This window comes from Centruroides vittatus, unplaced genomic scaffold, assembly GCF_030686945.1.
Source record: "Centruroides vittatus isolate TY-2023 unplaced genomic scaffold, ASM3068694v2 contig_79, whole genome shotgun sequence".
Classification (NCBI taxonomy): Eukaryota; Metazoa; Arthropoda; class Arachnida; order Scorpiones; family Buthidae; genus Centruroides; species Centruroides vittatus.
In genome coordinates this window covers 221,454-288,536 of record NW_027122509.1, presented here as the reverse complement: position 1 = coordinate 288,536, position 67,083 = coordinate 221,454, and the positions used below count along the sequence as shown (strand labels likewise).

At 37.3% G+C, this 67,083-nt stretch overlaps 5 protein-coding genes across 9 annotated transcripts; all 5 read right to left on the bottom strand.

The window, feature by feature from the left end:
- Positions 1-6,787: 6,787 nt before the first annotated feature.
- On the bottom strand, positions 6,788-9,112 carry LOC136981703 (uncharacterized). Its single transcript, XM_067278045.1, has one exon. It carries the CDS (start codon positions 8,918-8,920, stop codon positions 7,706-7,708), a length of 1,215 nt encoding a protein of 404 aa, XP_067134146.1. The 5' UTR covers positions 8,921-9,112; the 3' UTR covers positions 6,788-7,705.
- Positions 9,113-12,099: 2,987 nt separating this feature from the next.
- On the bottom strand, positions 12,100-14,442 carry LOC136981702 (uncharacterized). The gene has a single exon (XM_067278044.1). It carries the CDS (start codon positions 14,230-14,232, stop codon positions 13,018-13,020), a length of 1,215 nt encoding a protein of 404 aa, XP_067134145.1. The 5' UTR covers positions 14,233-14,442; the 3' UTR covers positions 12,100-13,017.
- Positions 14,443-18,329: 3,887 nt separating this feature from the next.
- LOC136981710 (uncharacterized) lies at positions 18,330-19,532 on the bottom strand. The gene is made up of 2 exons (XM_067278054.1): positions 18,536-19,532; positions 18,330-18,475 (listed from the first exon to the last, which is right to left on the bottom strand). Exons 1-2 carry the CDS (start codon positions 19,530-19,532, stop codon positions 18,330-18,332), a joined length of 1,143 nt encoding a protein of 380 aa, XP_067134155.1.
- Positions 19,533-35,958: 16,426 nt separating this feature from the next.
- On the bottom strand, positions 35,959-37,725 carry LOC136981709 (SCAN domain-containing protein 3-like). Its single transcript, XM_067278053.1, has one exon. It carries the CDS (start codon positions 37,723-37,725, stop codon positions 35,959-35,961), a length of 1,767 nt encoding a protein of 588 aa, XP_067134154.1.
- A 1,804-nt stretch (positions 37,726-39,529) lies between these two features.
- On the bottom strand, positions 39,530-66,846 carry LOC136981714 (tigger transposable element-derived protein 1-like). 5 transcript variants are annotated; one of them, XM_067278061.1, is made up of 7 exons: positions 66,780-66,846; positions 64,719-64,918; positions 64,529-64,600; positions 53,894-53,969; positions 50,965-52,825; positions 50,844-50,874; positions 50,573-50,746 (listed from the first exon to the last, which is right to left on the bottom strand). In XM_067278061.1, exons 2-5 carry the CDS (start codon positions 64,869-64,871, stop codon positions 51,027-51,029), a joined length of 2,100 nt encoding a protein of 699 aa, XP_067134162.1. In that variant the 5' UTR covers positions 64,872-64,918; positions 66,780-66,846; the 3' UTR covers positions 50,573-50,746; positions 50,844-50,874; positions 50,965-51,026. The 5 variants fall into 5 exon arrangements, with proteins under 5 accessions (XP_067134164.1, XP_067134160.1, XP_067134161.1 ...); XM_067278059.1 differs by lacking the exons at positions 50,573-50,746; positions 50,844-50,874 and adding an exon at positions 41,126-41,257; XM_067278060.1 differs by lacking the exons at positions 50,573-50,746; positions 50,844-50,874; positions 66,780-66,846 and adding exons at positions 41,126-41,257; positions 65,744-65,794.
- Positions 66,847-67,083: the final 237 nt, after the last annotated feature.

Here is a 67,083-nt window from a genome sequence, read left to right as displayed (position 1 = left end):
ATGGCCCTGCCACGACGATTGATGTCGGGACTGCCCCACATTGGATTGTGACCATTGAAATCACCGAGTAAAAGGAATGGAGTTGGCAGCTGTTCAACCAAGGCATCCAATTCATCATCATTGACTCTGACATCTGGTGGCAAGTATATGGAACAAACTGTGACAGTAACGCCGATTGAAATTCTGACTGCCACGGCTTGCAGCTCTGTTGTTATTTGTACCGGTAAAGACGGGATGCGGTTTGAAACCAGTACAGCCACACCTCCACTGGCGCAGGTGTGGCTGTCATCATCTTTACGGTAGAGATCGAATCCTTTTAAAGAAATTCTTTCTCCAGATTTCAAATGTGTTTCCTGAAGTGCCACGCAGAGAGATAAAGTAGACAATGTCAGGTGTTTAATGTCAAAAAAGTTGTTGCGAAAACCACGACAGTTCCATTGGATTATTTTATAATCCATTATGTGTTTGAAGCAGCATTCTTTGTAAAGGTATCCCTCTTTAATTTTACAGCCGATTTGCCTTTTGGAGGTGAGGCTGCTGGTGTAACCACCTTATTAGTCTCCTCATCTGAGAAGTCGGAGAACTCACTCATAGACTGAGTCTCTGATCTTTTAGATTTAGAGAGGGCTGATTTTAATTTTTGTTTGTTGAGTGGGTTCTTATTAGCTTTTTTTGAACCCACATTTCTGGTTACTACCCCTGCTTTAGGTAGGGGTGTTCTTTTCTTTATACTCTCCTTTTCTTCTGTTTCTTTGGATTGAGTTAATAAACATCTAGCATGGCAAGTGAGAGATTCATTTGGTGAAACGGAAATGTCTGTCTGAACCCCACGTGTGTTTGTGGACTTCAAAACAGCAGCAAATGTTTTCTGTTTCACTGGTGCACTTGAAGTGACCATGCGACGAGCCTCTAGGTAAGATAAATTGTTGACAGTTTTTACCCGCTGAACCTCTTTCTCTCTCTGCCATGCAGGGCATTTCCGGGAGTAGGAAGGATGGGCATCTTTGCAATTCACACAGCATGGGATACTTTTACAATCGGTACTCTCGTGACCTTCAGTCCCACACTGTGCACATACGCTCTTTCCTCAGCAGGATGTTTGAGAATGTCCAAACCGCTGGCATTTGAAGCAGCGCAGCGGGTTTGGAATGTATGGTCGAACTGGGCAGCGCAGATATCCTGCAGTAACAAATGATGGTAATGTTGGCTTTCCAAAAGTGAGAATGAGATGTTTGGTTGGTATCAACTTGCCATCACGACGAATGGAGATGCGTCGGACAGCAGTGACACCTTGATCTGAAAGATTGATCTGGATATCTGATTCATCTTCAGACATCAGATCGATCTCAGATATCACACCACGTGACGAGTTCAAACTTGTGTGTGGTGTGATGGTGACATTTATGTCTCCTAGAGATTTAGTTTTTAAAAGCTTTGCTGATTGTTGAGGAGAGGCTGCCTCTACAAGTAAATCTCCTGACCTCAATTTTTGGATTTTTTTAAGATGCCCAATGGTCGATTCAAATAATTTTTGTATTAGAAAAGGAGAACATTTCGACAGAGATGTTTCTCCCGTAGCATGAACAATAAGGTAGGCTGGTTGGTTGGTGGAAATAAAATCGCTTGGTGGTGATGCATTGGTACATGGTGTTTTAGATTTTAGTGAATCCATATTGAAAAATTATTATTCAGCTCCTGGTGACCCCACCCACCATGGGGCCCAACAAGGGGATGCCGTCACATGGGAGATTCCCATAGACCGTCACACCAGGGTTTCCCAGGAGCTATACCCTCACAATGCAGTCAAGAAAAGCACATCTTGTCTGACGTGTCCGCCCGGTCTGCATCGATCGGTTGACTCCAAGCCGAGGTCAACAATGACTCAAGTTGGTTGGTTGGTTGGTTCTATTTTTTGGCACAAGAGCCATACAGGCTATGCTGCGCCATGACAAATGGTAAAATTAAACAAAGCTAAATATATATATCACAAGGCGTCAATACAACACAAAAACACAAAAAAACAGAACAACACAAATATAAATATATAATAAATAAATAAATAAATAAATTAGTTCACTTAAATATCTCTATTAATTTTTATAACTTTCAAAAAGTTCAGTATCTTATCAAGATTTGGCCTCTGGCCCAAAATCTCTCTCAAAGTTGCATTTCCAAAATGCTGTCTGCGACTCTGGTCAAAAGCAACACAGTTGCAAAGTATATGTTTAACACTTAAAGTACAAATGCAATACTGGCATACTGGCTGGTCATCACCCTTCAAAAGGTATTGATGAGTAAGCCGAGTATGTCCAATTCTCAGGCGAGTAAGAATGACTTCAGATCTCCTATCATACTGTTTCTTGTGTGTCCAATTTTCTATTATAGGTTTGATCTCGTAAAGTTTATTGTGGACTTGTTCGTTCCACACATTTTGCCATCTCTCTGCTAGTCGTTTTTTAACAACCAGCTTCAAGTCACCTCCTTCAATGAACATTGTATGCTGAGAAGGACTTGCTGACTTTGCAGCTGCATCAGCTGCTTCATTCCCTTTTATACCTACATGGCCTGGGACCCAACGAAATTTTGCAAAAATATTACTTGCAATAAGATGGCAAAACAGTTTGTGAATTTTAATCACTATAGAGTGAGAACTAGGTTCATGTGAGATCAAAGCCTGAAGTGCACTAACTGAGTCAGTGTAAATAACACAGCGACGATGACCTTTCCTAATTACATATTTTAAGGCTAAATAAATAGCCTGCACCTCTGCAGTAAAGATGGAAGAATTCGATGCGATTTGTTCTGCCACGATCTCATCCTGGCAGACAAAGGCTGAGCCAACGTAATCAACCGATTTCGATCCATCAGTATAAATAGGAATTAAATTCCTGTCGTAGTGTTGAATTTCTGCAAAGTGCTGCCTATAGATGTAGTCCGGGGTGGAATCCTTAGGAAACTGCTTTAAGCTAAAGTCAACATTAATCACAGGAGTTGACCAAGGTGATATATTATCGACCTCGACCTGTGAAATGTTGCTTGTGTCCAGGTCAATCGTGCTGCTTACATTCTCCATTCTAATGTCAAATGTAGGGACACAACTTGGGCGAGCTGTAAATAATCTTTTCAGCTGAGTATCTGATACTCTACAATAAACTGAAGGTTTAGCCAGAAATTTCTGTTTAATGTAATAGAACAAAGACAACTGCTCTCTCCTGAGAGATAGTGGAGGCTCATAAGCATCCACGTACAAACTTTGAACAGGAGAAGTTCGAAATGCACCAGTGCACAAACGCAATGCTTGATGGTGGATTGGATCCAGCATCCGAAGAGTAGATTCTCGCGCAGAGCCATAAACAACACATCCATAATCCAGCTTAGAGCGAACGAGGGCTCTATATATCCTGAGCATCGAACATTTGTCTGCTCCCCAGGATGAGCAGCATAATACCTTTAAAAGGTTCAGAGATTTTAAACATCTACTCTTCAAATTGCGCAAGTGTGGCAAGAACGTCAATTTATGGTCGAACACAACACCCAAAAATTTTGCTTCGTTGACCATTGGGATTTTAACCCCATTTAGGTGAATTTCAGGATCCAGGTGAAAACCACGCCTTCGACAAAAGTGGATGCACAAGGTCTTCTCTACGTTAAAACTGAAACCATTAATCTTAGACCAATTGTCTATTCGATTTAAAGAGGTTTGCAGTTGTCTCTCAATAAAACCCATGTTACTACTGACAAAAAATCTGAAAGTCATCCACATACAGAGAATGTTTCACACTGGGTTGGTTGGTTGGTAATAGTTTTTTGGCACAAAGGCAACACAGGCCAAGCTGCGCCACAACACATGGTATAAATAGATAAATAAATAAATAATAATAATAAATAGAATAAAATAGAACAAAATAAAACAACAGAAAAAAACCAAAAGAAAACATAGAACCGATAACAAAAATAAATAACAATTAAAGTGTATATAGTAACGAGGTTTAAATATAAAATAAACAAACAACTAAATCTGTTTATAAATATTTGTAACTTTTAGAAAGTTCAATAATTTATCAACATTTGGCCTCTGGCCCAAAATCTCTTTAAAACTTGCATTTCCAAAATGCTGCCTACGAATCCGTTCAGAGGCGATGCAATTGCTCAGTATGTGCTTAACACTTACATTACAGTTGCAATACTGACATACAGGCTGGTCATCACCCTTCAAAAGGTATTGATGAGTCAGTCGAGTATGTCCAATTCTCAAACAAGTAAGAATGACCTCAGATCTCCTGTCATAAGGTTTCTTCTGTGTCCAATTTTCTATCACAGGTTTGATCTCGTGTAGTTTATTGTGGACTTGTGCGTTCCACACATTTTGCCATCTCTCCTCTAGTCGTTTTTTAACAACTAGCTTCAAGTCACCTCCTTCAATACGCATTGTATGCTGAGAAGGACTTGCTGACTTTGCAGCTGCGTCAGCTTCTTCATTCCCTCTTATACCTACATGGCCTGGGACCCAACAAAATTTTATAGAGAAATTCCTCGCAAAAAGATGGCAAATCAGCTTACGAATTTTAATCACTATGGAGTGAAAACTAGTTTCATACGAGATCAAAGCCTGAAGTGCACTAACTGAGTCAGTGTAAATCACGCAGCAACGATGACCTTTCCTATTTATATACTTTAGGGCTAAATAAATAGCCTGCAACTCCGCAGTAAAAATGGAAGACTTCGGTGCTATTTGCTCTGCCACGATTTCATCCTGGCAAACAAAAACTAAGCCAACATAGTCTTCCGATTTAGATCCATCTGTGTATATAGGAATTAAATTCCTGTCACGATGTTGAATTTCTGCAAAGTGCTGCCTATAGATGTAGTCCGGGGTGAATTCCTTAGGAAACTGCTTTAAGCTGAAGTCAACATTAATCACAGGAGTTGACCAAGGTGATATATTATCGACCTCGACCTGTGAAATGTTGCTTGTGTCCAGGTCAATCGTGCTGCTTACATTCTCCATTCTAATGTCAAATGTAGGGACACAACTTGGGCGAGCTGTAAATAATCTTTTCAGCTGAGTATCTGATACTCTACAATAAACTGAAGGTTTAGCCAGAGATTTCTGTTTAATGTAATAGAACAAAGACAACTGCTCTCTCCTGAGAGATAGTGGAGGCTCATAAGCATCCACGTACAAACTTTGAACAGGAGAAGTTCGAAATGCACCAGTGCACAAACGCAATGCTTGATGGTGGATTGGATCCAGCATCCGAAGAGTAGATTCTCGCGCAGAGCCATAAACAACACATCCATAATCCAGCTTAGAGCGAACGAGGGCTCTATATATCCTGAGCATCGAACATTTGTCTGCTCCCCAGGATGAGCAGCATAATACCTTTAAAAGGTTCAGAGATTTTAAACATCTACTCTTCAAATTGCGCAAGTGTGGTAAGAACGTCAATTTATGGTCAAACACGACACCCAAAAATTTTGCTTCATTGACCATTGGAATTTTAACCCCATTTAGGTGAATTTCAGGGTCCAGGTGCAAACCACGCCTTCGGCAAAAGTGGATGCACGAAGTCTTCTCTGCATTAAAAGTAAAACCATTGATCTTGGACCAATTGTCTATGCGATTTAGGGAGGTTTGCAGTTGTCTTTCAATAAAACTCATGTTAGTAGACTGACAGGAGATCTGAAAGTCATCCACATACAAGGAGTGTTTCACACTGGGAGGAAGATACTTAGCTATGCTATTAATTTTGATTAGGAACAGAGTCACACTCAGAATAGAACCTTGAGGAACACCCTCTTCTTGTGTGAAAGGCCTAGAAAAAGTGTTGCCCATCCTGACTTGGAATCTACGATTCTGCAGGAAGTTTTTTATAAAAATTGGCAGATTACCCCGCAGTCCAAATTCATGCAGATCACGGAGTATTCCATATCGCCAGCAGCGATCGTAAGCCTTCTCTATATCGAAAAACACAGACACTAAGTGCTGTCGTCTTACAAACGCTTCGCGTATAGATGTTTCAAGGTTTACTAGATTGTCCGTGGTACTTCTGTTCCTACGAGAATCCACTCTGATGTGGTGAAAAGTAGTTCTTTTCCTCTAGGAGGAACATCAGGCGTCTGTTTACCATTCTCTCGAAAAGTTTGCAAAGACAACTAGTCAGAGAAATTGGTCTGTAATTAGAGGGATTCTTGTGGTCTTTACCTGGTTTGGGTATGGGAATGATGATAGATAGCCTCCAAGAGTCTGGAAAAGTATGTTCTGTCCATATTCTGTTAAACAGATTCAAAAGATTACTGAGGGAATTGTCTGACAGATTTTTTATCATGCTGTAGTGGATTTTATCCGGCCCTACAGCAGTATTCCCCGAGCGAGAGATTGCTGTACATAGTTCTATTCTGCTGAATGGCACATTATATTCCTCATTAGATGGGGAGTGGAAGTTTAGATATTGTTTTTCAGTTTGAACTTTATAAGCCTGAAAATCCCTTGTATACATAATATTGCTGGATGAAGACGAAAATGTTTCACCCAACAAATCAGCAATACCTTTTATGTCACTGATTATTGTGCCATTACTTTCCAGCATGGACAGAGAGTGAGAAGCATATTTTCCATTGATTTTATGGATTTTATCCCAGACTGCTTTTGAGCTGGTGGAAGATGTTATGCTAGAAACATACTTCCTCCAAGAATCCCTTTGGCTTTGCCTTCTTATTTTTCTGGCATTAGCCTTTGCTTTCTTAAAAGCAACCAAATTGTTAGCAGTGGGGTATCTTCTGAAAATCCCCCATGCTTTCTTTTGCTTTTTAAATGCTGCCTCGCAATTTTGATCCCACCATGGTTTCGGATGTTTTGGATATCTGGTTGACGTTTTCCCCATTGTTTTTTCGGCTGCCTGAATAATACTGGAAGTGACAACTTCGACTGCATCATTGATATCAGCAGTATTGACCATTTCCTCAGTGACGTTAGCCAAAGAGGAAAATGCAGGCCAATCTGCTGTTTCAAGTTTCCAGCGTGGTGGACGGGCTGTTTCACAGCTTTCTCTGCCTCGGTATTTTAGAAATATTGGGAAGTGGTCACTAGAGAGTGGATTAGATCCAACCCCCCATGTAAATGCTGAAAACAAGTTCGGACTGGCTAATGATAAATCAATGGCAGTGAATGTTCTTGTTGGGGCATGGAAGTATGTCACTTCTCCGGTATTAAATATATACAGTTGGTGATTGCCTATAAATCTCTCAATGGCCCTGCCACGACGATTGATGTCGGGACTGCCCCACATTGGATTGTGACCATTGAAATCACCGAGTAAAAGGAATGGAGTTGGCAGCTGTTCAACCAAGGCATCCAATTCATCATCATTGACTCTGACATCTGGTGGCAAGTATATGGAACAAACTGTGACAGTAACGCCGATTGAAATTCTGACTGCCACGGCTTGCAGCTCTGTTGTTATTTGTACCGGTAAAGACGGGATGCGGTTTGAAACCAGTACAGCCACACCTCCACTGGCGCGGGTGTGGCTGTCATCATCTTTACGGTAGAGATCGAATCCTTTTAAAGAAATTCTTTCTCCAGATTTCAAATGTGTTTCCTGAAGTGCCACGCAGAGAGATAAAGTAGACGATGTCAGGTGTTTAATGTCAGAAAAGTTGTTGCGAAAACCACGACAGTTCCATTGGATTATTTTATAATCCATTATGTGTTTGAAGCAGCATTCTTTGTAAAGGTATCCCTCTTTAATTTTACAGCCGATTTGCCTTTTGGAGGTGAGGCTGGTGGTGTAACCACCTTATTAGTCTCCTCATCTGAGAAGTCGGAGAACTCACTCATAGACTGAGTCTCTGATCTTTTAGATTTAGAGAGGGCTGATTTTAATTTTTGTTTGTTGAGTGGGTTCTTATTAGCTTTTTTTGAACCCACATTTCTGGTTACTACCCCTGCTTTAGGTAGGGGTGTTCTTTTCTTTATACTCTCCTTTTCTTCTGTTTCTTTGGATTGAGTTAATAAACATCTAGCATGGCAAGTGAGAGATTCATTTGGTGAAACGGAAATGTCTGTCTGAACCCCACGTGTGTTTGTGGACTTCAAAACAGCAGCAAATGTTTTCTGTTTCACTGGTGCACTTGAAGTGACCATGCGACGAGCCTCTAGGTAAGATAAATTGTTGACAGTTTTTACCCGCTGAACCTCTTTCTCTCTCTGCCATGCAGGGCATTTCCGGGAGTAGGAAGGATGGGCATCTTTGCAATTCACACAGCATGGGATACTTTTACAATCGGTACTCTCGTGACCTTCAGTCCCACACTGTGCACATACGCTCTTTCCTCGGCAGGATGTTTGAGAATGTCCAAACCGCTGGCATTTGAAGCAGCGCAGCGGGTTTGGAATGTATGGTCGAACTGGGCAGCGCAGATATCCTGCAGTAACAAATGATGGTAATGTTGGCTTTCCAAAAGTGAGAATGAGATGTTTGGTTGGTATCAACTTGCCATCACGACGAATGGAGATGCGTCGGACAGCAGTGACACCTTGATCTGAAAGATTGATCTGGATATCTGATTCATCTTCAGACATCAGATCGATCTCAGATATCACACCACGTGACGAGTTCAAACTTGTGTGTGGTGTGATGGTGACATTTATGTCTCCTAGAGATTTAGTTTTTAAAAGCTTTGCTGATTGTTGAGGAGAGGCTGCCTCTACAAGTAAATCTCCTGACCTCAATTTTTGGATTTTTTTAAGATGCCCAATGGTTGATTCAAATAATTTTTGTATTAGAAAAGGAGAACATTTCGACAGAGATGTTTCTCCCGTAGCATGAACAATAAGGTAGGCTGGTTGGTTGGTGGAAATAAAATCGCTTGGTGGTGATGCATTGGTACATGGTGTTTTAGATTTTAGTGAATCCATATTGAAAAATTATTATTCAGCTCCCGGTGACCCCACCCACCATGGGGCCCAACAAGGGGATGCCGTCACATGGGAGATTCCCATAGACCGTCACACCAGGGTTTCCCAGGAGCTATACCCTCACAATGCAGTCAAGAAAAGCACATCTTGTCTGACGTGTCCGCCCGGTCTGCATCGATCGGTTGACTCCAAGCCGAGGTCAACAATGACTCAAGTTGGTTGGTTGGTTGGTTCTATTTTTTGGCACAAGAGCCATACAGGCTATGCTGCGCCATGACAAATGGTAAAATTAAACAAAGCTAAATATATATATCACAAGGCGTCAATACAACACAAAAACACAAAAAAACAGAACAACACAAATATAAATATATAATAAATAAATAAATAAATAAATTAGTTCACTTAAATATCTCTATTAATTTTTATAACTTTCAAAAAGTTCAGTATCTTATCAAGATTTGGCCTCTGGCCCAAAATCTCTCTCAAAGTTGCATTTCCAAAATGCTGTCTGCGACTCTGGTCAAAAGCAACACAGTTGCAAAGTATATGTTTAACACTTAAAGTACAAATGCAATACTGGCATACTGGCTGGTCATCACCCTTCAAAAGGTATTGATGAGTAAGCCGAGTATGTCCAATTCTCAGGCGAGTAAGAATGACTTCAGATCTCCTATCATACTGTTTCTTGTGTGTCCAATTTTCTATTATAGGTTTGATCTCGTAAAGTTTATTGTGGACTTGTTCGTTCCACACATTTTGCCATCTCTCTGCTAGTCGTTTTTTAACAACCAGCTTCAAGTCACCTCCTTCAATGAACATTGTATGCTGAGAAGGACTTGCTGACTTTGCAGCTGCATCAGCTGCTTCATTCCCTTTTATACCTACATGGCCTGGGACCCAACGAAATTTTACAAAAATATTACTTGCAATAAGATGGCAAAACAGTTTGTGAATTTTAATCACTATAGAGTGAGAACTAGGTTCATGTGAGATCAAAGCCTGAAGTGCACTAACTGAGTCAGTGTAAATAACACAGCGACGATGACCTTTCCTAATTACATATTTTAAGGCTAAATAAATAGCCTGCACCTCTGCAGTAAAGATGGAAGAATTCGATGCGATTTGTTCTGCCACGATCTCATCCTGGCAGACAAAGGCTGAGCCAACGTAATCAACCGATTTCGATCCATCAGTATAAATAGGAATTAAATTCCTGTCGTAGTGTTGAATTTCTGCAAAGTGCTGCCTATAGATGTAGTCCGGGGTGGAATCCTTAGGAAACTGCTTTAAGCTAAAGTCAACATTAATCACAGGAGTTGACCAAGGTGATATATTATCGACCTCGACCTGTGAAATGTTGCTTGTGTCCAGGTCAATCGTGCTGCTTACATTCTCCATTCTAATGTCAAATGTAGGGACACAACTTGGGCGAGCTGTAAATAATCTTTTCAGCTGAGTATCTGATACTCTACAATAAACTGAAGGTTTAGCCAGAAATTTCTGTTTAATGTAATAGAACAAAGACAACTGCTCTCTCCTGAGAGATAGTGGAGGCTCATAAGCATCCACGTACAAACTTTGAACAGGAGAAGTTCGAAATGCACCAGTGCACAAACGCAATGCTTGATGGTGGATTGGATCCAGCATCCGAAGAGTAGATTCTCGCGCAGAGCCATAAACAACACATCCATAATCCAGCTTAGAGCGAACGAGGGCTCTATATATCCTGAGCATCGAACATTTGTCTGCTCCCCAGGATGAGCAGCATAATACCTTTAAAAGGTTCAGAGATTTTAAACATCTACTCTTCAAATTGCGCAAGTGTGGCAAGAACGTCAATTTATGGTCGAACACAACACCCAAAAATTTTGCTTCGTTGACCATTGGGATTTTAACCCCATTTAGGTGAATTTCAGGGTCCAGGTGCAAACCACGCCTTCGGCAAAAGTGGATGCACGAGGTCTTCTCTGCATTAAAAGTAAAACCATTGATCTTGGACCAATTGTCTATGCGATTTAGGGAGGTTTGCAGTTGTCTTTCAATAAAACTCATGTTAGTAGACTGACAGGAGATCTGAAAGTCATCCACATACAAGGAGTGTTTCACACTGGAAGGAAGACACTTAGCTATGCTATTAATTTTGATTAGGAACAGAGTCACACTCAGAATAGAACCTTGAGGAACACCCTCTTCTTGTGTGAAAGGCCTAGACAAAGTGTTGCCCATCCTGACTTGGAATCTACGATTCTGCAAGAAGTTTTTTATAAAAATTGGCAGATTACCCCGCAGTCCAAATTCATGCAGATCACGGAGTATTCCATATCGCCAGCAGCGATCGTAAGCCTTCTCTATATCGAAAAACACAGACACTAAGTGCTGTCGTCTTACAAACGCTTCGCGTATAGATGTTTCAAGGTTTACTAGATTGTCTGTGGTACTTCTGTTCCTACGAAATCCACTCTGATGTGGTGAAAAGTAGTTCTTTTCCTCTAGGAGGAACATCAGGCGTCTGTTTACCATTCTCTCGAAAAGTTTGCAGAGACAACTAGTCAGAGAAATTGGTCTATAATTAGAGGGATTCTTGCGGTCTTTACCTGGCTTGGGTATGGGAATTATGATAGATAGCCTCCAAGAGTCTGGAAAAGTATGTTCTGTCCATATTCTGTTGAACAGATTCAGAAGGTTACTGAGGGAATTGTCTGACAGATTTTTAATCATGCTGTAGTGGATTTTATCCGGCCCTACAGCAGTATTCCCCGAGCGAAAGATTGCTGTACATAGTTCTATTCTGCTGAATGGCACATTATATTCCTCATTAGATGGGGAGTGGAAGTTTAGATATTGTTTTTCAGTTTGAACTTTATAAGCCTGAAAATCCCTTGTATACATAATATTGCTGGATGAAGACGAAAATGTTTCACCCAACAAATCAGCAATACCTTTTATGTCACTGATTATTGTGCCATTACTTTCCAGCATGGACAGAGAGTGAGAAGCATATTTTCCATTGATTTTATGGATTTTATCCCAGACTGCTTTTGAGCTGGTGGAAGATGTTATGCTAGAAACATACTTCCTCCAAGAATCCCTTTGGCTTTGCCTTCTTATTTTTCTGGCATTAGCCTTTGCTTTCTTAAAAGCAACCAAATTGTTAGCAGTGGGGTATCTTCTGAAAATCCCCCATGCTTTCTTTTGCTTTTTAAATGCTGCCTCGCAATTTTGATCCCACCATGGTTTCGGATGTTTTGGATATCTGGTTGACGTTTTCCCCATTGTTTTTTCGGCTGCCTGAATAATACTGGAAGTGACAACTTCGACTGCATCATTGATATCAGCAGTATTGACCATTTCCTCAGTGACGTTAGCCAAAGAGGAAAATGCAGGCCAATCTGCTGTTTCAAGTTTCCAGCGTGGTGGACGGGCTGTTTCACAGCTTTCTCTGCCTCGGTATTTTAGAAATATTGGGAAGTGGTCACTAGAGAGTGGATTAGATCCAACCCCCCATGTAAATGCTGAAAACAAGTTCGGACTGGCTAATGATAAATCAATGGCAGTGAATGTTCTTGTTGGGGCATGGAAGTATGTCACTTCTCCGGTATTAAATATATACAGTTGGTGATTGCCTATAAATCTCTCAATGGCCCTGCCACGACGATTGATGTCGGGACTGCCCCACATTGGATTGTGACCATTGAAATCACCGAGTAAAAGGAATGGAGTTGGCAGCTGTTCAACCAAGGCATCCAATTCATCATCATTGACTCTGACATCTGGTGGCAAGTATATGGAACAAACTGTGACAGTAACGCCGATTGAAATTCTGACTGCCACGGCTTGCAGCTCTGTTGTTATTTGTACCGGTAAAGACGGGATGCGGTTTGAAACCAGTACAGCCACACCTCCACTGGCGCGGGTGTGGCTGTCATCATCTTTACGGTAGAGATCGAATCCTTTTAAAGAAATTCTTTCTCCAGATTTCAAATGTGTTTCCTGAAGTGCCACGCAGAGAGATAAAGTAGACGATGTCAGGTGTTTAATGTCAGAAAAGTTGTTGCGAAAACCACGACAGTTCCATTGGATTATTTTATAATCCATTATGTGTTTGAGGCAGCATTCTTTGTAAAGGTATCCCTCTTTAATTTTACAGCCGATTTGCCTTTTGGAGGTGAGGCTGGTGGTGTAACCACCTTATTAGTCTCCTCATCTGAGAAGTCGGAGAACTCACTCATAGACTGAGTCTCTGATCTTTTAGATTTAGAGAGGGCTGATTTTAATTTTTGTTTGTTGAGTGGGTTCTTATTAGCTTTTTTTGAACCCACATTTCTGGTTACTACCCCTGCTTTAGGTAGGGGTGTTCTTTTCTTTATACTCTCCTTTTCTTCTGTTTCTTTGGATTGAGTTAATAAACATCTAGCATGGCAAGTGAGAGATTCATTTGGTGAAACGGAAATGTCTGTCTGAACCCCACGTGTGTTTGTGGACTTCAAAACAGCAGCAAATGTTTTCTGTTTCACTGGTGCACTTGAAGTGACCATGCGACGAGCCTCTAGGTAAGATAAATTGTTGACAGTTTTTACCCGCTGAACCTCTTTCTCTCTCTGCCATGCAGGGCATTTCCGGGAGTAGGAAGGATGGGCATCTTTGCAATTCACACAGCATGGGATACTTTTACAATCGGTACTCTCGTGACCTTCAGTCCCACACTGTGCACATACGCTCTTTCCTCGGCAGGATGTTTGAGAATGTCCAAACCGCTGGCATTTGAAGCAGCGCAGCGGGTTTGGAATGTATGGTCGAACTGGGCAGCGCAGATATCCTGCAGTAACAAATGATGGTAATGTTGGCTTTCCAAAAGTGAGAATGAGATGTTTGGTTGGTATCAACTTGCCATCACGACGAATGGAGATGCGTCGGACAGCAGTGACACCTTGATCTGAAAGATTGATCTGGATATCTGATTCATCTTCAGACATCAGATCGATCTCAGATATCACACCACGTGACGAGTTCAAACTTGTGTGTGGTGTGATGGTGACATTTATGTCTCCTAGAGATTTAGTTTTTAAAAGCTTTGCTGATTGTTGAGGAGAGGCTGCCTCTACAAGTAAATCTCCTGACCTCAATTTTTGGATTTTTTTAAGATGCCCAATGGTTGATTCAAATAATTTTTGTATTAGAAAAGGAGAACATTTCGACAGAGATGTTTCTCCCGTAGCATGAACAATAAGGTAGGCTGGTTGGTTGGTGGAAATAAAATCGCTTGGTGGTGATGCATTGGTACATGGTGTTTTAGATTTTAGTGAATCCATATTGAAAAATTATTATTCAGCTCCCGGTGACCCCACCCACCATGGGGCCCAACAAGGGGATGCCGTCACATGGGAGATTCCCATAGACCGTCACACCAGGGTTTCCCAGGAGCTATACCCTCACAATGCAGTCAAGAAAAGCACATCTTGTCTGACGTGTCCGCCCGGTCTGCATCGATCGGTTGACTCCAAGCCGAGGTCAACAATGACTCAACGTTGTTGGTTGGTTGGTTCTATTTTTTGGCACAAGAGCCATACAGGCTATGCTGCGCCATGACAAATGGTAAAATTAAACAAAGCTAAATATATATATCACAAGGCGTCAATACAACACAAAAACACAAAAAAACAGAACAACACAAATATAAATATATAATAAATAAATAAATAAATAAATTAGTTCACTTAAATATCTCTATTAATTTTTATAACTTTCAAAAAGTTCAGTATCTTATCAAGATTTGGCCTCTGGCCCAAAATCTCTCTCAAAGTTGCATTTCCAAAATGCTGTCTGCGACTCTGGTCAAAAGCAACACAGTTGCAAAGTATATGTTTAACACTTAAAGTACAAATGCAATACTGGCATACTGGCTGGTCATCACCCTTCAAAAGGTATTGATGAGTAAGCCGAGTATGTCCAATTCTCAGGCGAGTAAGAATGACTTCAGATCTCCTATCATACTGTTTCTTGTGTGTCCAATTTTCTATTATAGGTTTGATCTCGTAAAGTTTATTGTGGACTTGTTCGTTCCACACATTTTGCCATCTCTCTGCTAGTCGTTTTTTAACAACCAGCTTCAAGTCACCTCCTTCAATGAACATTGTATGCTGAGAAGGACTTGCTGACTTTGCAGCTGCATCAGCTGCTTCATTCCCTTTTATACCTACATGGCCTGGGACCCAACGAAATTTTACAAAAATATTACTTGCAATAAGATGGCAAAACAGTTTGTGAATTTTAATCACTATAGAGTGAGAACTAGGTTCATGTGAGATCAAAGCCTGAAGTGCACTAACTGAGTCAGTGTAAATAACACAGCGACGATGACCTTTCCTAATTACATATTTTAAGGCTAAATAAATAGCCTGCACCTCTGCAGTAAAGATGGAAGAATTCGATGCGATTTGTTCTGCCACGATCTCATCCTGGCAGACAAAGGCTGAGCCAACGTAATCAACCGATTTCGATCCATCAGTATAAATAGGAATTAAATTCCTGTCGTAGTGTTGAATTTCTGCAAAGTGCTGCCTATAGATGTAGTCCGGGGTGGAATCCTTAGGAAACTGCTTTAAGCTAAAGTCAACATTAATCACAGGAGTTGACCAAGGTGATATATTATCGACCTCGACCTGTGAAATGTTGCTTGTGTCCAGGTCAATCGTGCTGCTTACATTCTCCATTCTAATGTCAAATGTAGGGACACAACTTGGGCGAGCTGTAAATAATCTTTTCAGCTGAGTATCTGATACTCTACAATAAACTGAAGGTTTAGCCAGAAATTTCTGTTTAATGTAATAGAACAAAGACAACTGCTCTCTCCTGAGAGATAGTGGAGGCTCATAAGCATCCACGTACAAACTTTGAACAGGAGAAGTTCGAAATGCACCAGTGCACAAACGCAATGCTTGATGGTGGATTGGATCCAGCATCCGAAGAGTAGATTCTCGCGCAGAGCCATAAACAACACATCCATAATCCAGCTTAGAGCGAACGAGGGCTCTATATATCCTGAGCATCGAACATTTGTCTGCTCCCCAGGATGAGCAGCATAATACCTTTAAAAGGTTCAGAGATTTTAAACATCTACTCTTCAAATTGCGCAAGTGTGGCAAGAACGTCAATTTATGGTCGAACACAACACCCAAAAATTTTGCTTCGTTGACCATTGGGATTTTAACCCCATTTAGGTGAATTTCAGGTTCCAGGTGCAAACCACGCCTTCGGCAAAAGTGGATGCACGAGGTCTTCTCTGCATTAAAAGTAAAACCATTGATCTTGGACCAACTGTCTATGCGATTTAGGGAGGTTTGCAGTTGTCTTTCAATAAAACTCATGTTAGTAGACTGACAGGAGATCTGAAAGTCATCCACATACAAAGAGTGTTTCACACTGGAAGGAAGACACTTAGCTATGCTATTAATTTTGATTAGGAACAGAGTCACACTCAGAATAGAACCTTGAGGAACACCCTCTTCTTGTGTGAAAGGCCTAGACAAAGTGTTGCCCATCCTAACTTGGAATCTTCGATTCTGCAAGAAGTTTTTTATAAAAATTGGCAGATTACCCCGCAGTCCAAATTCATGCAGATCGCGGAGTATTCCATATCGCCAGCAGCGATCATAAGCCTTCTCTATATCGAAAAACACAGACACTAAGTGCTGTCGTCTAACAAACGCTTCGCGTATAGATGTTTCAAGGTTTACTAGATTGTCTGTGGTACTTCTGTTCCTACGAAATCCACTCTGATGTGGTGAAAAGTAGTTCTTTTCCTCTAGGAGGAACATCAGGCGTCTGTTTACCATTCTCTCGAAAAGTTTGCAGAGACAACTAGTCAGAGAAATTGGTCTATAATTAGAGGGATTCTTGCAGTCTTTACCTGGCTTGGGAATGGGAATTATGATAGATAGCCTCCAAGAGTCTGGAAAAGTATGTTCTGTCCATATTCTGTTGAACAGATTCAGAAGGTTACTAAGGGAATTGTCTGACAGATTTTTAATCATGCTGTAATGGATTTTATCCGGACCTACAGCAGTATTCCCCGAGCGAGAGATTGCTGTACATAGTTCTATTCTGCTAAATGGCACATTATATTCCTCATTAGATGGAGAGTGGAAGTTTAGATATTGTTTTTCACTTTGGACTTTATAAGCCTGGAAATTTGTTGTATACATAATATTGCTGGATGAAGACGAAAATGTTTCACCCAACAAATCAGCAATACCTTTAATGTCACTGATTATTGTGCCATTATTTTCCAGCATGGACAGAGAGTGAGAAGCATATTTCCCATTAATTTTATGGATTTTATCCCAGACTGCTTTTGAGCTGGTGGAAGATGTTATGCTAGAAACATACTTCCTCCAGGAATCCCTTTGGCTTTGCCTCCTTATTTTTCTGGCATTTGCCTTTGCTTTTTTAAAAGCTATCAAATTCTCAGCAGTGGGGTATCTTCTGAAAATCCCCCATGCTTTCTTTTGTTTTTTAAATGCTGCCTCACAATTCTGATCCCACCATGGTTTCGGATGTTTTGGATATCTGGTTGACGTTTTCCCCATTGTTTTTTCGGCTGCCTGAATAATACTGGAAGTGACAACTTCTACTGCATCATTGATATCGGCAGTATTGACCATTTCCTCAGTGATGTTAGCCAAAGAGGAAAATGCAGGCCAATCTGCCGATTCAAATTTCCAGCGTGGTGGACGGGCTGTTTCACAGCTTCCTCTGCCCCTATATTTTAAAAATATTGGAAAGTGGTCACTGGAAAGTGGATTAGATCCAACCTCCCATGTAAACGCTGAAAACAGATTTGGACTAGCTAATGTCAAATCAATGGCAGTAAATGTTCTTGTTGGGGCGTGGAAGTATGTCACTTCTCCAGTATTAAATAAATACAGTTGGTGATTACCTATGAATCTTTCAATGGCTCTGCCTCGACAATTGATGTCGTGACTGCCCCACATTGGATTGTGGCCATTGAGATCACCAAGTAGAATAAACGGAGTTGGCAGTTGTTCAACCAAGTCATCCAATTCATCCTCATTGACTCTGACATCTGGTGGCAAGTATATGGAACAAACTGTGACAGTTACTCCAATTGAAATTCTGACTGCCACAGCTTGCAGCTCTGTTCTTATTTGTACCGGTAAGGAAGGGATGCAATTTGAAACCAGTACAGCCACACCTCCACTGGCGCGAGTGTGGCTATCATCATCCTTACGGTAAAGATTAAATCCTTTTAAAGTAATTTTTTCTCCAGGTTTTAGATGTGTTTCCTGGAGTGCCACGCAGAGAGATGTGGTAGATGATGTCAAATGTTTAATGTCAGAGAAGTTGTTGCGGAAACCACGACAGTTCCATTGGATTATTTTATAATCCATTATGTGGTTGAGGCAGCATTCTTTGCGAGGGTATCTCTCTTTAATTTAACAGGCGGTCTCTCTTTTGGAGGTGACATTGGTTTTTTTACCTCCACATTATTCTCTTCATCAGAGATATCAGAGAACTCGCTCACAGACTGAGTCTCTGATTTTTTAGCTTTAGAGAGAGCTGCTTTCACTCTCTGTTTGTTTAATGGGTTCTTACTAGCCTTTTTTGAACCCAGGTTTCTTGTTATCACCCCTGTTTTAGGTAGGGGTGTTTTTTGTTTTGTATTGTCATTTTCTGCTGTTTCTTTTGAAGGGATCAGTAAACAATTTGCATGGCGAGTGAAAGATTCCTTTGGGGAAACAGAAATGTCTGTCTGAACTTCACATGTCTTAGTGAGTTTCAGAGCAGCAGCAAATGTTTTTTGTTTCAGTGGTGCACTTGAAGTGACCATGCGACGTGCCTCTGGGTAGGGTAAGTTGTTGACTGTTTTTACACGCTGTATTTCTTTTTCTCTCTGCCATGCAGGGCATTTCCGGGAGTAAGCAGGATGGGCATCTTTACAGTTCACACAGCATGGGGTACTTTTACATTCTGTACTGTCGTGACCCTCAGTCCCACACTGTGCACATGCGCTTTTTCCTCGGCAGGATGTTTGCGAGTGTCCAAACCGCTGGCATTTGAAACAACGCAGCGGATTTGGGATATATGGACGGACTGAGCAACGTAGGTATCCTGCTGTTATAAAGGATGGCAATGTTGGTTTGTTGAAAGTAAGAATCAGGTGTTTGGTTGGTATCAACTTTCCATCTCGACGAATTGAAATGCGCCGGACAGCAACGACACCTTGATCTGAAAGACCAATCTGAATATCTGATTCGTCTTCAGACATCAGATCAATTTCAGATATCACACCACGTGATGAGTTTAAACTTCCGTGTGGTGTGACAGTGATTTCCATTTCTCCCAGGGTCTTTGTTTCTAGAAGTTTTGCAGATTGTTGTGGGGAGGATGTTTCCACCAGTAAATCACCTGATCTTAATTTCTGAATTTTTTTCAAATCTCCAATAGTCGACTGGAACAATTTTTGAATCAGAAAAGGAGAAGCTTTAGATAATGGTTTGTCACCAGTTGCGTGTACTATTAAGTACGCTGGGGTACTGGACATTTTTAAATTTTTCCGCTCTTTCGGATCTTTTATTTTTGGGGAATCCATGATTAAAAGTAAAACATTCAGCTTCTGGTGACCCCACCCACCATGGGGCCCAACAAGGGGATGCCGTCACATGGGAGACTCCCATAGACCGTCGCACCAGGGTTTCCCAGGAGCTATACCCTCACAATGCAGTCGAGAAAAGCACACCTTGTCTGACGTGTCTGCCCGGTCTGCATCGATCGGTTGACTCCAAGCCGAGGTCAACAATGACTCAACGACCAGCCGATTGACTCAAACGGAGCCTGATTTGAGCCTCCCGTTTATCCGAAGCAGGGGCCAAAGCAGTGTGTTGGGGACGGTATGTTGCCCCTCAACTACCAGGATCCCCCTTTCCGGCATACGGGCCACCACGCACGGCAAACACGTGGGTGGGCGTTCAGATCCCAGGGATGGTAAAGAAGAAATACTAAACCATCTCTGGGAGGTCCCCTCACCACGAACAGGAGCCGTCTTTCGCGGGACATTCTCATGAAACTCTCGGGAGGAGAAGGGTAAAAAGTAGGGTGAATACTAGATGGCAGTATATTTCTAAATATTTTTTTTAAATTACGATTTTAATTGAAATTTCCGACCCCCCGACTTAATTAAACTATATATAATAAAATCTATTAATTAAAAAAATTAAAAAACTATTGGATGCTGTTTTTGACATCAGAAAATAGCTTTAAATAACTTTACCGAAGTAAAATCGACGCACTAGAACTTTAGAAAGATGAATAAAGTTTTATAAAAAAATCCCATAAAAAAACCATTAAGCGTTAATTGCGTGTCATTAAAGGTTAATTAAACTCGCAATAAAATTTTTTCGCGCGGGTAAAAATTTTTCAAAAAATTTGGAGACAGAAAACATCCGAAAAATCAAAAAAAAAAAAATATTTTTTAGGGGTCCTAAAGGACCCCATTTTTTGTAACGCTATACAACTTGCCCGAGATATCTCGGGCTAAGGGCTGAACGCGTTAATTTAGTTAATTTAATTAATTAATTTTATAACATATATTTTTTTTAATTTTATGACTTACAGAATGACGTCATTATATTCCTTCATCAAGGAATATGCGTTAATGGCGTCTGATGGCATAAGCGGAGGAACAGTAATTAATAGATAGAGGCGGTCACGAACACGTGAACGGCGATAATGGATGGCACTTGGATAGTTCAAGAATTGAAGTGAATTGTGCAAACGCAGTTTATATATGTACGAAAGTCAAAGGCAGAAAACCAGTATGGTTTGAATACAGTACAGTTTATTTAATTTAGTTAATTTATTTAATAATTATTTTTATAACATATATTTTTTTTCTATTTTTTTTCTACAGAATGGCGTCATTATATTCCATGATCAAGAAATGTGTTAATGGCGTCTTATGGCAAAGTTTAAGGAGGCGGTCACGTGTTCGTGACCGGCGTTAATGGATGGCAGAACATTATGCAACTAAGCCAGTATGGTTTGATATCGCATATTTCTATCTGATGGCATAAGCGGAGGAACTGTAATTAATAGATAGAGGCGGTCACGAACACGTGACCGGCGATAATGGATGGCACTTTGATGGTTCAAGAATTGAAGTGAATTGTGCAAACGCAGTTTATATATCTACGAAAGTCAAAGGCAGAGAAACCAGTATGGTTTGAATACAGTATAGTTTATTTAATTTAGTTAATTTAATACAGTTCAAGGAGTCGGTAGTTCAGAGTTCAAGGAGTCGGTAGTTTCACAGAGTTCAAGGAGTCGGTAGTATCCACTGACGGTAGAGGAATTTTTTTTGTTCATATCTATATGCATGCTTCAAGGTATAATTAGAAAACCCGAGGAGAGGATTATTGGACGCAAGACGCCAAATTACATACCCCGTTTTTTGGCAGAATTCTTTCGAAAAATAGATATGCAGAGATAAAAAAAAATTTACATTTTATGAACAATGACACCTACAATGCAGACACACCCCAATCCTAAATTACACAAAATTTGGCTGATAATATTAGATCTAAATTCCAAATTTTCGCGATTTTATACACCGGAACGTGACATATCCATTGATGAAAGTTTGATGTTATACAAGGGTCGTCTTGCATGAAAACAATAATTCCTCAAAAACGGGCTCGTTTTGGTGTGAAAATTTATAATCTATGTGAGTCCGCATCAGGATATTTATACAAATTTCTAATATATACTGGCAAGTCTACAGTATTAGATGATAAATATAAACATATGCCAGTCAGTTCACAGATTGTGCTGACTTTAGCTGATTCATTGTTAGACAAGGGGTATTGTCTAACAACAGATAGATTTTACTCTTCCCCACACAGCTGGCAAATCATCTTATTACGTGCAATACGGATTTTTATGGAACCGTGCGCACGAATAGACGAGAGATTCCGCCAGCAATTCACAGGCAGAAATTGAAAAAAAGGGGAGACAATGGCTTATCAGAGAGGTAAGCTAATGGTAATGAAATGGCAGGACAAGCGAAGTGTAGCTTTACTGTCTACAGTGCACAATCCTGCCAATGGTTACTACAGTAACACATGCCAGTAAGTCTGTTGTAAAACTACAGGTCATTGTCAACTACAACGACACAATGGGAGGGGTTGACCTTTTAGATCATTAATGAAAACATTTTATTTCCAAACAAAAGTCTTTATATGGAATTAGTCACATATCTTACATAAATTATATGTATAATATTGTTATATAACTTTAGTGAAAAAATAAAATCATATTTTTTTTTGTAAATTTAGATAACAACTTTATAATTATTTAATGATTTAGGGACTACAGGAATTTCATCTAAATTTTAAAGTAATTCGATCATTTATTACTTTAGTTTTTAAAAATTGACTCAAGGGGATTTGTTGTAGAATGTTACGGTATTACCGGAAACTTAACTAATGCAAAGTTTATCAACCTGTAGTCCGGGGACTGCTTCAAAGGCTCGATTAAATCACGTGATAGGAATATAACATCACTGATATATCACGTGATGTCTCCAAAGTTTAGCTAATTCCTCCTCGAGAAGATTAAGTTATCAGGAAACACGTCAGAGATGCGAGGCATGGCCGAGACGAGTGAGTAGTCACGTGACTGAAGGAAACCGAGAAATGTCATGTGACACGCTTCGTACGTGTCCGCCATCTAATGTACCGCTCTGCAACGACATCGTGCTTAAGCAAATGGCATCTTCAAACAAGGTACACTCGGTAAGTATTCCGACAATTTTTTGTTTCTAGCATATTTTATATCGCTAATTTCCAACAAATTATACGGGTTTAAAATGCATCCTGGTAGTCCAAGATGGCGGAGTCTCCCATGACACCAACGCCGACCGTCGGAAGCGATACACGATCACGAGATTACCTTGGAAAACGGCAACGACTGTCGGGAGCGAGACGCGATGCCGACCATTGCAAGCAAGACACGATCACGTGACTACCTCGGTAAAATTATGCAAATTTCTTGTTTCATTTCGCATGGTCGTGGCGTATGCAAGACGTTTTTGTTTTTTGGTTCTCTGAAGGATTTTCCTGCTGCTATTCTGTATTTACGGTACGTGTATTTTTTTCCTTTTTTTTTCGTTTCTTTTCCCCTTCGCCACTGTATTTTTCGTTTCCAGTGTGGCCGTGCGCCTTATTTTGGTATATTGTAGTATATATTATTCTTAGTATTTATTCCATTTTCTTCCTCTTCGTTAGTTCTTTTGTCTATCTTTTCCTAGAAACTTGTCTTCCCTAACCCTTCCCTGTTCAAATGGTGGTGACCTAATTAAAAGACAAAGAAAAGGTGGTAGCCTGAGGGCTAAGTGGAGGACAAGAGGTCACTTTTTGACTGGGACGTTGAAGAGTTAGGACGTGCATATCCTACACCAGTTTAATTCCTGCCGTTTTGCGTTTATTTTGTTTTTGTTTCATTGGTTTTTTTTACTTTTTAAAACTTTTTTCTTGCGAATTTTTGACAGAAAGGAAAAGGGTAAAAACCCGTGAATAATACTAGTAATGTCGATTGAAGTGTTATTTTCAGAAGAATTCTGAACCGGGTGTGATTCGCTGAAGTTCTTTGAATTGCTCAGAAGCGAATTTAACGATTTGGGCATGGACGCGAGAATTCCGTCCGACGTGAAATTGGCCGTAAAACTGGGTTTGCAACATGTCGAGGCCGTTTGTACCGCTTGCTACCGTATGTCGAAGTTGGTGTACCGTGCCGACAGGAACTCCGTGTCGATGAGATGCTCCTATTGTAAAAAGAATTCTTCTGCTTTCGAAGGTACCTTAAGGGGTAAGTGTGGACAGATATCTTGGGCCAAAGTGTTTTCCTTCATCTGGCACTTGCTGTGCTTGGAATGCACGCTAAAAAACGCTGCCTCTGCGTGCTCTATCAGTAGTCACATGTCTGTCGATTGGGCAAACTACTTGCGCCTAGTAATGATGACAGCCGTGGAGAACGTTTTGTCGTTTAAAATAGAAGGTCCCGGCAAAACCGTGGAAATCGACAAGACCGTGATAGCAAGACGTAAATACGAAAAGGGCCGCAAACTGAAGAACACAAGATGGGTAGTTGGCGGAGTGTGTTGCGAGGATAACGCATGTTTTGTTTGCAAGGTCAACGACAAGAGCGAGGAGACCTTGAATTGGATAATTGCAAAATTCATTCAATCTGGAAGCACGGTTTATACCGATGAGTGGAGAAGTTACAATCACATAGACGACCTGGAAGGTGTAGACATAGTCCACAAGACAGTGAATCATTCGAAGAATTTCGTGGACCCTCAAACCGGCGTACACACTCAGAAGATAGAAAGACTATGGGGAGTGCTAAAAAACAGGAAGCATTTGCCCAAACATTACACCAAGGATTTATCGGATTCTTATCTGTACGCGTTCATGTACAAGAAGTTGTTTAAATGGCACCAATTACTACCCAGACAACGATTTGAACTTTTCGCTAAACATTTAAGTTATATATATCCCGGTTTGAGTAGGATCCCCGCATGGAAGGAGCCGCAGTCTGTGCCCGTCGCCCCAGAACCCTGAAAGAAAAAGAAAGCAATGGAAACAAAGGAACCGACGGCGAGTACCAGCGGAAATGTCGAACAGACAAAGAGGAGAAAAGAATCGTCCCAAACCAAAGCGAAAAGCAGTCAACAAGTCGCCATTGCCAAAAAAAGGAAAGGAAAATGACAGGCTTCGGATAGCGTGTGTACTTTTTACCTTTTTTTTGTTCTCATTTTTTTTGAATACTTATTATTATTATTGAGATATACTCGGTTAACACCGGTGGCTGTGTACTATGCCGGACCAAAGTCAAGGCATAGTAACCAAAACAGAAATTAAAAAAGTGTATCAGTGTGTGTGTCTGTATTCAGGAATTTTCTCACAATATGACATGTATTCAATATAGTAGCCTTCTGTAGTGTGATGTATGTGTTTCTATTCAATTGTAATGTGTCCAGGCTTTTGTGTAGTGTGTGTGGTATGACACCTGTAGAGGAGAGAACAACAGGTACAATAAGCACCCTATCCATCCTCCACAGATGCCTTATTTCCTGGGCGAGTTCTGTGTACTTGCTAATTTTTTCAGTGCATGCGTTTTGTATATTGTGAGTGTTTGGAATGGATATGTCTATAATGTATGTGATTTTATTGTGTTTGTCAATAAGTGTGATGTCTGGTCTGTTGTGGTAAACTGTTTTATCTGTGATTATGGCTCTGTCGTAGTACATTTTGTGCGTGTTGTTTTCCAATACTGTCTGTGGAATGTATTTGTAGTATGGTTCGTGGATGTCTACTAATTTGTGTTTCCTTGCAAGCTCTTGGTGTATTATATTTGCTACTTGATTATGTCTGTGTAAATAATCTGTTTGTGCCAAGAGCTTGCAACCAGAGGTGATGTGTTGTATAGTTTCTGGCATGATGTGACATTTTCTGCATGTGTCATTTGTGAGTGTTGCATCTTTGAGTATGTGTTTTCTGTAGTTTTTAGTATTTATGACCTGATCCTGTATGGCAATCATGAATCCTTCCGTCTCCCCAAAGAGGCATCCCCGAGCTAACCAGCTGTTTGACGCAGTTTTGTCAACAAAATCATGGGCCAGATCATAAGGATGCCTGCCATGGAGTGCCTTTCGAGCCCACGATTGCTTAATGGTGTCTATGCTTTTTATATGTTGTGTTGTGTCCATATGATGTGAGTGTAAGTTTAATGGTGTGTTATTCGAGTCTGCTAGAGTTACTGCTTTATGTAATTGTGATGTTTCTTGTTTTTTGTAGAAAAACTCTCGCAGTGACTGTATTTGTTTGTAGTGAAGGTTAACTATGTCAATCAGGCCACGTCCGCCATCTTTACGTGGAAGGGTTAATCTTTCTGTGGCGGATTTAGGATGATGTTGTTTATGCTTAGTAAGTGTAGTTCTTGTTTTCCTTTGGAGTTGCTCAAGATCTGTGTGAGTCCAATGTATAACTCCAAAAGAATATGTGAGTACTGGGATGACATATGTGTTTATTGCTTTAACTGTGTGTTTTGCATTTAACTGTGTTCTGAGAATAGCATTTAACCTACTTTGGTATTCTTTAATTAATCTTTGCTTTATTTGTGCATGTTCTGTTAGTTTGGCCTGATGGAATCCTAAATACTTGTAGAACTCGCCCTCTTCCATGGATTCAATAACGTCTCCATTTCCAAGTGCAAAATCTTCTTTCTTCAGGATTCCTTTTTCTATGTGAAGTGTTTTGCATTTATCTAGGCCAAATTCCATTTGTATGTCCTTGGTGTATGAATGTGTGATTTGTAGGAGTTGATGAAGTTGTTTTTGTGTGGATGCATAAAGTTTTATGTCATCCATGTACATGAGATGTGACAGTGTATACTGTGTTGTTTTTTCATGCCTGATATTGTAGCCATATTGTGTGTTGTTTAACATGTTGGATAATGGATTCAAGGCTAGGCAGAACCAGAGAGGACTCAAGGAATCTCCTTGAAAAATTCCTCGCCTAATAAAGATTTGGTTTGTTTGTATGGAAGTGTTATGAACCCTGAGATGTAGTTGTTCTCCAGTGCTGCATAGCGTTTTGAAAGAATGTAATGAGTGATGGATGTATTTTGTACATATGTAGAATATGTAGCAGCCAACTGTGTAGAACACTGTCGAATGCTTTTCTGTAGTCTATATATGCCATGTGTATGTTTCTGTGTTGTTTGTGTGCTTGCCGTAGAATGACTGAATCTATGAGTAACTGTTCTTTGCATCCCTTGTGATTTCTACGGCAACCTTTTTGTTGTTCTGTTAGAATGTCGTGTTCTTCAACATGTTTGTATATTTTGGTCGTTGTGTGGGATCTGTACCTGTATATTTAGTGAGTGTTTCCTGAAATATAAGTGAGAGCGTATTAACTAAATCCAAGTCTATGTTATCAGTGATGGATGAGGAAGTGTCTGTAGTATCATTAGTGGTAATTGTTGTATGTGTGTTATTATCAATGCTTGTTGCTGGATTATCCTGACAGGTTACATGATCTTCATTAATGTTAGATGTTTCTGTCTGTTGATGTATTTGATCAGCAACCTGTTGTTTGATAAGTTCAAGTGTTGTTTGTGGAATAAGGTTGTTGTGTATAATTGTTCTTTTTTGATCAACAACCCTGTGTTCAGTGACAGTGAAATGAGGATGTTGTTGTGTGAATTTATGGTGTAGTTGTTGTCTGTATGCTGTCATGTTTGTTTCAAGTTTTGTGATCATGTAATAAGTACGGATGATAAACTCGTTCATTTCTACTGTCCATTTCATCCGTTGGCGTGGTTTTCCAGCCTTTGTGGTCTGTGGATGCATTGTTGCGTCAGGGTCGTGGGAGACGCCGCCATCTTGGACTACCAGGATGCATTTTAACCATTATATGTGTTTTGGACATGATTGAGTCAAATTAGTCTAGAAATTATTAATTTTATGGAAGAAAACCTCTGAAATAGCCATATCCCTAATCTGCACAAGTGCCCTCTTACCTTCTTAAACACAGCAAACAGTCAGAAATAAAAAATAGTTTGTTACTTTTAAACAGTTGATCGCAAGTAATTTTTTAAGACCAATCGGTTCAGCACGTCAAATTACATCTAGATATGTCATGTCTATTCGTTAATATTAAGTTTATGACCCCTTTTAGTTGGATACCTTTTGCATTACCCTAACCGAAAATTGCTTAAGGAATCTACTGATGGCAAGCAAATCGGTGTAACATGTGAGTGTCGGTTAGATGTGGCCTGGCCGCCGATAGATGGCGCTGACCTGGTCTACTGCACGTGTAAGCATAGTTGCCAGATTGGGCTACAAGTAGCGGATTGGGCTACTTTTTACGTGCCCTCGCTACAAAAATTTTAAATTGAGCGACACACTACTTTTTGGGCTAGTAATAATTACCTTCAGGCTACAATTCTTAAAAATACGCTACCTTTTTATTTTCATATATAAAATCGCACAATATTTATTGTATCATACAAAACTAATAAAGTTTTATTTAATTTCATTACACTTAATTGTATAAATAAAGTTGCAACGTTTAACAAAGATAAAGATACTTTGCTTCCGTTTTCTATCTGTCGTTCGCTCCAGTAATCCACAATCCACTGCCACTAACACTGCTAATCTTATTAATTTTTTTCCTCTCGTATATCTATCAATATGCGCCTATTTTTAATTCTTTTTTTAAAATGAAAATATGCTACTCACAAATTTATTTGTACTTTTACTTCGTTTTCCTGTTTTTTCCCGCTTGACATCTTGATTCTACTTCTGTTTTGAAACGTTCCTTTCTCTAATTTGACTATTTCACTACATTTTTAGTAGACGTTTCCTTTTTTTCGGTATTCCAAGCAATACCTAAAAAAAGAAAAAAAAGGAAACGTCTACTAAAAATGTAGTGAATAGGCCCAGTGTTACTCGGGCAAAAGTAACGACAGCAAAGATTAAGATTATTACATTATAGCCAATCTCATCTTTTTTCACAGAATGCAAGAATTAGGTTTTCCTGTTTCCAGACTAATTAGAGAAATTTTAGATAGGTCTGAAAATGTTTGATTTTCCACAAAAACGCATCTGCGCCTGTAAATATTGCACGTCGCTTTTTCTTGACACTTCCATTGTTAACATTTCCCTGGGTTCATATCAGGACTCCATGATGGCCAATCAATTACATTAATTTTTTTTCAGCAAACCAATTTTTAGTTGATTTTGATGCATGAATGGCAGCATTATCTTGTTGGAATTGTCAATTTTCTCTCCCAATATGTGATCCGAAAGTTATTAAATTTTGATATTGTTGGAATCAACAATCGAAATTATTGTCAAATGTCATACGACATCGTTACGTACAACGAATCGTGTCGCGATGTTTTGTAAACGTTCTTCTGTTACGTAATAAAAGGTTGATGACGGACGCTATTAACCCTTCGGGGACAGTGACCTCGTTTCACACTCCCCTTTCCAGCGCTGACCTTCCGTGAGTCAAGACAGTGTAATCTTTGTGTATTCTTTGTTGTATAGCCAGTTACGCGAGTCTAACTAGTTTTTACTAATCTCTCCGACAGCCTCTAAACTAGTCTAACAGATACAACAGTTCTTGATACAGTGTAAACAGAGAGGCCTTAAAACTAAAAACAAAAGTCACAGTCGCTAAGTTTCTAAGTTCAAAAAATGAATCACCGCGCCTGCGAATGACTCGCTTTGATTTAGAGAAAATTGATGCAGATACACTGAATGTCCACATATATATATTACAAACTTATTTCATTAGTAAAAGTGCATAGTTGCAAAATAATTAATTTTTATTGTTTGGGCTACAAACAGTTCAAATCCGCTACTTTTGGAGCACAACCATGCTACTTTTTAACCTTCAGATCTGGCAACTATGCATGTAGGAGTTCCTTTGTCTACCTCCACTTTTGTGTGAGACCTCGTGTCAGAGACTACTGTACTTAAATTGCTATTAGTTTCTATTGTTACTCGTAATAAAGTTTACTAAGTCTCCTTAGGTCTACTCAACTTATTTGAAAATGTTCAACGTAACCTAACGTTACAGTCGGCGAGGCAACAGTGACCATATAGACGAGAGCGAGAAACAGAGCGTAAATCATCATCACCTCTTCTCGCTCGCGTCTACATAGTCGCTAATTATAGTGCTCGCATAATTAACAATTGTGAAGCAAGAAGTATAATAATTAACCATTATACATACTAATAATAACCATCATAACATAATATATCAATTATAAATATTATAAAAGTGAAAATCAGTACGATGGAAGTGGATTACGAAAATGTCGTATAAATACCTAATTGTTCTCTTCAGCGTCGTCAGACATCTTTCTGGAATCATGTAGGATCAATAAACTTCCAGAAATGAAGACATGCATACGACAGAATGTTGAAATACTTTCGTTTTATGCTAAAATCGAGTTTGTCCATCTTCCGCAGATCTGATTACACATTTTCCTCCTTTAACAGACGATACACGTTTTACACCAAATGACAAATTGCGACTTGCGGAGTAGTGCTGCCAGCTCAAAGTTTAAATTTATAGCCGTCATGCCACTAAATATAGCCAAAAAATATTATTTCCATTATAATTCTTTGATATTTCTTTAATGGCTGGTTCGCGTCATAAAAACATCTAGGTTATTATAAGTTTGTTAATTTGTACTACTGGATTGTTCATAAATCCACCAGCTTTAGCTATAATTAGCTAAATTGGTAACTTCCCGAAACCTGTCGGGGACAAGATGTCTCCGACAGGTTTCGGCAAATTTGCTAAAGTTCAAGTCTGCTATTTTTCGTTAAAAGCCGCCAGATATCTAAACTGCTTATATCTCACATAGGATATTATCAGCATTTTAATGTTAATATGGATGTAATTGCCAGTAATCTCTTCTGACTCCCAGAACGTACTGTTCTACGGCCAGATGTCCAAAAGGATTACCGCAGGTCGTTCGGCCTAGAGGAGGCTACCAATTTAAAACGGGTCGATAAACCTTACAAATTTTTCTGGAGCGTGGTCCGTCCGTATATGTCGTGCCCCGTCACTCGTCACCTGACCGAACACTTAATAAATCTATATTGCTAAAAAGACCTCTAGTCCCATGGGGGAGGAAGAGTTTAAAAATAAGTACGGTGCAATAAAATTACGTCTTAATCTTTATAAATTGGGTAACTAGGGAGAGAACTGGCGGTTTGGGCGCCCCGCGAGCGAAAAAATTCGTAACTGCGTCACTGGCGATTAGTGAAATCTATTTTTGTTTTTTGAATCTATCAATCAACTTATTGAGAATTAATCAGTGGCGTGCCGTCATTGGAAGCGATGGAAGCGCCGATTCCACCTTCCACCTTCCAATGACCTTCTCTTGTATTTTATAAAATATAAATTTTCATATTTTAACGTACTTTACATTAATTAAAATTAATATTTTATTATAACTGCGTTATGTATCTTTTACAAATTTCTATACTATGTGTGAAAAAAACGATAAGATTGCTATTGTATATTCGAATAATTCGGTGGCGGAAGCAGTGTCGAAACCGGGTCAGTTTCCAATCAGCCAGATTATATAGGCATTGGCACATGCGGTTTACAAAGCACCAACCTCACCCTGTTTAGCCGGTAGAAGCGACACACGCATAAAGCTTCTGATTTTATATCCCGGACCGGTTGTGGGCTGTTAGCCGCCTGCCTGCTAGATATTCGGTCGCCCTCGCCCGATTATGCGAATCACGAGTAGACTAGATCAACGGCGGGCAACCCCCGGCCCGCGGACCAGCTACGGCTCGCGAAAAGTTTCTATCCGGCCCGCGAGATCTTTAATAGATTATTAAATTGGAAAAATAACTAATTAATAGTTGTTTTTCCAATTCTTTGTAATTTTCGAAGATGATAAGAGAAATAAATGTAGTAATTAACGTTTTATTTATGTATTTCATATTTGCAGACTAAACAAATTACTAGTCATGAGAAGGCGTCAATTAACTACTACGGCCCGCAGAAAAAACGTAAAATTTATTCTGGCCCATGTTATAAAAAAGGTTGCCCACCGTAGACTAGATTTATAACTTAACCCAACCGATAGGAATTTACTGGCATGTTTTTATGATAGTTCTGTATAGTTGACAGGAGTTTTAAAAATAATCCATTAAAATATTTGATATATTTATTCCGCGTTTATTCCGCTCGGGTATACTATAGATTACTCCCTATGGAATTTCGTGTGTTTGGGTATATATCTGAACTCAGGGGACCAAGACGAGTTCAACGATACTTTACTTTTGGGCCGGAAACGAAAAATAAAAAAGTTATCATACTTTTTTCCGGCGATCGCGCGATGATAGGGAGTCGCTAAGTCGGCCTCGCTATCGCGATCGGGAGTCGCGTTCGGGCTTGCCGTTAAAATTGCCTTTAGACGTTTCCCCCTTTTTTTACTTTGTTCAAGAACTACCGTGAATCGATCACTAGTTTAGCACATGGCGGCGTGTTGTGGCGCCCATACGAGAGGTCAGTCGAGCCGAAATGTTCGCTGCCCTAAGTAACATTAACCGAAATGGCGATCGCGCGATGATCGGAAGTCGCGTCGCTCTCTCCGCTCTCGTATAGCGTTTAACGCTCCGGGAGATGACCGTAGTCCGACGTCACGGTTTTCAGACTTTACCGCAAGATGGCAATACTAGCAACTACGGTGCCGTCTGCATGAGAGCATTAAAAAAGTATGGTAACTTAAAAAGTGTGATAACTTTTTTATTTTTCGTCTCCGGTCCAAAAATAGGGTACCGTTGAACTCGTCTCGGTCCCCCGAGTTCAAATATATAATCAAAGTCTTCAAATTCCATAGGGAGTAATCTATAGTACACCCTTCCGCTCTCCCATCTTACATTACTTACGAATTTCAATGTTAAACCGGTGATATTACGATTTAGTATGTCCCATCTGTAAGAGGATGCAGAAAAAAACGTGTACAAATTCTAGTACAGTGTTAAAAAAATTAACTGTTACTTTGGCAGCATCATTTACAACCAAATTTAATGAACAAGACGTACGATGGTACAAAAAAAGCTGTAGAATTTATTTTCCTTAAATTTACGATTTATGTATCGGTTGTCATAAAAATTTCTTTCCCAAGACTACAGATATTCGAGTACAAAGTAACCGGTTTCGACTTATTTCTACTTAAGTAGTAGTTAAATAATTAAGCGATTAGGGAATTAGATACATATATAAAACCCTGACAAAAGAGCCGAAATTTTACTTAAACAGAAGCTTAACCGAACCAATCTCTTGCCGAGTACAGTGGGGTCTGTTCTCTTCATAATATTAGATGTAATAAAGACAGAAATTTTTCCAGTTCAACGAGAGTGACCGAAAAGTTGTAAATTTTGGAAATTTCCGTGAACACTTGGTCCTAAAACGAATTAGTTAGAAAACGAACGACGGACAATCTGTTAAGTTTAACATATTTAGATTTTTACAGCTATGGTGAGAAACGTTTAAAATCTACAACAACCCTGTCGCGTTCTTTGAGATATACTAGTGACGCGACAAAAGAGGCATTTGACATTGACCGGTATCGGCACCCTCGGGATTTGGCACGCACACACCTACCTGGACCGTCTGCGATTCTATTCATTAGCCACTCGTAGGGAGCTATTTCACTAACTTGTAAGTGGATTGTTTTAAGATTTAAAAAGTAAAGAGTATTTTGTTATTTTTAAGTACGTTTCTTCACAAAGTTATATTTAATTATAAGTTTCTTTAAAAGTATATCCGTACAATTGAAGAATTTTTTGTACTAGGCATGTATATTCGTCACACATTTTGTTTTACCAAGTAAGTTTTTCTGATAATTTTAATTTTAGCCCTTATATCGTGGCTAGTGATTCAAAAATTTATTTTAAAAAAGTTTTGGCTCGAGACCATATAATGAAGAAGAAAACATTATTAAAAGAGAAAGACCAATGTCTAAATTAAATATAAATACGTCGACAAAAAAAATTCGACATTTTGACAATAAAATTTATGACGAATGACGATCCTTTCGTAAAATTGAAGCAATTTGGAAATCAAAGCGGAATAGAATTTAACATTGGTAGACAATATAAAATAAATATTGAAAATTATAACGAGATAATTTAGATATACCTATTAATCGTAATTAATAGATGTTATATGTTTTTTCTCAAAGCCAGAATTGGCATTTAGAGGGCGTAGGGAATTTATTGAATCTAATAACGGAGGTAATTATATTGAACTTTCTTATTTATTAAGTACGTCGGATAATCTATTGAAAATACATTTAAAGAAGTATATGGTTTTTACTGGCTTATCGAACAAACGATTGCGAACGGGCCCCGACGCGCAATTGATTGCCCCTGTAAGTCGGCTTCTTACAGAAACACAGCTTCCCTATCATCAAATGTCACGGTACGCCACTGGAATTAATTATATCGTATATAACGCCTATTTACGACATACAGTGAGTTATCGTAAGTCAAGACAATTGAAGATGTCAGAGGAGTATTTGCTTTTTGATCGACGAATTACATGTAATTCATCGAAAATTTATCATTTACTTCGTCTGTCGATCGAAAACATTTTAACGGAATGAATTCGATGCTACCGAATGTCGAAGTAAACGATTTTTAGTTTGAGAAACCGAAACCTCGTTTGTAAAGGCGTACACGTCACGTACAGCCAGTGGCGTAGCGTGGGTGTCAGCCGCCCCCTTATTTAGGTATCTCAATTTAAAAGACTAAAATATACAGTAATTCTAAAGAACTTTCCAGCAAGAACAATCATCATTATTGTGTATTGTACAGGTTCAAATTTTTACATCATCATATTATTATTTATTGTGAAATTTTGTTGCACCCTAAAAGTGCCGCCCGGGGTAGGCCACCCCCTGCCTCCCCCACTACGCTACGCCACTGCATACAGCATACTATTCTCTTAATCGTGTTAAAATTATAAATGGAATTGTTATCAATTATATAGAAATTTTACTAGCCCTTTTTCTTTGAAATGCTTTTGTAATCTCTACATCCTTCAAGCCCATTGTGGGTTTGGGCACTTCTAGAATGGGGCTGACTGTAGGACTGACCAAACCCATGACAAGAGGTCTGTGTTCACACGACAGCTGGGTGGTGAAGGATGGGATTTAACATAACCGGGACAGACCATCCCCAAAATATTCCTAATTTTCCGACTGTTGGGACTTGTTACCAAATATAGTAGAATGACATTTCTCCAATCACCTTTGTAAAACATGGTGCATGTCTCACGAAGCTCGTCGAACTTGATTGCCTTTCTAAGGAGACTTTTAAGCTTCGTTGTTCAATTAGCAGTCATTTTATTTAAATGACCATTAAAAGTATTTTGCTGAAACAAGCAATTAAAAGTAGAAGTCTGGTATTTAAATGGTTTCCTTTGACTCTTGGTTCCTTCCAATCAGTTTTATTTAAAGATGTGGAGAAAACTCAGAAAACTCCACGTGGCCAGTCCATCCTGGCATGGCGTGAACCCATAACTGAACTACCAGTGTTCAGGAAATGGAACTGCTTGGCCACTGGTAGGCTTTTTTGTATACAGAAATGTAACATGCGGACAATACCTCACGGGAAGTCTTTTATGGGAAATTGGCTGCTATTTAGGTGTTAGAAGTATGAAGAAAACCAAGAAAAACTCAACGAGGCCGACCCATTGGCAAGGCACAAATCCACGACTAACTACCAGCATTACCTTTGCATTACAGCAACCAACTGCTGGGAAGAACACTCTTTGCACTCAAAAGTATAAAGAACTATCTCTGATAGAAAATGTTGGATGAAAGATTAAATTGTTCGGTCTTGTTGAACATTGAATCTGATCTCACCAAAGAAAAAATTAATTTTGATACAAGTATCCCTTAATTTTAGTACAGATATCCCTTGCCTAATGAACGAAATTAATCACCGCAATCCCTTTATATATGTATCAGAGATTTTAACTTATAAAGCTTTACCAGCTGTCTTACTAAACATACCTATTTTGATTAACGCAGTAGGATCAAGGAATTACTTAACTGCATTAATCAAGGGATACCTGTATTGTAGATACTTTTGCCAAAAACAATTTGGTGGTGTTGGTCTAGATCAGTGTTTCTCAACCTTTTTGGACCAAACGCCCCCTTTGTAAGACCCGCTTCTTAATTCGCCCCCCTATAAATTTTAACTGATAAAAATTGTACGATAATCCCTAATATAAGGTAGATTACATTAGGCGTTAGTAAGATATATCCAAAGAAATTTGAAAGGAACAATAGTAGAATAACATTTATTAGTTATAAATTTAATTTAATTTACAAAAAAAGTAAGATACATAAAGTAATGTGTTTTAATTTTAACATAACAAAGAAATAATAAACTAAATGAAATTTTAATGAGAACCTTGAGGTTGGTGATCTTGACAAAGTTTAATAATATTGGGTTCTAATTTTGACAGATATAATCTTAAGTCACCTTGTTGGCAAATGTTGAGGCGATTTCTTTGCTTAGTCAGCATTTGAGAAACCGCACTAAAACCCTTTTCCACTAGGTATGACGTTGGAAATGCCATGATTAATAGTCTTATTTCTATCCATAGTCTCTGAAATGTGTTAGTACTGCTAATTTTTATCCAAAATTCTTCTAAAGTACTATGTTCAAATGAATGTTTCGCTTCTACATTTGCCTGCAAATCTATTAATATTTCTTGAATGTGCGAAGGAGCATTAGTAGGATCAGCACTAAATGGATTAATAACCCAATCAGGAATATGAATATTTTCAACATCTTTAAACCGAAGTTTCATATCTACAATTAGGCTTTCCAAATGCTTATAATAAACTGCAATATTTTCGTCCTGTACAATTATATTACTTAAACAGGGAAATAAAGAAAAATCTTTTCTACCCATGTTATTTTTATAGAGACTTAATTTATTTATAAAACCAATAATTAAACTTTTCACTTTAATTATGGTCACATTGTTTCCTTGCAGTTTCAAAAGTAATTCATTTATTTTTGCATATATATCTGCCAAATAAGCTATGTCACTCTTTAAAACAGATATCTCCATTGGAAAATTATAATTTGTTGATTCTAAATAACTAATGACTGTATCAAATAAGTTGAACATTCTTCTGAGGCAACTTCCTTTAGATAGCCACCTGACCTCCGTGTGCAATAATAGGCGCTCATATTCTTCATCATTTTCATGGCAAAGTTGCCGAAATAATCTATCATTAAGTGGGTGTGCTTTTATTTTGTTAATTATTGATTTTACTAAATTCATTGTTTCATGTAATCTCCCGCCAATGGATTTGGCAACCAAGTGTTGCCTATGAATTATACAATGAATTGTAAAGATATTTGGATTTTCTTCCTTCAACATGGTTAGAAAACCACGATGACGTCCTACCATCGAAGGGGCACCATCCGTTGCACAGGCCAATATATTTTTCAAAGGAATTTGTTTTTCATCAAAATACGTTTTAAAACATTCATATATTGATGTGCCTTTCGTATCAGTGACTAAATGTCTGCAGAATAACATTTCTTCGATGATTTTTGAATCCTTTATGTACCTAACATAAGCCATTAATATTGCATCACTATCCCGTACACTACTCTCATCCAACTGTATAGTGAACTCTCGTGTTTGGAGATCCGCAGTTAGTTGATTTTCGACATCATTGGCCATTTCACTAATCCTTCTTGATATGGTATCATTACTTAATGGAATCATTGACAAAATATTGGCTGGATCTGCTGAAGTCATGGTAAGAACTTCCTTTATAACCGGTAATAATAATTTCTCTCCAATATTATGAGGTTTCGCATTTTGAGCTATTATACGTGAAATCTTATATGACACCTCCAATCCCTTATTTATATTTGTGGTTGCTGTTTTGAATACATCCGTTATTTTATTTCTTTTGGTAATCATCGTTTTTAAATTTTCGAAATATTCAATGTCTTTGTCCTGCTTGTCGGGATGTTTTCTTTTTAAATGTTCAATCATCCGGGATGGTTTCATTGCTTCATTAGAAAATACCTGATTGCACAGCAAACACATTGGAAGTTGGCTATTTTGTGGCGAAGAAATAAAACCAAACTTTACATATTCAACAGAATATTGCCGGCATTTCTTTTTCTGGGGCATTTTTAGAGGTTGATCTATAATTCAAATTTTAAAAAAATCAGTTTTAAATATATAAAAAATAAGTAAAATTGAAAATATTTATTTACTCAATGGGTAGAGGAGAACTGCCATATGCGTACCACTTAATTTCAAATGCGATTTATATATTATTTAGTAATAATTTATAGGAATATTATAATTTGAAACCAATCTATAACTACCGAAGTTGCTAATTGACCACAATTTTTTAATTATTATTGATAAATATTTGTGATATAATCATTTTTCCAAGACAATGCATACAGTATGCTTTCGGATACCGGTATCCTAAAGCGTATCTATATGAAAATAGTACTTCTTGAATAAGTTTATATGTAAGTAAACCATTTTATTCACAAAAATATATCTTATAAAGAAAGCTCAGAAAACTCACCTGATTTCTTCAATCTCTTATAATTCACAACAAAACAATTATTGTAACGGAATTTTTGTTCCTACTTTATCGATTTAATTAGAACTTACAATATAAAGCCTTTGTTTAGAAATAAATGACCTAATACGCATTAGGTGACCAGTATGCATATGGCAACTCTCTCCTATAAGTAGTAATTAACTTACCTATGATATACGGAACAAAATGAAATACGTTTATTTTAAAAATAATGCAAATATCATATATGGCGAGAGCACAACAGATCACATTAAAATTCAAATTTAATAATACTCATTACTGACTGCTCGACCAAATGATTGAAATCGTTGCACACGCAAAGCGAATCTAAGACATGCGCACTAGGGATTGCAATACCGGACTGTACGATGCGACTTTGTATTCACAGTCCAATTAATTTTGCCCGTTAGGGAGACATATAAAACATTGAATATACATTGTAGCAATTAAATACCAAAGGATAACAATATTGTTTTACAAAATGTTTTATTCGCTTCTTTCGCAACGCAATATAAAAATGCAGCGGCCCATCACTGCAAGCGGGTATTCAAAATGATTTCGCCCACGCAAAATGACTATCGCCCCCCAAAAGCGTATAGTCAAATAATCGCCCACTGTAAGTTTTCGATCGCCCCCCAGGGGGCGATATCGCCCAGGTTGAGAATCACTGGTCTAGATTCAATCCAGGCATCCCAGACAGTCAGACATGTGAACTGTCAAGGTGGCAGCCTACCACGCTATGGGATCCGGGATCAAATCCAAATGGGTTAAAAAATCCCAGGAATTTTTCAGGGGTGGTCCATCCAATTTGTCAGGCCCTGTCCCTCACCACCGGCTGCCCCATTGTTGGCCTGGCCGAACCAATAATGGGCTCGCTAAGAAAGGCCCTCTCAGTGCCCAGACAGTGGAAGAGATTTTAAAAAACCCAGGCACCCCAGCTGCTTGATTTGTTTTATTCGTGTGAGGCAATGTGACGCATGGGCATCTGCTGTGATGCATTTTGGGTCTTTTATGGGAAACTAGCTCATTTAGGTGTTAACATGAAGAAAACTTGAAAAATTCCATGTGACCGCTGATGAGAAGTGAACCCATGGCCAATTACTACCAGTGTTCAGTGGTTTTATCCACTCAGTCACTGCAGGCCCACAGAGTAACAGGATGAAGCCTCTACTGCCTCAGCCAGTTGACCAATGGTTAATACCAGTTTGAAAAAAATGCTATTATTTGCGATTCAGTTGCTTTCAATAAAGCAAATGAATTGTAAACTGATTTTTGAAGTTACCTTATTTATCTGAGTGAAGTTGCACATTTTCTATACATCCTCTCGTTTGAATTTCAATTGTGATATACTCATGCATCACATCAACAAAAATATTATTAAATTTCCTAAAAAATAACTTTATTAATAAACTTTGCATATATTACAATTTATACAATTTCTCTTGGTTAAAGTATTGGCATTGAATTAATATGGCACAGGAGTTACATTGGATGGTGCAATGCCTGTCGCATCACTGTTCAGTTGGATTACTGGTAAAACAAACATTACTGATTCAGAATTCTGTATTTGGTGGCTCTTCCAATGCTCCAAAATATCTCTCTCGTTTAAGTAACACTTGCAAACGTCACACTGAAAATATTCGTGTGCTGCAACAGTTTTTTCGTTGGAATTCTGTAATGTAATTTGTGATTTGAATGTTTGACAAACCATTTCCGATGCTTTGCTACAGAATTTTTCGTGGAATCGCAGCTCCGAAACTTTATTAAATGTTGCTCTACAGTGTTCGCAATGGAAGTATTTCTTACTACAATTATATTTTTGATGCTTGGCCAAGCCTTTCTTTGTCTTGAAGCTTTTCTCACAGAATTTACACTGGAAATGGTTTTCCTGGCTCTGATACATTTCGTGGCTGACAGTAATGGTTTTTGTCTTTAAGCTATTTATACAAGTTTCACACTGAGTGGGATTATCCTTAAAGCAGCAATCATTATTTTCTAAAATGAATTTCTTTTCGCAGAACTCACATGAAACCAACCTTGAAACCGAATAGTAAGTCCTGTGCGCATCTAAATGTTTTTTCTGCGAAAAGCACTTTTTACAGATTTCGCATTGGAATGGTTTCTCGGTAAAATGAGATTTCTGATGAAGGAGAAAGCTCGATTCCAACTTGAAACCTTTCTTGCAGATGTCACAGAAAAATGGTTTCCCTTTAGTGTGCGACAGCTGATGGTTTACTAAACGATACCTTAGCTTGAAACTCTTGCCGCATAGTTCACAACAAAATGGTTTCTCTTCCGAGTGACTTTTAATGTGTACCATTAGGTTAGACTTGAACTTATAATCTTTACCACAGACTTCACAGTTGAATGGCCTTTCTTCGGAATGGCATTTCAAATGTCCCGCTAAGTATTTTCTCATTTTGAAAGACTTTTTACAGATATCACACTGATAAGGCCTCTCTTTAGAATGGCTTATTCGATGTGCATGTAAATCCCCTTTAACTTTAAATGTCTTTCCACAAAATTCACACTGAAAGGGTCTGTCTTTGGAATGATATTTCTTGTGTTGTGCAAGAACTGTTTTCAGTTTGAATCGTTTTTTACAGATATGACACTGAAAGGGTTTCAGTTTGGAATTTTTTGCATCAGTTGCTGAACGTTTCTGATATATTTTTTTATAATCTATATTTTTACAGTGATATTTCTTTTGATGATGTATTAAATCCAACTCAAACCGAAACTTTGTTTTGCAAATCCAACAGAAATAAAGGTTTTTGTCTGCGTGTTCTGCTTTATGTTTCTCTAAATAATACTTGAAGAAAAAGTCTTTCATGCAGACATTACAAGAGAAAGATCTTTTACCCACATGGTTGGAAAGATGATTTGCATAAATTTGTTTGTAAGAAAAACTCTTTGCACAAATTCTGCACTGATACTTTTTAAGTGAATATCTCTTTGTAGGTCTTGTTTTATACAATTCATATTGCCGATATATCTGTAATAGAGATGATATAACACTGTTCTTGAAGATATCACTTGATTTGATTGGTATAGTAACTGCATCATTGGTTTCATTCTCTTGTTCCTGTCTTGTTTTATGTTCTGCAATTATAAAATTTACATATTTAAAATTGTATATAAAGCATACTAATTTAAGTGTTAGTATGTAGAAAATTAAAGCTGAAATGTAGATAAAATATATTTTACTTTGAGGAACATAAAGTAGATGCTGTAGTGGAATAAAAGTTTGTTATAGCTAGATAATGGCATACAATGAACAATCCATGTGGATATATTCGATGACAATACAAGAAATTGTTGGATAATTGAGGCAGAGTGTTAGCAAAGCCGTGTCTATGTGGTTTACAATATTGTTTGAGATCTCAAAATTTAATCAATCAATTTGAAAAACTTTGCCATATTCCATTTATTGCAATGAGGAATTCAAAAACATTATAGAAAATAGAGATCTATGACTTAGTTTATGAGATACGAGGTCATAGCATGCATGACAAAACAATATCGCATGGATCACACCAGTTTATCAGGCCATGTCCCAAGGTTGCTAGCACGTCTTCTATTTACTTATGAAATTGAGTTCATTCCCAAAATTTGATGGGTCAATTTTGGTGAAACTGCTATTTTCCATTAATTATGGTGAGAAATCCAAAAATGTAATGAGGGTCCATTTAAAAGTAAAAAATAGAAATCTATGACTTCTTTCATATACAGTTACTCCTCACTTTATGACCTATCTGCTTAATGACCACTCGCACTTATGACCAATCGAGTTTCGACCTGCAATTTGGGGAATCCCCTTTCTCAGCTTGAGTGTCGGTCAGTGGTGAATGGTGACATGTGCACTAAGTGTACTATGATCGGCTAATAGCGTACTATAATAGTCTTTTTATGAATAAATTTGAAGTTTGTTGCATAATTTGTATAATTTTACAGCGATCCTATATTCCCGGCGCAAGCTCCTCGCTTATCGACCAATTCGCTTAACGACATAGTCATCAGAACGGAACTCGGTCGTGAAGTGAGGAGTACCTGTACAAAATACATTCCAAAATGACAATGTACTTGCTCCCTAATGTGACTAAGCCTGCCTAATGGAGTTTAGGGGAGAAAAATATAAAACAGCATCACATGCATTGAAGAGAAAGTAGGTGCAAAAAACCAATAAATCACAAAAACAAAGCAAGTGGCAAATACTTTGTTCTTGAATTGTCTCTTTATGTCAAAAAGTGCAAGAATTGCATCTCCCATGGCCAGAAGCTGTGAGGATCACTTCTCCTGTGGCTAGCAGATACAAGCAGGATTGTGGAAAGGCAGAGCAGAGGGAATATGTGCCTGGTTGCTTAAATGATGGGTTGCCAAAATTCCAAAATTGTTAACATAGGCAAACTAATAAATTCATAGAAAACTGTCACACACAAATACAAAAAATTATGAAATATTATATGCAATATATTAATAGAAAGTGATTTTATAATTTTTAAATTAATAACAGACTAATTAAAGACATATCCAGAAGGCACCATATTTCACTTTGTCCTTGGTGCCAAATGCTCTAGCCACATATATAGCCTTTTTTGTGGAGGCAAGTGCAAGGTTTGCTTGTCTGTGACATCAGGAAGAAGTATTACCTCTTCTGTGCCCAATAAGTGCAAGAATTGCTTTTTTCTATCTGGCTCTCCCCTCAATTCTATCGCAATGTGACAAAGTCACGCAATATCCTAGTTTAAGAATATATTAATATTTAGTCTGTGGACACAGGCTAAACATATATTAAATATATACTGGGCACAACTGTTGTCAATAAAACAAGTTACTTTTTCACTTTTACAAATTAACACTTTCTGGTATTAATCTGTGTAATAGGAAAGATACGGAAATGACCTTTAACCCAGCAATATACCAATAATTTTTCGTAATATTTGGTCTAAATGTGTCAGTTTGTATTTCCTACGGTCATCATCCTTTCCTAAATCAAGGTCTATAAACACAAGGTCGGGACACCAATGTTCCCTACGGAGCCACCATATTGGGTCTGTAGCTCCAAGGACATAACATAGATTTCATGCTATCTATGTGCTGTAAACTGCACGTTCCTTCAAGTCCTAGCCACGGAATTCCTTTTATAATTTTAAATAGAGTGTGTTTTCATTTAGAAATTACTTTGACATATAATTAAAGGCATTAACTAAATAGGTTTCAAAATAAAAAGCTGCCAATGGTTCGTAAAATAAAGTACGAGGGTAAATTTATTTAGTTTTGAAATGCAAAATTAGAGAAGAACCACACACAATCAAAAACATTTAAAGTCCAGTAACACAAATTGTAATGAAAACGAATGTTTTCAACTTTACCCAAGGTCTGCTTCAGGTTTCTAACCAACCAAATTCCGAAATAGGATGTGTAGAACAAACATATTTCATTAAAATTTCTGTTACTGGACTTTAAAGATTCTTGATGGTGTGTGATTTATTCCAGTAATTTGGTAAGAAGATAGTTTAATTTAGAGAAGAAATTTGGAGACATTTGTTAAAATAAGAATCTATTTAATTTTCTATATTCACATGCATTTTTACATTACACATATTGCAAACAGGAGCTCAGAGCAAACATTTTTATAAATTAAAATTAGATCAAGAGAAAAGAAAACGATTCTTTTCTCGTGTCCAATATCACTTCTTAAGCCTTTTAAATTTCCGATACTCCATACGAAAATTAACAACTAATTAACTAACGTTTTCGATCGCCTCCGCGATCTTCGCCAGGTTTTATCGACGGAAGAACAAGCCGAACGTCCATGATTTTCTGCGCAGTGTTAATGACAACCCGTATGAGCTAACGCTTAAACTAGATCAACTATCGGGCACCGATGTGCACTTTTTAGACGTCGCCATTCAACTCAAGGTAAACAGTATTGAAACGCGAGTGTATTACAAGCCCGACTACCTACCTATGTACATACCTGCTGGGTCTGAAGACCCGTATCCATATAAGATTGCGGCGTTCAGGGCATTAGTTAGGAGGGCGTACACTCATAATTCTAAATGGGAGGACACGCTCACAGAGCTGGGACACATAGAAGACATAGCCGCTAGCCATGGATACAGACGTGATCTCGTCCGTAGATTAGCGCGTAACTTCCGTATCACAAACACGGCACTTCGCGCTTCAGTGGCACGGGATAGATCCAATTCGGGGCCGAACCAGCGCACGGTGGTCCAGTACAACAGAGGTATGCAGGACCTATACAAGGAAATAGCGCGGAAGAAGGGCACCAATTTGGCGTACTCAAGAACCCAATCGATCTATTCGCTACTCAGGAACACCAAAGACAAGCCGGATTTTCTAAGAGCACCAGGGGTATATAGTGTCCCGATAAGGGATCACAGGTCCCAAAGGGACCTAATATACATCAGATCTACCAAGAGGTCCGTTCAAAGAAGGATCTCGGAACACAAATATGACGTTGCCAAAAAAAAGACACACCACCGCCCTGTCGATGTACGCCACCGACCCCGATATAAAGGCAGATTTTGATAAAACCAGCCTCGTTAAAACATCATTCGACACGGACCGCATCAGGGTCTTGGAGACCCTTGAGATTTACAAGGCGTCAAAATCGGGGAAATGTATTAATTTCAAGGATGGCAACATATTATCATATGCGTGGCGGTATGTATCCGAAATGCACCTGCAATGGTAGCATCTCAGAATAGTGTAGTATTCCTGTACGGATGGACAGAGACATTTTTACGATGATATCAGGGAGATTAATTGCATGTTAGATCATTCGCAATTATTGCACGCAAGAGAGGTTCGATCGTTTGAATTTTGAAAGAATTCTATTTGCATTCTATTTCAAAACCGTCGATAAAACCTGACAAAGATCGCGGAGGCAATCGAAAACGTTAGTTAATTAGTTGTTAATTTTCGTATGGAGTACCGGAAATTTAAAAGGCTTAAGAAGTGATATTGGATATTGGAGTACCGGTATGAGGATTGTTTTCTTTTCTCTTGACCAAAACTATATATTATGTAAAGTAAACCTTCCAAAGTATTTGCAAGAGATAATAACTTCCTTTATTTAGGAACTTTCTTATGCATATAGAAACTTTTTAGAGAATTAAATAAGTATATTTATAAAAATTTATTAAACAGAAGGCAATATCAATAAATAGAAATATCAACTTCAACTTTATTTATTGTTTATTTTATAATAAAATGATTATTAAGCAGCAATTATTCATTAGAATAAGCAATTTGACTGTTACATTACTCTCAATTATTATGAAATATTAATTTAAATGACTGAAAGTTTTAATTTCAATTACTATTATGTACTTCAATACCGTGTCTTCCTTTTATTCTTTTTTATCTTCACGACTAGGTGCATTAGTAGACACAAGGCATTTTTACATCATCTTTATTCTGGATCTTCTATAGGCAGATACACGTTACGGACAAGAGCTGCACAATAAGACACATTATAACGGTTTAGTAAGTATTAAATTTCTTACAATACAATGTTTTATCGTGACAAGTTACGACGTGCCACGACTTGCGAGATTTTCCTCAGGTGGTGTTGACACGTATACATTCCATTTAAAAATTACTTATTTACAGGTAAAATTTTATTATGCAATGGTATTTTAAAAAAAATTTTACTTGTAAATAAGTAATTTTTAAACAGAATGTATACGTGTCAACACCACCTAAGGGAAATCCCACAAGTCATGGCATGTCGTAACTTGTCACGATAAAACATTGTATTGTAAGAAATTTATAATGTTGTGAGGAACTGAGTCCAAGCATTATTTTTATTTTATTATTTTTTCGTTTTATTATATTTTGTTTGGGGCCTATGTTTAGTTAGGACAAAGGTTCCCCACCACTCTCTTATTAGTAACCAAAAAAGAAGATAATAAACCAACTCACGAAAGAATGAGCGCCGTAGGAAAACGAATCTCGCGCACTTGCGCTGCCCAGCGGAAATAAACAGTCCGCAGAAAAAATGGAGGGGGAATCCCCACACTCACTAGCAAAGAAATACTTACTAAACCGTCATAAAACATCCCAGAAAATTGTGCTAAGTACTTTGTAAATGGTTTGTAAGATTTTGTCAGAAAGTTAAAGCTGCCAGAAAGAAAAAAACTTGATGTTAGAAAAACTAAGAATGTAAATAAGAGGAGTGACACAGCTGAATTGTGACGTAACCTCACAGCATAAAACCAGCACGCTAACCGAAGACGACCGAGGTGATTTCCAGAGGGAGGTGATTTCCAAAGCGAGGTGATTTCCTGAGCGAGATGATTCCTGATCAAAGTCCCGAGTGAGAATTAGGCGATCCAAGGGTTTAAAGAGGAATTCGATTTGACGATAGTGAACGGATTGAGGAAATAGGTTCCTAGTATAGTGAGGTGATGGATAGACGTTTAGTTCGTAAGAGATTTTGTTCATAGTCTTAAGTATTTGATTTGTCAAATTTTCAAAGGGGAATTAAGATTAAGTTAAGCTAAGTAGCTGAGTTTTATTGTCGGGTTGACTTGTTGATTTTCGTTAATAAATTTTGTTTTGGATTATAGACAATTGTACATAGTTAAATTCGATTTATTAATTAAATATATTTGAAAATTTTGCTTTGACTTGATATTTGTCGTTATTCTTACTAATATTTAAGGTGCACGCATAAAAGCCCAGGTCTAGCACACTAATCTCGAATCCGCGTAAAGTACCCATTAGGTTAACGGAAGTTTTACTGGCCGCAGTTAGGGTCGGTTTCCTAAGATACTAAAAATAGTACTTTACAATGTGTCTTATTGTGCAGCCGACAGATGATGGGCCTTTGCCTGAAACGTGTATCGGCCTACAGAAGATCCAGAATAAAGATGATGTAAAAATGCCTTGCATCTATTAATGCACCTAGTCGTGAAGATAAAATAGAATTCAATTACTATATTTTATTTTGAAGTGTGTTTTCAGTCCACAAACAACATATTATAACATTTATTCTATTTAATAAGTTACGTAATGTTCTTATAAAACCTGTCAGAAAACTAAAACTTTACCACAGTCTATAGACTAGTACCGATCTGAAAACCATCTTTTAATGTAATTTAAACAGGGTTAATTAAAACCACTTTAATGACGCACATTGCAGACATTTTATAACAAGTATTAAATATTAAAGAAGTTTATATACTGGATGTTTGTTTTAACTTAACAACAAAATATTTAAATCTCTAGTAGTAACCCGACACTGTATTTTCCAATTTCAGTAAAACTGTTACCTCAGAAAAATGCAACATGTTCACACTGAATATGCAGCAAATAGCATTATTTGTATCCAAATATGAACTTATAAAAGCAATAATAATTATGTACTAAATTTTATTTGAATTTTTCTTATTGAATGTATTCAAGCAATCTTGTATGGCTGACGTTCCCGCTAAAGGAAAACATCAACTAGAAGGGAAAATAATTTTCTATAGTCTTCTACCCAAGTAATCATTTATTATATGTAATATTACAAATCTCATACAGCAGAAATCTTTACGACAATTAATAAATAATAACAATAATTTAATTAATATAAGTAAGATGTTTCTGAAAAATTATTGATTAGTGAATATTTTTTATGATAATATTATGTGGTTTCTTTGAATAAATATATATATTTTTTTTAAATCTAAAAAAGCAATGTTTAATGTCCTAAAAACATTTGTTAAAAGAAAGCTTCTAAAATGTAAGTAGATCATGTTTATTCTTAATGTACATTAACAAAATTGAGTACATTATCAAACAATACAATGTCAACCTTGTGACAGAAATCTTTAAGGCAGAATTTCTTCAATTATTCACGATGAAAATTTATTATTATTGAATTCCAATAAATCTGCTTCCTCTGTATATAATCATTAATAAACCATTACTTATTTTAACTGTTAAATTATCCCTCTCTTGGAACTGTCATCGGGAAAACGGAACAATCTTACACCTTTGGCTGTCGAATTTTTACAATTTGGTCCTGAACACCAAACCATGTTTAATATATATACATCCTTTGTCAGAAAAGTTCCAGGACAAAGCTCGTAAAAATATAAAATTACAATTACCAAGTAAATGATCCTAGCTCCTGTCAAAGTAGTCCCCTCAGCTTCTATACACAATTGCCAATGTTTCTGGAGGTCTTGAAAGTAAGCAGAGAAAGCTTCAAGTGTAATGCTTGTTAGCTCAATTGTCACAGTCCATTTGATATCTGTGATATCTTGATGAAATGTCCCTTTCAGTTGCTTTTTCACTCGCGGCAACAAAAAAAAATTCACACTTTTCTGACAAAGAGTTACAACAAGTAGCGCCGCCAGCTGTTTGAGCGTTCGTGTGCAATACCGATTATGCCGCCCCTGTTTAATTAATTAATTAACTACGACTACCTATGCTGAGCTTGCCAGCAATACCAATTTGCTGCCCCTGGACGTGTCGCCCGCATGCGGTGCACGCCTTGCACGCCCACTTACAGCGGGCCTGGTTACAACTAAAAGGGACATTTTGTAAAGCAACCGAAAGGAACAGGAGCTAACAAGCATTACACTTGAAGCTTTCTTTGCTTGCTTCCAAGACCTCCAGAAACATTGGCAGTTGTGTATAGATAGCTGAGGGGATTACTTTGACAGGAGCTAGGATCATTACTTGGTAATTGCAATTTTCTATTTTTTTATGAGCTTTATCCTGGAACAAGAAATCCAACTAATTGAGATCGAAACAAACAAACAATCAGATTTGCTCTAAAATCACTGCACACGCCTCAAACGACTCAATATGGCAACTGCTGCAATGCATTGTGGTATCATGTCCAGACCGTGTGTTTATCGTTAAAGTTTAAGTAAAATTATCATGTGGGTGTTAAACTATGTACAAATTTTACTAGTAATTATAGCGATATTTTTACGTAGTTTAACGCCCGTATGATAATTTTCTTGTTAGTTGTTATTGATCTGTTGAAGTTATTACTATTACTATTAAATAATTTCATGTTTAACTCTTTTAAAATGTAAATACAAATAAGTATAAACATCAAATTATTGGGAATTAATGTACTTTTTTAGTGTGCAAATCTTCATATTTACCGAAATGGCATAAAAATAAAACAAAAACTATCATCATATATCTTTGTCGCAGAACTGAAAACAATAAATAAAATGAAAATAAACAATTACTGAATCAGAAAATAATTGTATACAAAAATTTGATTTTGCATTTGTATACATTATATTACAAACAATTAAATGTGTATCAACAAATACTTACTTATTATATATCAAATTAAATGGGAAAGAATGATCTTTAATATGGATTAGTCATAGAAACCATTGAAGCTATTCATTTTCAAACACAATAGATTTTTAAAAAAGTCAACAAAGTCATGGCACTTAAAAGGTTAGACCCGAAAATGTTAAACTATAAGGTTAATGTTACCTTAGGTAGCCAAGATGGCGGCTCGTCTCTGAAACGGTGGGGACGCATGTACTAACCTAACCTAACCTATTCTAATATTTTGGTTGGCAATAATTATGGTAATTTATCAGAATAGGTTAGGTTAGGTTAGTACGTGCGTCCCCATCGTTTCAGAGACGAGCCGCCATCTTGGCTACCTAAGGTAACATTAACCAACGATAAACAGTGTATTACACCGAATATGGATGGCAATTCTCACGTTTTGCAATCAGTTTTAGAAACGATTTTTTAAACTTACAAATAATAGATTGTTTTACTTAAAGTTTTATGACTGGAATTCAAGCCTTTCCCTATATTATTGTGGCAACTCTTCAACTATATTACACATGAACTGCTATAAATGAGCCAAAGTTTTCATCAACTGTACTTAATTCATTACTTATTTAATTTAAATGTAATTACTTTCCAGATTCTAATCGGTACTTTTTCAAAAAACTGAATCGGACCTTTTGTAAAATTAAAGCGCGATTTACACTGGACGCGTAGGACGCAAAACATAAAGCCAATGTAAAGCAAAGCAAAGAGAGCTACTGATGAAATAAAAGCGCACACAGCCTTGCAAAGCGAGTTAAAAATTTTTATGTATTATAGCGATATGCTATAATATGCAAACAGTTTGGGTGCATTGGCAAGCACAAGTGAATGAAAGCAACATTTTCATCTCAATTAGAGTTCTTGATTAACAGCAGGAAAAAAATAAATGGCACCCAATAATTAAAAAGATCCATATTGAAAATAATACTGGTATATAATTTAATTTTGATAAGCCTACACAACATAGTAAAGAAAAAGAATGTTAACATAGCAGCTGCAATATATCAAATTTTTAAAAATGCCATTTATTGATAAAAGTGCAAAACTACAACTCACTTCGCTCACCTCGTTTGCTCTGTTCGCTTTCGCACCCAGTGTAAATCACACTTAATTCTTTTATAAAGTTGATGCCTTGCAATCAGAGGCAAAACAATCTGTGGACAGAATCGACAAACCATTTTTCGTGTAATACAGTCAAACCTCTGTTTTCGAACATAATTCATTCCTAAAAGTTGTTCTAAAACAGATCTGTTATACAAAACAAACAAATTTTCCAATAAGAGACAATATATAATGGATTAATCTGTTCCTGACCACCAAAATAAAGCATTTTTTTTTTTTTTACCTTTTTAGCTGTATTTCATAGGTAAAAATGCCTACAAATGCAAAGTATTATTATGTTAGAACATACCAACTGAATAAGGAATAAAGTTATAGATAAGAAAGACAATTTTATTAATTCTTACCTGTACTGAGAAGTCTTGATGGTGCAAATGGAGGTTGGAGAGGAAATGGAAGGGTAGGAATGTTATTTCTTGGAAGGTGAGTCCCCATCCAGAACAGCATCAAGTAACTTCACTTCGGGAGTTTTTTCTCTTACCTCCTGGATTTCCTGCTTCTTCGTAGCAGATTTTTCCTGCGACTCATTAGGCTTCTTTTTCACTAAAACCCTATTTGATGAAATTTGATTTTGTCTACGTTTGACAATGTTACGGAAGTGAGACATAGCATTGTCATTGAAAAGATTAATGACACGACTTGCTACTGCATTATCAGGATGATACCTTTCAACAAAACTTTGCACTTCACTCCATTTTGCACACATTTTGTTAATAAGAGCAATAGGAACATCCTCCCTTCCCTCCTCTTCCTCCGAAGGTATATCCTTGAGCACTTCCTTCTGCTGCTCCTTCTGAAGGAGTTCAAGTTCGTCGGTAGATAACTCGGGACTGTGTTCCTTCACCAGTTCTTCGATCTCAGCATTGTTGACTTCCAGGCCCAAGCTTTTCCCTAGAGACACTATGTCATCAACAACTCCATCAGTCTCTGTCTCAAATCCCTCAAAGTCACTCACTGTAACACAATCAGGCCAGAGGTTCTTCCAGGCCAAGTTCAAGGTCCTGCAAGTAACTTGCTGCCAGGCCTTGTCAATAAGACCTAAGCAAAGCAAAATATTGAAATGGTTCTTCCAAAAGTCACGAAGAGTTAACTCTGTGTCAGAGGTAACCTCAAAGCACCTTTGAAAGAGAGCTTTAGTGTAATACTTTTTAAAGTCAGAAATGATCTGTTGGTTCATTGGTTGAATCAGTGAAGTAATATTAGGAGGCAAAAACTTCATGATGATGAAGTCACAGTCCCCCAGTAATTCAGTCTCCATGCCTGGGGGGTGGGCAGGAGCATTGTCCAACAAAAGCAGGCATTTCAGTGGCAAATTATTTACATTAAGGTATTTCCTCACACTAGGAGCAAAAACTTCCTGGACCCATTCCAAGAAAAACTGTCTGGTCACCCAGGCCTTACTGTTAGCCCTCCACATGACAGACAACTTATTTTTCATAACATTGTTCCTCTTAAACACATCGGGGTTCTCCAAATGATAAACGAGCAATGGTTTCACCTTAAAATCACCACTAGCATTTCCACAAAGCAAAAGAGTTAGCCTGTCCATCATAGGCTTGTCTCCTGGTAAAGCCTTTTCCTCCTGCATTAAGTATGTTCTGTCTGGCATTTTCTTCCAAAACAGTCCAGTTTCACCACAATTAAACACTTGTTGGGGGATAAAACCCTCTGTAGCCACATAAGCACAGAATTCTTTCACAAAGTCTTCCGCATCTTTTTTGTTCGTGTTCAAAGCCTCTCCGCGGTGAGCCACACTGTGTATGCCACTTCGTTTCTTAAACTTTTCGAACCAGCCTCGACTAGCCTTAAACCCATTAATCTCAGAACTTGAACCTGGGGTTTTCTTGAGCAAATCCTGGTACAAAAGCCTTGCTTTCTCACAAATGACAGCCTTCGAAAGACTGTTGCCGGCCAACTGCTTTTCGTTGATCCAAATCAGAAGCAACTTTTCCACTTCTTCTAAGGTCTGTGATCTTTGCTTGGTGATTACAGTCACTCCTTTGGCAACGTTAGCATCCTTTATTGCTTCCTTGTTCTTCAGAATGGTACAGATCGACGACTTTGCTAAGCCGAACTGCAAAGCCAGATCCGAGACGCGAACTCCACCTTCGTGCTTCCGTATGATCTCTTTCTTCAACTCTATTGTTGTTTTCATTTTTTTCTTTTTCACCTCCACACTTTCATTAGCTTTCTTAGGTCCCACAGTGACTTATGGAATTAAAAAAAATAAAAGAAATAATGCAAAACACAAGAAAAATTGAGGAATTTATGAAAGAAATAAATTCCCATTGTTCACTTTTCCTCAAAATTCAGAAAACTTAGCAGTAATATTTTTATATGCTAATTAAAGTTATTTTTTATGACTTGCAGATACCAGCTTTTTCTACAAAACATTCATTAAAAGTTCATACATTTAATTAATACTTTTAAATATAATACTGAATGCCAATTATACAATAATGAGAAATAATAAATTATATTATTTAATAAATTTTTGTCATTTAATTTGACTTAAGCACCTTTTAAACAGATTTCTTGGATGCTATTTACATTACGTGAATGTCAATTAATGTAGTTTTTATTAATTAACTTGGTTTAGATTCAACTGCAGCACGTACCAAAAAACAGTAATAGTACGTTTCCATTGAAATCTAACTTAAATAGCATCGTCATCGATGATTTGTGTTGTGATGTCTAATGACACGAAACAATCTCGTCACCAACTTCTGAATCAATAGTCCTGTCATTGATTGGTTGGGCTATTGACTTTCTTTAACATAGGAAGTATAGGGAATTGACCATCTGTCTCTCTCTAATTTGGTGGGCAGCTCTTGCCAAGTAGCTTGTTTGGCAATGATGAGTTCAAAATTCTGTTCAGAAAGTGAGTTGTTTGAAACCAGAGATTTGACTGTATAGGAAATACAATGTGCACGCATGGTCTGAAAACTTGTTAACTGAAGCAAAAGCTTTTGCATGTTCGGACAACAACTCGATTTTATACCAGAGAACGCATAACAATATATTAGAATGCCTCGTTAGCAATAAGTTTTGTAAGCTTTGTTAGGAAGGAAACTGCATGTAAAATTACTTTTAAACAGCGATTTTTGGACAACCCTGTTTTCTAACCAGAATAAAAGGTTCTGAATACATAAATTCAAATACATGATTTTTGAATGAAATAACTGATCGAAAGCAGTACATTAAAGAAAACCGATTTGAGTACCCTCTTATTAGCAATGCATAGTCTACATACGTCACATCTAAAATGGTACATACCTTTAACACTTTCGTTGCTTTCTTCGATATGAGCGGGTTTAGAGAAATTTGAATGAGGAACAATCCCATGATTTTCCTAACAACAACAGAGAGTATTGTTATTTGAAAAGTAGAAACTACTATTTATCACATAAAAATATGTATTTATAGTTGTAAGAGAAATTTCTGTACTGTCCCGAAATCATTTTAATATAACTAAAATTATTATTATTAATATAATAAATTATGAATATATATAAATTTTGTATACAATTACTTCAATTTTATTTTAAGACATGATTAACTTCCACTTGACTTAATAAGCTTGTTGATTCTGCAGTGTTTCACAGAAATTTCAGTTACTGTTTGTTCTGTTATGCGGAATGAATGGTACTCCCTCCTTATTTTCAAACCTTTTCCATACCTCATATATGGCCCAGATAGCAGCCATATATGAGGTATGGAAAATGATTATACAGTCCAGAGACAGTGGAAAGTAACACATGAATGATAACATGAAACACAAAAACAATTAAAAATTGCCATTGTAAATTGATAACTGCAGAATCTGTCAAAGTTGTGCAGAGGCATGGCATGGAATATGGTCTACCAAGCCTCTGCATATCTTTAATGGAGTCTACAGTCATCAATTTTTTGTTGTTTTTAGGTGGGTCCAGAGTTGCATGTTGTCCGTGCGTCACTTTCCGCCATCTCTGGACTTGTATGACTAATTGCTATACCTTGTATCTAGCAGCTATCTGGGTCCTCTCCTGAATGAATATTGTACTTGTTTTTTTGTTAATATATGCTAAGTATACAATTACATATTGCTTAACAACGAGGATATGTTCTGAGAAACATGTGATCATCATAGCACTTAGACTTATCTATATAATATAGCCCAGGGGTGGCCAACTTTTGTGCACATAAGATCTACTTTTTATCGTAAAAATGTGTCGCGATCGACTTGTTGTCATAGGCATAGTCTAAGTGGGGAGGGGGAAGTGTGAAATATACACTATGTTTATACACTGTTTCAGTACGAAGTGCACTCACTGCTTATGAGTCGAGTCATAACTGCATGCATATAGTTGCCTTTGGTTACAAATATAATACATTAAGTCAAGACATCGCTAGCGATCGACCAAAATTGGCTTGGCGATCGACCGGTCGATCGCGATCGACTTGTTGGCCACCCCTGATATAGCCTATTATTAATATGAAATACACGTAACTCAATTGTAACGTATTTTTATTTATGAATTCTACTGTACCTTTCCTGCATTTAGATAGAAAAAGCACAGTAAAATATGATATTATACATCTTGATATTAAAACTAGTTTAAGTTATTGTAAAATTATATTCAAAGTGCATTCGTAACAACACAATATATTATAGTATTTTGTTGTTCAGAAACTTTCTGAAAATACTTCATTCCATAAACTGTTTGGACACACCTTATGTACTTTTGCTCAACTGACTGCTCTGTAGGTTTATTTACATGTCAATGCATTGTGCAATGCCACTGCCCCTATGCAGTTATGGTAGATATGAATTTTTCAGCTCTTATGCTCTTATGGGCTTTCATCATATATATGATCTGTCATTAAGTAGCACCTATTTATATATAAATTTTCTTTTATGAAATTCTGCAAAGATCATCAGCAAAAAGTATTCATTATCACCACTCCCAGTATCATAATTACTTTTATTTTCTACTACAGCATCACTTAAACTGTACCATTATATAGCATGTTGACAGAATGCCGCATATAACGGGAGTTACTGGCATGCTGGTTAAACTACAACTAAAAATAAAATTAATTAGATCTAATACAGCTGACCCTTGATAATCCGACAGAGACCAAAGGGGTGTCGGATTACCAAAAGTGTCCGGATTACCGAAAGTGATTACATATTTAGCATTGTTTTGCTAGCAGTAGCCTACAATATTCCTATGTTTTATGAGTAAAATGCTGCCTAGGTTAATATGGAAATGAAACATCCATATCGATTAACTAAAATATGTTTATTAAAAGAAATATGGAAGCCAATAAATGTACATACAGTATGTACAGGCATAAATAATACAGTACATACAGAACTGATCGCGGAAAACACAAGAAATGTGTGTCATCGTGTAAGAATTGGGTGGAGAGATTCATGTCGCGACATCTTTCTGCGCAAGCAGACACGTAACAGGACAGGGACTACAGCAACCTTGACAGGTGTGTCAGACTACTGAGCATGTCGGATTACAAAAGCGTTGGATTATCAAGGGTCAGCTGTAGTTAAATGCTAAAGAAAACATTCTTCTGAGTATATAGCAGCATACACTCACAATTTTACACACTTATTATTATTATCATAACAATGTGTGAAGTAAACACATATTGCCAAAGAAGTTGTGACAATTGTTATTAACATTACTTTAAGAGCAATCACAATTTGCAAACAACATAGCTATAGCAGCATCTGTGGAGTTGTAATATACACTATGCATGTTGTTATAGCAAAAACAATAAAGTTGGTATACAAGATGCATAGTAAAATCCTTCTACACCGACATAACCGACAAACACAGGACAGCTAGAGTTACAAACACAATATATATATATAGGAAATCTTCATTAGTTCAAAATTTAAAAGATGAAATAATCACGACTTTGAATTATCTGAGATTTACATATTTCTGTACAATATGCTAAATGCCACATAACCAATGTAGTTTATTAAGAAAACAGAATATAGCTATATATACAGAGCACTATTTTCGTTAATTAATAATTTAAAACATTATAAATAAACTGCAGGTAAACAGAACATGTCTGGTGAGAATCACACAAATTGCCAGATAGTTTTTATAAAACATAAAGACGAATTCTTCAAAATGTAGCCCAAATTATTTTTAAAGTAGCCCAAAAAGTAGTAAACCATCCAAATATAGTAGCACAGAGCCTTACAAATATCTCAATCTACCTGTAGCCCAATCTCGTAATCCGAAAACCAGCCATATTTTACAGATAAGAGAAAAAAAGGGGTAATACATGAGTAAGGTGACACCCAAAATGTGTTACTGTAAAAAGCAGAGCAATATTGACCAGATCAGAGCAGTGGCGTAGCGTAGTGAGGGCGGCAGGGGCGGCCCGCCCCGGGCGGCACTTTTAGGGGGCGGCAAAATTTCACAATAAATAATAATATCTTGTAAAAATACCTAAATAAGGAAGCGGCAAAATTTTCCTCCGCCCTGGGCGGCTGACACCCACGCTACGCCACTGGATCAGAGTTGTTCTTGGTCTATTGTTCTCTTATAGTATGGAAGCACTTCAATCTAAACAAATGAGTAATGCTTGCATATCACAGTTCAGAAAGAGTTTTCATTTCGAAATAACCGAATTCCTTAACAGGTAAACCTCTATATCAGCAACCGGGACCAATAGGACAGTAACGAAGCAATGAATTTTGAACTAACTGAGTTCAAATTAATGAGGATTTTCTGTAGTTATAATTAAGTGACCATGCGCTACAAGACGAGACCACTGTCTTGTAACACTGTCTGTGACATCTCTAATGGTAAAATTCAGAATTTAGTGGTCCTATCTTGAAAATTATGTACAAAATAAGAAAAATGTCAAATTACAAAGTTGTAGAGTGCAAATGATTTAGAACAAATGGGCATGTATGTGAATGGTATTAAATGCTAACTTGCATATGAAGCACAGATGCAGAGATTGCTCTGAAAAATTTTAAAATATCGTCATCCATTTGCCAGCTTCAAATTTCTTTTCGCCACCAGTAATTAAAACTACTTACTAACTAGTTAAGTAACACTGTATCAGCGTGTAGTCGGAACAAAGCTGCCCGCACCTTCATTTTCTAAATTATGAGGGGAAAAAGAAACAAAGAATCATTTGTTCTCAACAATATGTTTGATTTTTATTGAATCATTTAAAGGTACAAATATAAAGTCAGAATAAGCCATTAATTAATTGCTATGCCAACGTCTCATGAAATTCTGTCTATCACTATGGGTTTTGGACTTACAATAAAGATCGCTACGAGTCAATCGGTAACTCTTTAAAAATATTATGTCAGTTATTTTTTTTACTCAACTCAATGCTACATAAGTAAGACCGATAGCTGCCTCTTTTTTACCTATATCTATTTTGATTTTTGGAAGAGTTAATCCCTGTGATTTATATATAGTCATCGAGTATGCTAAGATTAAGAGGAAACTGTCTACGAGATCGTGATATACTGCCATCGTTCGAAGAGCGTGTTATGGGGATTATTGGAAACAGATTACCATAGATGAAAGGTCCCCAATAACTATCGAATTCCACTAAAATAAACAGAGGAAGAGCTGGAGGGCGAGCATTAGGAGCATATATAATGTAGCGTATAGTTCCTAGTGAACCATTGACGAGACTTCCTTGCACCCATAAGTTGACTCTCAGCACGATTCTGGCATTAACTGAGAGATTCAAATACTTGGAGAGACCAAGAGCTGAGTCATCTTTGGACGAAGGCGGGGCAATATCTGGAGTGTTTTCAGATGTTATATAAGCAAGAGGGTACCCAGTTGACTGCAAGCAGTCTTCGTTGCTTTGTTTAACTTGGTCGTTTGTTGGATATAGCTCTACTGCCATTTGGAACTGATCGAGTTCATCTCTGGATAAACAGGCTTGATTTCTTGTCGTCAGAATGTTCAGATCTGTATCAGAGAAATCACCCAAAGCTAGATGTTGTAAGACATCTGTGAAGGAACTATCTGCGCTATTTTGTCTATGAGAATTACTAAGTTCAATGAACTTCTCAAAAGAATCAAATGCGAATCTACCTTGTTGGGACATTACATTGTAAAAAACATTTGAGTAGAGAGAAGTATCTTTAACAGGAGGAAGCTGATGAAAATCACCAAACAAATAGATAAAGAATCCACCAAAGGCTCATCTTTCTCGGAGTTTATCTCCCTCAATCTTCTCTCGATCATGTAAAGTGTTCTTGCACCAATCATTGACATTCATCGACGATGATGAATTTGAGTGACTTCATCTCATTCTGGAACTTCTGTGCAGCTTCTCCATTTAGAGATCGAAATTTCATACTAATGACAGGAAGATGAAGAAGAGAATGGATCGTAAAGCCGTCAATATTGATTGCTGCTGCTCCAGTGGGGGCACAAATCTTCATAGCACCAGGTCTTATAGCTAAACTGACCCATCGAACAATTTCCTTTATCACAGTGCTTTTCCCAAACCCTGCCTTACCTTGAATAACCAATCTCTTCTCACAATGAATAGACTGAAGGGTTAGAGACTTTATTTGGTTATCAACAATATCTAAAACTAAACGTTGGTCAGATGAAAAGTTAACTTGGGGACAGTCAGCTATTTCTGCTCGCCTTCTTCGAGCATTCTTATATGTCTTCAAGAACTCAGAAACATCATCCATAGTCGGAATAAAGAGGGCATGGAATTCCAATCATGAGATAAATCAACCAATCTATGGCCTAAGGTTGTGTCGACAGCAGTACCTCTGAAGCCAGCGGCAATCATAAATGGCTCCTGTATATTGTCTTCATTAATCCGCTCAAGAAGGAAGCCTTCTTCCTCTGGCTGTGGAAACTGTAATTGTTCTATTGCACCAATGCCACTCCTCTCATATGCCTCAAACCATGTTTCATGCCCAATTCTATCAAGAATACTGCAGAACTCCCCATGGAATGGATTGTAGAGAATGCATTGGAGTTTGTAAAACTGTTCTTGTTTGTCAGGATCTGTATCAAGCTTGATTCGTGGAAAAATTCTGACAACTGCATCTTTCTTACGACAAATGAACCTTTCACCTCTTTTATACCACCTCTTTGCGAAATCAATCAATGACAACTTTGACGCTCACGCCTAACCCGATCACTCTGTTTTGACATACGAGGCATAGCAAAAATGTAAATGGCTTACCTTTGTTAGTATGACAGAACTCCAAAATTTGGCACTTGGCAATAAAAAACAAACTCAATTGAAGTCCAGGCACTGAAGAGCAGAATCACTGATTCAAGGCAGCGTTGCCAGATGTTTTTAGTGTTTGTAGCCAAAATTTTCAAAAAAGTACCCCAGAAGTAGCCAACTCAAAAAAGTTCCTTTTTAATAACTCGAGATTTGACAATAAAATAGAAAACACACCATTCGTGCTTTTCCAGCAATAACTTTAATCACAATAAATGTTTGCGGCCAATTTACAGCCCTGTAAACTGATTGGAAATAAGCACGACTCGCATGACTCAAAATATATGCACACACCGGTGTGCAGGAAGCAGCTGCCAAGCAAGTTTAATAATTTCTGATTTTGTATAAATGTAACGTTTTAATAAGAAAACTATTTTTATATCTGTTGTGTATCAAGTTAGCGATAACATTTATCTTTCAAAATTATCGTTTTACTGCTTGTCATATTTTCTGACCACTAGATGACGCTTCTACACGTGCATGCAGGAAGCGACTAACACTTGACTTCGTGCATTCCTTGTCAACAAAATAACTCTAGAATGAGTTGTCCGATCTTGATGAACTTTTCTACGACGACTCACATTCACTCAAGGATGAACTGATTAAAATTTCAACTCTCAAAAATGATCCATACCGAAGAAAAACCCTATCTCCAGTTCTACAAAAACGGATCATTTTTGAAAGTTGAAATTTTAATCAGTTCATCCTTGAGTGATGATGAGTCGTCCAAGAAAATTTCATCAAGATCGGACAACTCATTCCAGAGTTTTGTTGACAAGGAATGCACGAAGTCAAGTATTAGTCATCACTACGTTCCGACGATTAATGCAGGTGCTGGTAGCCTTATCAGTTCGGCATCTGGGAAAAGAAGTAACACATTAAGCTGCCCCCTTACAATGATAGGGCCAGACGTTAGAGTCTTTGATTCTAATGAAACTTGGTGAGCACATGGTCCTAAATGCAAACTGCCCCTTGTCCAAATAATAGGACCGATTTCTCAAGAGTTTTCAAAATAAAAAAAAAAAAAAAAAAAAAGCTTCTGAAAATTTAACATTTAGCTTATAAGCCTTTGAAAGTTTCACATCTCTGAGTGGCAATAGCTAAGTATTGGATAAAAAGCAAGACACTGGAACTAGACAATGTAGAAAATGATGTCATAATATTTAATTTTTTGTTTTATAAGCTTTAGACGTGAAATAATAATAATGCTAATGATGTGGTAAAGTAATAAAATAATAAGGTTAACAATTCTGAAGGTTTGAACCTACATCATCTAGTTCTAGTGACTCATGTCATATCCAATAATCAGCTATCACCACTCAAAGACAGGAAACTTTAAAAGACTTATAAGCTAAACGCTAAATATTCAGAGGCCCATTTTTTGGAAATGTTTGAAAAGTAGGTCCTATTATTTGGACAAGCTGTTTGTGCTTAAAGGCTACATGCTTACCAAGTTTCATTTAAATCAGAAGCCCAAACATCTGGCCCTTTCCTTGTCAGGAATAATTTTTTAATGAATAATTCCAAACAACACATTTGATTACAATGTTCAAACAGTATTTTATAAGTTATGTCAGGTCAAAATTTTTGTTTTAGTCTACTAAAGAAAAGGTTAAAGTGAAAAAAGTTACACCAAAAAAATTCACCAAATTTTCTGTTCATCAATAAAAACTCCCAATCTAGAAACGCTGGGCAGCATTGTACAAAACTTCCTCAACATCACTTCCTATTTTTCTGCCCAAACTTGCCATGTGATGCCGTGAAATTCCTAAGTGTGTGATGCACGGGACTCCCGTTGCACAGAAGCCAAACATTCTGCTGTTTTCCCCCAAAGTGCGATTTGTGATCCAATTTCATGCCGAATGTCAAAACAAGTAGACTAGGACTTTTATAACCACTTGCTATTGCCAGTATTATGCGTTTATTGGCATCTTAATAAAAATATTACCAAGTGACAATTTAGACACTATGTAGTGTGCCCTTGCAGAGGGTAAAATATGTATTTCTTGTACATTCTCATTCATTTCTCACGTGTTCATTTATAATATGTGCATTTCTCACTTTCCTTTGTCTTTGTGCTGCATTTGTTACTGTGTCTCGTATGTCGTGCATAGGGCCAACGCTACCATTTAGCCAAACTAGGCAACCGCCTAGCGTGCAAAACTTCAAGCTATGCTTTGTTCATACCTCACTAAAATAACAAAATTAAATGGTTATGTATGATTTAGGTATCAATTGTTTTTTCCTTATCTCTCATACACAACATTTTTTTCTACTTAACTATTGAATGTTTTTGTTCCTTACCTGAATGATTTGAACTTACCGCTATTTAAAATTCAGTTAAGATAAATAATTTAAACATTAACATTTTAAAATATTAAATTTTGGTATTTTATAACTTCTCTTGTAAATAAATCATAACAGAATTTTCAAATTAATTAAAACAGAAAATTTTAAAAAAAAGGCTGTTTTTAGAAAGACTGCTAAAAATCCCCTACAGATTTCATTTTTGCCTCAGAACAACACCTATTAATTTAACCCAAAACACAATCCTATTTTGTTTAATGTCAATTAGAAACATTTTAGTTTATGTGAGGATTTACTTGGCACTTTTTAAACAATGTACGATAAAGTGGAATTTTCAGGAAAGGATGTGGGAAAAAGGGGAAGAATTTGTCTGGCATGTGGTAACACTGACCAGCCCAAGGTTAGGTTATTAGACACCTGAAACCAAAACATAATAAATAAAAAATACAGTCAAACTTGTTTTTATGCGGTGAATAGGGACCACATAAAAAAAGTCTCACATAGAAAATAACTCGTTTTAAAATCGTAGTCTTAGTTTCTAAGGAAATTACCTTTGTCTTCGCTCTGTTTTTGCCCTTATTCATTTTCAGGGATTATGTCTAAACATAAAATAAAAATCCTAAAATTTTATATCTAAATAAAAAAAATAATACAGTACATTTACCTTCAATTTATGCTATAGACTCTAGTATACCTTTTAAACACAGCCATTTATTGCTAATATTCGAACGTTTCGAATATTAGCAATAAATGGCTGTGTTTAAAAGGTATACTAGAGTCTATAGTGCAAATCTACGCAGTCTTTGAAGAGTATATACTTCAATTTACGCTTTGAAACGAATCCTATCTTAATGGTCCAGGAATGTGAAAGCACTTTGAACGTTTAATTAACATAATTGAAACACGTAAAATTTATTGACGACAGATGTCAGCACTTGACTGCATCATCTTGTCTATCGTCTGTTTTACATATTTTTGTCCAGGTGATGTTTGTTGAGTTAAAAAATAAATTATTTCATTTTTTGCATATTCATGCAATAATATTACTATAATAAGTTCATTTATGCAATAATAAGTTTATTTAGCTATAATAAGTCAACGTGAGACATGACGAAACGCATGAGAACTAGTTGCAAACTATACCGCACAAATAAAAAAATCACACAAAAAAAGACCGCATAAAAACGGATTTGACTGTATATTCAAATAATAATCTGTTCAGAATATTTGTGAAAGACGAACGTGTAATGTGTTTCAATATCTCCATAAGTTGTTCCAAGTATCAAGCAATCAGTGGAGTTCATTTTATTTTCAATAATCACTTACTAAATATTAGCGAGGTTGAGGCCGAAGTTTTTAATGCAAACATGTGTACGTCGGACGTTCATCCCACTTGCCTGTAAGCCTAGAAGTTTTACAATAACATTTGGAATGTCGAGCATGATTCCACTGACTTTCCAACTGCCATTGTCAAACTTCCAGGCTTACAGGAAAGCGGCACTGAACGTCCAACGTACATGTTTTTGCATTTAAAACTTCAGCCTCAACCTCACTATTAATTTGTTGAAAATAATTTTTAAAACATTTATTAATTTAATTTTACTGTCCAAAATGAATTAACGATAAATTAATTAACAACAACATGCAAGTAAAACTTGTTAAAACATACTTGCACACAACAATGTTACAAAACAGGTTAACAGATTTGGCAACAATTTCAATTGAACACGAGCGAGCTTATACGCTAGATTTAAAGAAAAACTAGTAGAAAATTTTGTAAAATTGAAAAAGGAAAAATTAAAATTTGATTTTCATTTATTATACATATTGTATATTAATAAAGTGTGTCAAAATAATTTTTATTTTTTATATTTAAAATTTTATTGTAAAAAATAACCAACTTGTGAAATAAGAGACGCACTCGAACCAGGTTATTTTGCCTGGGCTGCAAAATAACCCGATACCAGAACTGACTATGCATTGCGCACACATCCAGTGTATAAAGACTATTATGCACCCTGCATATGATATTGCTGCAGTGGCAATGTACACTATATTATTGATGTCGACATTACCTAAGAGATGCCTAATGTCACAAGTGTAGTAAAGTACAGATATAATTCAAGGGATTCCGAACAACAGGAATAAAAATGTAAGCATCACACTTAATTTTGTTATCTGTAACTTTTCAGAATGACCCAGCTACAATAAACAATTAATATTTAAAATATAATTTAAATATTTGAAAAAAATATACATAATTTCAGGTAATAATGATTACAATTTTATTATTATAATTAATTAATAAAAAATACTGAATAAAAAGTGAAAAAATTCACTCACAGGTAACAACAAATCAGATTCAAACTTCACTTCCGAAGACGTGGGCGACTGGGGTTCGGTTTTGATACGAATCTGCAAAAACAAAAAATACATTAAGCTTGCAAATAAGAAAACGTACAGACAGATCTTAGGTATGAAATATAAAATATGAAGACAAGACAAATTTAGGGACTTTTAGAATAAAATTTACTTTTTTATCTTCTTCAATTGTAACATCATCATACTGTTCACATGTAACATTAACATTTCTGTTATCAATTTCAAATTCCAAATCGAGCTCTTCCTTGATGTAACCCCATTCTGGTTCGGTCTTGATGACAAAATGCATTTCTTCATTCTCCATCCTGTCTACTTCCTTTCTAATATTAATTTGTCTTTATTCTTTTTTATCTACAATAAAAATAATTTATTATTTATGAAAACTCTCTATTTAAAGTGCATATTTCTAACAAATTTAATTCTCATGCAAAAGCAAATATAAAACGATAGTCTACAAATTAAATTCCATTTCCATTTTATAGTGGGAACTCTGCCCCTTAAGTCCAGTTTGCTAGATGTCACAGTTCTGCCAGGGTGAGTCAAAGGTCATTGAATAATGTTCCATTACGGTTCAACAATTCATGGTATATTTGACAGAACAGAGTTTCACAAACCAAACTTTCCGAAAAACCTCGAGCAGGACTTTTAAAATCTTTAATGCATTTAATATTCCTATCAAATATGACTGTAATAACGTTAAAACAGCACCACAATATAATAAAGCTTAGAAAGACTAAAAATTCTTCAGATATGTTTACAATTTTAAAAAAAAATTGATAGGTTATTTCTTACAGACAACTAACCACAACCCCTTGGGCCTAGTACTCCATTTTGAACAGGACAACACCCACTCCATTCATTTCCTGGACCTCCAGATCACCAACAAACTGGGACGCCTGTCTACTCAAGTCTACAGGAAACCCACCACCTCATTACCTTCATCCCAGCCTCATCCTGCAATCCTTTCACGTTCAAAATGGCAGCTTTCAGAGCCTTAATACGGAGACCATTTTCCCATTCTTCTAAGAAACAAGAAAGAGAGAAGGAGCTGCGTTCTATCACCCAATAAGCCTTGCAGCATGGCTATTCCCCGCAAATTATTAGGGGACTTTCTAACACTGCTTCCATCAAGCTGAATAAACCCTCTCAAGAAAAAAGAAAATTCAAGACCATCACCTAGTCCCTTGCCACACTTAATGAAATTGCACGAAGAAACAATTGTCATTTGGCTTTCTGCAGAAACCAAGCTATCACCTCTCTACTCCGCAACGCCAAAGACCATCCCAACAAGAATCACCAGCCAGGCACTACAGTATCCACATCATTGACCATCATTACAACCGCCACTTGCAATACATACATGTACTGTACTGTACATCTCACCCATTACATATCTGTCTCAAGGAACATCAAACATCAATCAAAAAAAGTTTAAACAATAAACAATACGGCTTTGGCTATCTACACATTTGGCCCTGGCATCTGGATAGACTTCAATGAGACACACCTCCTACATAAGTACATAAACCATACATTCTTAAACATCTAGAACAAATGGAAATTTACAAGGCCACCAGCATAACGCAGCCGTAAACTATCACGACATCTAGTCCGTCCCCACCGCCTGGAAGTCTTGCTACAAAATATAGACCCCCTCCTCTCTTCTTATGTCATACACTCCTTTCCCCTACGCATGTGTTCGGCAATACCCAATGTCTTCTCGGCAGTCTGTTTGGCCAACGATGCCCGTTTGACACGGGTGAAAACATTCACATTTTGTGTATCATTTCTCGCCGGTTTGTTAAGTTATTGAAGTGTTTAGTTTTTGTCTAATATTAACGAGTGTAAAGTAGCAGTTGTTAACTTGATACATGTTATAATCCACTTCAAACGTCCCCAATAGTCGAAAAACGGTGTTAAATAAAGGAATCAGTAAACAACAACAACGTAACGTTAAAATTAAACGAGATGGTATCCACGTGTCAACTGTCACGTGTCCTTCCATCCCTTTCATCTGACATAGACTCTTCCAGCCTAGCTGACTCACGTCTATTCTTTGGCTGCACGGACTATGTCACGTTTCTATACTCAAAATACACGTAGAAATCACTTTTAGACGAGTTGTACGTGCTTTCGTATTACACAGATTTACTTAAAAGTAACTTCTACTGAAATTCAGTGTTTACAACATAAAAACTTAGCACAAACTTACAACCACCAGCTGCAAGCAATCGTTGACAGCACTACTTATTGGGGAACGAGCGCACCCTTTCGGCAATTACTAAATCTTCAAATATTATTATTTTTTTCTATAAATTATTTTTTATATGTACAAAAAGTAATAAATTATTCCATTTTAATGTTTTGGACTCTCTGGGAATAAGGAGCCTTTTTAAGGCTTGTGATTTTTTAACTCTTTCCGTTCTGTGAATAAGAGTATCTTGGCCGCCGCATTGTGGGCTTGGCCGAACTCGTAATGGGCTCTCTGAAAGAGGACCTCTTAGGATCTAGAGGAT

Bases quoted from the DNA above. Each gene is read 5' to 3' on its own strand.
- LOC136981703 (XM_067278045.1), bottom strand. From the start codon at position 8,920: ATGGATTCACTAAAATCTAAAACACCATGTACCAATGCATCACCACCA.
- LOC136981710 (XM_067278054.1), bottom strand. From the start codon at position 19,532: ATGGATTCCCCAAAAATAAAAGATCCGAAAGAGCGGAAAAATTTAAAA. The intron at 18,476-18,535 runs GTAAGAACCCAT...CTAAAAAATCAG, and splicing joins CCTGGGTTCAAAAAAGGCTA to AGACTCAGTCTGTGAGCGAG.
- LOC136981702 (XM_067278044.1), bottom strand. From the start codon at position 14,232: ATGGATTCACTAAAATCTAAAACACCATGTACCAATGCATCACCACCA.
- LOC136981709 (XM_067278053.1), bottom strand. From the start codon at position 37,725: ATGCCCCAGAAAAAGAAATGCCGGCAATATTCTGTTGAATATGTAAAG.
- LOC136981714 (XM_067278059.1), bottom strand. From the start codon at position 64,871: ATGGAGAATGAAGAAATGCATTTTGTCATCAAGACCGAACCAGAATGG. The intron at 53,970-64,528 runs GTGAGTGAATTT...TGTTGTTGTTAG, and splicing joins AATCTGATTTGTTGTTACCT to GAAAATCATGGGATTGTTCC. The intron at 52,826-53,893 runs GTATGTACCATT...TAATTCCATAAG, and splicing joins AAGCAACGAAAGTGTTAAAG to TCACTGTGGGACCTAAGAAA.